This window comes from Halichoerus grypus, chromosome X (assembly GCF_964656455.1).
Source record: "Halichoerus grypus chromosome X, mHalGry1.hap1.1, whole genome shotgun sequence".
NCBI lineage: Eukaryota > Metazoa > Chordata > Mammalia > Carnivora > Phocidae > Halichoerus > Halichoerus grypus.
Window position 1 is genome coordinate 92,889,057 of NC_135727.1, and position 72,089 is coordinate 92,961,145.

Below are 72,089 nucleotides of genomic sequence, written 5' to 3' on the forward strand. Positions count from 1 at the left end.
ATTTACTTACTTTTAGTAATCTCTACACCCAATTTGGGACTCGAACTCACGGCCCGAGATCAGGAGTCGCCTGCTCTTCAGACTGAGCCAGCCAGGTGCCCCAAAGTTCTATTTTTTAAATGTTTAGCTTGTGCCGGGAGACTCAGAGATTGAGTTGCAAGACCTCAGCAGTTTAGAGGTCCCGGGCTCCCATCTGCCATCCAAACAGGTTCCTTTCTTCAGCATTCCAAGTGGTCATAGATTTGTAAGAGGTAATGTACCCATAGTATCTGGTGCAATCCATCATTCTTAGACATTTTGGAACACTTACCGCTGTTTTAAATGTCAGAACGCTAAAATCAATGAAGAGATAGAATGGAACTGAGGCAAGAGAAGAAAGCTGGAAGGCTGAGGAAAGGAAAGTTTGTGAAGAATGGGAAGTGTCAAATAGACCGGCCCTCCCAGGGGTGCATTGTGCGTGTCAGGAAATCTTTTTGAGCACCTAGCAAGTGGGAGTTCTTTAGGCACTGGGGATGCAGTAGAGAGAGGGGAGGGATAGGATTTAGCCCAAACTGAAAGGGCAGATGGAGGGAACAGCAAATAGAACATTCTAGTCTGTTGCTTTTATAAAATAAAACCTTTTATTGTGTCCTGGGAGAAGAGCACATGTCTGCTGCTTAGTTTTATTTAGGAAGTGTGCTTAATTACTTGAAAAGGAAATGATCTCTACCCTCTTAAAATTATATTGTAAAAAGATTACATCGCTCTCTCTACCCAAACAGAGGTGTATATGGGTATAAAATAACACACAAATAAAACGGTCTTCTCAGTTCTAGACATTAACTGTCCATTTGAAAAAATAGAGATCTCCCCCCCCCTTTTACCTTTTTAAAAAAATCACTGAACATGGACACATAGGCTTTTGTCGTGGTTCACTGAATATTAACCTTTCGCCTGCTAGCAATTTAAATTCCACAGAAAAATACAAAACAACCTCATTATTTAAAACAATATTTAGGGGCGCCTGGGTGGCTCAGTCGGTTGAATGTCTGACTCTTGATTTCAGCTCAGGTCATGATCTCAGGGTGGTGAGATCAAGCCCCACGTTAAGCCCTGGGTCTAAGCCCTGGGTCTAAGCCCTGGGTCTGGCTCCTCGCTCAGCAGGGAGTCTGCTTGAGATTCTCTCTCTCCCTCTTCCTCCCCCCCCCACCACTCTGAGTCTCTCTCTCTCTTTCAAATAAATAAATAAATCTTAAAAAATACCCACAATATTTAAAAAATACACTCCTTGGCCTGAAAAGACTTACATGTTGTATAAGTTTATATATATATATATATATATATATATATATATATATATATATATATATATGATATAACTTCTATAAGTTTTCCTACTGATTTTTGATTTTTTTTTTTTAAATTCCTGAGGGAGACAGAATCTACTTAAAAGGATCGTAAGTGATTTTTACTCAGGGTCTATTCTTTTCTTTGTTTGTCCTCGGTTTTAATCTCTCAAAGAACCTTTTACAATTTTTTAGAAACTTGGCCTGAGTTCTAACCTTTTATCTGCTTCTAACAGGGTGGCTCTGAGTGGGGCCCTTGCCCTCTAATACCAATTTTGTTAACTATTAGAATGAGGGAGGGAAATCAGTGGTGGCCAACAAGATCGGCAAAGATAATCCTTGAAGCCAGTTGAAGATATGTGGAGTTCATTATGCTGTTCTCTCAACTTTTGTACATGCTTTTAAGGATTTCCATAATAAAAGTACTTTTTTTTTTTAAAAGGGCAGCAGAAATAGATAAAAGTGTTTCTTGTTCCAGCACTACCTTTGGTGTTCTTTAAAGGTCAGGGGGAAGATCTGAATATACTTCGAGGCCAAGTGCAAAAGCAGGCATGGTCTGGGATCAGGACCTGTCTTTGGTGAGCGGAAGATGAAGGGAGTAGCTGTGTGTGTTTGAGGTGGGGCTACATCGAAGTTCCTAGTTGTGACTAGTGAGTCCTGACCCACCTAGACCAGGCTTGCTTTCTTTTATTGGGGGGGAGGGGATATTTTCAAAAGCGACTTTTTTTTAAAAGTTTATTTAATTAGCCTCTACATCCAATGTGGAACTTGAACTCCCAACCCTGAGATCAAAAGTCACATGCTCTACGAACTTTTCCAATGAAGCCCATCCTCTGCCCATCCTCTGCTCATCCTCTTCAGCCCCAGGTTTTTCCCTTTCCCCTGAACACTGGCCCAAACTTTCTGTTGCTCTGAGCAGTGGTCTATGTTCCTAGGCTGGGTGTGGTGCCATCGCCAAAGTCTTGCATGCTCTTAGCAAGATGATCAGGAATTTCTTCAGTCCTGGCAATCCTAGGATCTGCTCATTTCTGGGACGCTTTGGTCTTTGCCCTGAAGCCCTGATTAAGCGTCTCACTTCAGTGCTTACGTTTCTGGAGCCATCTCCTCATTATTTTGTAAGAGTTGTTTCATTCTGATGAACGCGATATGCCTTAGGTAAAACTTTTCCCCGGTACATCGTGGAACTCACTGATGCCTCAAACCTCACACTTGACTTTCTGTAAAGTCCAGCCAGAGCTACTGAGAACAGAGACTTGGGGATCCATCCTAAAAACCCCAGAAATACATTTTGATACAAGAGCTCGGGACATGTTCCTAGCAACCCCATGAGTCTGCACACGTCCCTCCTAGTTTTCCGGGCAAGGACAGGGGGCTCTGAAGGGTGGAGACTCAAAAGAGCCCTGGTCCTCGCCACTTTGAGGCTGGAGATAGATGTAGCGCCACCTGCCACCCTGATAGGGAATTGCAAGGCGCTCCCCGTTGACTTAGTGATAATGATTTTGTTTTTCTTGGTAAAACTCCAAATCTTTGAAGAGGGCGAGAAGGGAAAAGAGGAAGGAAAGGATTAGATTGAGATTGTGCATAACTGCATAATAAGTGAATTTGAAGAATTGAGGTGTGGAGAGCAAATACAGTCACCCTGGCGCTGTTAATAGTGACTCTGTGAGTAACTTCTACATAGGTTTCCCCTTTACTTAGAACCTGCTACCCCATCTACTTCCCCCAAACCGCAGTGTTTCTCTAAAGGAGGAGAGACAAAGAAGTTGGCTTACAATTTGCTGCCTAGTCTGATACTTGGTTCTCACATACTCATTTAAGCGATAGGTACTGGGCACATCGTGTACTAGTGTTAGACCCTGGGCAAGATGCCGGGGCCGGCCTAGTGGGCAAGACAGACTCAGACCCCTCTTCTAATGCAGGAGTGCCCACCGGCCCGTTGGTATGTTCTCTTTGGCCCACATAGGGCTGTAAGTGCTGCAGTGTTTTTCTCCTCTTGAAACATTGGGAAATTTGGCCCCTTAGAACTGTATTTCCACATGGCGTAAATGTCGGGGAAGTGAGGGGGTGGTGTTGAGAAATACCTACCATGGTAAGCACAGGCTTACCTACCACCTACCTTGGCCTCCCTCTCCTATTGTATTCGATCTGTTAGCTCTTGGGGGCCTCTTTGGTTGCGATCCCCATCTTTATGTGCCTCCTTTTGCAGTGATCACCCTGTGACACGGGGCACCTTGGGTGAGAGCCAGGACAGGAGGCCAGGTTGGGATGGGAAGTGTGGCTCCCAGCTGGTTCTCTCTGCCAGTGGCCGATGCTCTTGAGCTCTGCCCTTCAGCCCTGCGCAGGCCACTGCTACACCACTCGCATGAGCCTGCTGTTCAGGATTAGAATTTGCGTCAGAAAGGGGAAATTGCCCTGGCCTTTTCTAGGCCTCCACACCTGTCTTTGTCTTTGTGGTTCCTTCTGCCTGGGGGCCCTTTTTTACCTGCTCATTGGTGCTGCTCACCTTTGAAAGCACATCCCGCCTCTCTTTCTCTCGAGTGTTCTGGAGGCTGGGCTTCAAGGCTGGGGGCAAAAGGCAGCAGAGACTAGAGCTGCCTACAGGGGCTCTCCAGATTCTACCAGATCACTTGCTTTGATCTGTTTTACATATCGGGCTTTCTTGTAAATTTCCTTTGAAGAAAGCATTTCGAAGCCCAAGGTATTGTCTGTTTCATTAATTGAGAGCCCACAAGTTGCCTTAGATTATTCGTTCTTTCCTTATGTTCGTATCTGGTTTCTGTAATTGCATCTTGAATTCTGGAGGGTGGGGTCTCTGTCCTCTGTTTCTCCCCACCCAGAGCCCAGCCTGGGACTGCGCGAAGTAAGGTAAAAGAATAAATACCCATTGCACAATCAAATCAATATCTCATTTCCTGATTGTTAGAGCACAGAGTTTATAGGTGATACAGATTTAAGTTTTAATAGCCCGAGACCCTCTTCTGAGGGCACATGCATTCCTTGCTTCTCTTAAAATTTGTACAGTTTTGAATATGGAAGCCATCCATACCATCGTCTCTTTATGTTTCTCTTATCCGTCCGGCTCTGTCTCATTAAGTCTGGGGCTAAAAGTAAGGGACAGGTAGTGACAGGCCTGGTTGGAACAACCCTGGGAGCCTCAAGCCACCTGATGGTGAGGGAGGCAGGGAGGGCTGGGCACTTTGACAGCATTCAGGGTGGAGACCACAGCCCTCTCAGAAATACCCTGGGGATTCCCGGACTCTCCCGCTAAGAAACACTGTCCTTACAACACGGCCTCTCCAACTGGGCAACTGGGTACCCTCTAGGGGAGACCCCACGTCCCCGGGCAAGGTGGAGGGATGACTGACTGGCACTTGGGAGCCCTGGTTTCCTTGCTAACCCCACCACATCGTATTTACTTAACCTTCAGCAGTCACTGGCCTCTTTTAGGGCTGTTTCTAGTTTTAGGGATTAAATATGGAAGAGTCCTCACAGCACGATTTCCCATAGGTTCTAGATCTCCTCTCTGACTCAGCAGACAACACTTTATGCCAGTGCAGGCCCTGAAATTTCAGAGGAGGCGGTGAGGATAAAAGGCCCCTGAAGCAGGCATACATACCATTCATCTCAAGTCTCCACCCAACCCTAAAAGGTGCATTTTTGTATTGTCATCTGCACCAGACGTCAATGTTTTTGTGTTAAAACAATTTAAAAATTATTTTTGCAAAACCCATTATTTACCGTCCTCAAATTTTGGAGTACGATTGACGTCCCAAGGATACATGACATGCCGAGTCCCTGGTTTGGTGAATTTCCAAGAGGGTCCTCCTGCTACTTCTATGTAATTTTTTTTTCTCTTTCACGTCTATGTAATTTTTTGTGTGTGTGGGGTCAGTTTTAAATTCCAAGATGGAGAATATGACTTTATAATAATTATTCCATAGAGCAATTCTCTTTATCCTCCTAGTAACCCTATGAAATAGGTACTATTCGTTACCTCCATTTTACAGACGAGAAAACAGGCCCAGGGATATGTTATAACAGTAAGTTGCTCAATGTTGGTTCGTAAATGGTGAGGCTGGGATTTGACCCTGAACCTGTGCTCTTGACCTTACTCTGCTGTCTGCCTGTGGAGTAGACTAAGCCAGGAAAACCGATTTCTTTTCTGTCATTAATAACGGTTCGAATTATGGTGCTGCTTTTCACAGAATTTCATGTCATTTCCAGGTAACCTATTTCTCTAGAACTCAAGAGGCTCAGTCATTGGGCTTTATGTCTTCAGTTAGCAAGAACTTGATCAGCCTCAGGTCTGTGGCCACCGATAGACTCTACCTGATGACCCCCAACTCATCCACTTCCGAGAGATGTCCCACAGAGAGTAACCTCTCTGACTGGAGTGACCAGTGTCAGACTAGAGAGAGATTCAAACTGAGGCTTGTGTCCCGATCCCCAGGTGATGGATCTCCATAAGCCATGTAGTTGGGGTGTTTTCAAACAGTGTGACTAAGATACAAAAGATGCTGATATTGAACTTGCTGCTGTGGCTTTGTAGTATTATTTGGTAGTGATGCTCTTTACTTTTCATTCATTGTGTTTCTTAGCTATGTAAACAAAAAGCCAAAGTGATTCATTACCCACAGCTCTGTTTAATGCTTGTGGTTTAACATTTGCCAGATAATTCAACATATAGCCACACATCACCCCGGGTGAACAACAACAAAATCTTTCTGTTCCTTTCTTTCTTTCTTTTTAAAAATCTATTTCTTTAGTTACTTTTATTTATTTTATTTTTTAATATTTTAGTTACTTTTAATTAAAACCTTTTTTAAAGATTTATTTATTTATTTTGAGAGGCAGAGGGAGCATGAGTGAGTGGGGGGTGGGGTGGGAGGGACAGAGGGAGAGGAAGAGAGAGAATCCCAAGCAGACTCCTTGCTGAGCATAGAACCTGTCGGGGGCTCGATCTCACGACCCTGAGATCACGACCTGAGCCAAAATCAGGAGTTGGATGCTCAATTGACTGAACCACCCAGGCGCCCCCCCCCCAAATATTTTTAAGTGATCTCTACACCCAACGTGGGGCTCAAACCCACAACCCCCAAGAGCAAGAGTTGCACGCTCCACTGACTGAGCCAGCTAGGCACCCCATGTTTCTTTAGTTACTTTTAAAAAATTTCTGGATTAGGACTGTAGGCTTATGTATTCAGTGTGGCAACAGCAACAACAAAGAGAAAACAAACGAACCCATCTCTTAAGGTCTTGAAGGGACATAAAACATAGAAATTAGATCTTCCCCACTTTCCTACCTCTGGACCTACACACGTTACCTCCATAGGTGCTCATGGGTTTGTTTGCCTAGACTGTCTTCCTGGGTCCTAGCATCCGTCTCCTAATTGAGGCTCCTGCAGTTACCCATGTGTTCCTCAGCATCATCCACTTCTCCCACTCATATTCCCTTCCAGCTACTGTGCCATTTCTTGGTGTTGTCTTTATGTACTGCCTCAAATACATTTCCTCCCATGCTCCATTGTTTTCATTCCAGTTAGGTTTTGCCTGCCCACCCCCACCCCCCAGGCTCCAAATGACTCCTGTCAAGCGTGCCCAGGAACTCCACCTTCCAAATCCAGTGCTGAGTTCTCAGTCCTTATCTTCTTGAGCCTTCAGGCAGGATTTGACCCAGCTACTCCTGCCCTTTTCCTTGAAATCATTTTCTTCACTTGGTTTCCTTGACGCCACACTTGGTGCTCTGCCTATCCGAGGGTGTTCCTTGCCAGTCTCCTTTGCTGATTCCTCCTGGCACTGCCCCAACCTCTTCATATTCAAGTGCCTCGGTCCTCCTACCACTTCTCTATCTGTCCTCACTCCCAAAGTCAAAATTAATCCCTTGGCTTTAAATACTACTTAAACGCTGATGATTTCATCTCCCAACTTTCTGCTCAATTTCAACTTCATCTCTGCTTGGATGTCTCCTTGGCACCTCCAACCTAGCATGTCGAAAACCCAGCTCTTCATTCCCCTCTGCATACCTCCCCACTCCTGCTGTACCCAGCCTGTCCCAACTTGGGAAAGAGCAGCTTCGTTTTTCCTGTTGCCCGGGCCAGAAACCCTGGAGTCCCCATTGAGTCTTCTCTTTAGCTTACCCCACCTCAGCAACTCCTGTCTTCTCTGCCTTAAAAATATATCCTGAATCTGACCAGTCACCCTTATCTCCACTGATATCACCCGGGCCAGGTCACTGTCTTCTCATTTGGATTCATCAGCTAGGCACTTTGTCCCTCCCTTGCCTCAAGAGTTACCCTTTTAGATGGTTCCACTCTCCTGATCAGGAGCCCCATGCCGTTTGCTATTTCTCTCCGAGTCCAGACCACAGTCCTTGAAAGATGATGGCCTAGAGAGCCCTATGTGATCTGCTCCCTCCATCCCCACTCAGCCTAATCACTGCCATGTCCTTTTTTTACCCGTTCTGCTATAGTGAGCACTGGCCTCTTTGCTGTCCCTGTAACTGACCAGGAATGCTCCTACTTCAATGCCCCTGCACAAGTTTTTCCTCTGCCTCACCCCCTCATTTATTGCCCAGCTCTCTCCAGAACCTGCTTCCTGCCGTCCTTCAGGACTCGATTTAAGTGCCTCCTTGATCAGAGGGGCCTTCCTTCCCCGATCACTCCAAGCAAAAGAATAACCACCCCTACTCCTACCCCTACCTGCATCCCAGGATTGTTTGTTTGCTCTATCTTGCCAGAGACCTCATCACCAGCTAGCTTACTTTGCATTTATTTGATTGTGTGTCTTTCCCCTCTGGACTAGAAACTCCCTGAGGTCAGGTACTTTGTCTCTTGTTAATTGCTGGATCCCCTGAACTTAGCCTGGTACCTAGAAGTTAAAAGTACTCAATAAAAAATAATGTTTGAATGAATAAGGAATTCCCTGGACAAGGCACTCAGAAATGGGCTGCGGGAAATGAGGATTTGCCTGGGGCGAGAAGAGGACCTAAAGCATCTATGACATTTAGTGTATTCTGAGACCCCCCTCCCGCCCCCACCTACTCCCCATATTTGACCATTTTTAAGATCTGGATGTAGATTAGAATGGGCAGCCACTCTCAGTAGCCATCTGCCAGGCCGTGGTCGTGCTGTTGCTGTTCCCACGCATGCACAAAGTTGGCCAAGAGCTGTTTACACGGGCAGCAGTTTCGTTGAGTTGTATTGTTGGTTCTATATATGACTGGGGGTATCTGCCATTTGATATGCTCTCAGTAAGATTACACTTACCGAAATGAAATTTTATTGGCATTGAAACAAAATCCTATTGTGTGCACAAAAAGGAAGGCATTAGCACAGCAGGGAGCAAATTTGATATTAGTGAGGCAAATGTTCATTGTTGGAGAAATGACTGAAATCCCACGTTTTCTTTTAAAGCAACGACTGGGAAAATACAAGTAGTTGAAACTGTTTTATTTGCCGCTGAGATACATGCAGAAGGACTGCCAGTCCCGTGCCAAGCAGCACAAATGAAGGCAGGAGAAATAGCCCATCTCTCAGACAATGCAAATGAGAAGCTCGTTTGACCCTCACTCAGGACTGTCTTTGAGGCATGGTGTCATAGTTAATTGGCCACGTTTGTTTGTTACATAAAAGAAGGGAATGTCTTACAATGCACGACATTTCAGGTCGGGTGAAACAGAGTGGGTCTCTTTTCTACATCTTAGAATTCTAAAACTAAGTTTGTAAATCTTATTTTGTCATTTCTAGTTATTTTCATCTTTAAGATTCCAGTGTATCTTAAATCCGTGAGTATTTAAAGCATGTGCTACCATATGCATTCAGCAGCAAGGGAGAGGCTTGGTCAGTTACAGTTCGTTGGCTTTCTTATGGAATGTTTCTCTGGCATTGAGCGCAACTAGCACCATTGGGAGTAATTATCCAGAAATGAGTTTGGACTTCAGTTTGCTACAATTAGTTGAAGGTAACTTTTTCAGACAGCTGCAGGTTTGGGTTTTGAACTCTTTTTTTGAAATAATTACAGGCTCCTAAGAAGTCACACAAATCGTATGGAGAGGGCTCGCGGAGCCATCACCCGGCTTTCTCCCATGGTGACATCTTATGTAAGATGCAGTTTTTAAGGGGTCATCTTGTTTTCTTACAATGACCCGTTAGGGTAGGAATTGAGAGGAAAAGTCGTTTTGTCATACCGTACAGCCAGCCGGTTCACGGTACAGGGTTCCCAGTCACAGGAGGTGAGATCAGAGGCACTGATGTCACAGGGGGATTCATAATATTGACCATCCCGTCACAGAGGAAATAATCAGGTTAAATTAATTTGCAACCTATTCCTCCCAACAGAAGAACTCTGCATCGATCTGTTTCGATCTGTTTTTGCTTCGGCACAGCCTCTCTTTCAATGAAATTGTTTTAGAGTGATGGAAAATGCTCTACAGGGGCGCCTGGGTGGCTCAGATGGTTAAGCGTCTGCCTTTGGCTCAGGTCATGATCCCAGGGTCCTGGGATCGAGACCCACGTCGGGCTCCTGGCTCAGTGGGGAGTCTGCTTCTCCCTCCCTCTGCCTCTTCCCCTGCTCATGCTCTCTCTCTCTCTCTCTCTGTTATCTCTGTGTCTCTCTTTTTTTTTTTTGAATAAATAAAATCTTTAAAAAAAAGAATAAGAAAATGCTCTACAAAACTCTTTAGTTCTAGAATCGCAGAGTCAGAAGGGACTGAAGGTCAGCCACACCCACTGGATAGGGTGACTTCCCCTTTATCATCCCTGCCAGGTTCCTAGTCCAGCTCTTCCTAAGGCCCCTCCTCTGCTGAGGGCCTCAGTCCACTTTCTACATGGACTTTTCTGACCCACATGTCAGACAACAGTCAGGTATCTCTGTGCTTTCTTGCCTTCTCTCTGCTTAAATATGTCCAGATCCTTTAATCCCGGGGTACCTGAGCCCCCCTCACTACGCTGCCGGCTGTTTCTCCACAGGCTGACTTTTTCGATAGCTTGGCCACATCCTGGAGGGAGGATAATGATGGATCAGGTATATTCATTAGAGAGTGAACTGAGAGATAACAGTATAGGAAAAATAACAATAAAGAGGACTTGATACAAAAAGCTCACCGTTAAGATCATATTTGTTTTTAAGCTTTCTTTAAAGATTTTATTTATTTATTTGAGAGAGAGAGAGAAGGAGAGCACAGAGGGAGAAGCAGATTCCCTGCTGAGCAGGGAGCCCCTTGTGAGGCTCAATCCCAGGACCCTGAGATCGTGACCTGAGCTGAAGGCAGATGCTTAACTGACTGAGCCACCCAGGCACTCCAAGATCGTATTTTTTTTTAAATGAAGTCATTCCCTCCTTTTCTTGTTTTCTCTTTCCCATTTCTATTATTTATTCCCTATGATAAGCCAGACTTCTGTGGTTTGGTCTATGTTGTGACAACCCCGTTACTCCTGTCTTCCAGCCAAGTCCCCTCCCCAATACCTCTCCCCCCGCCCCCCAACACCACCACATCTTCCTGGATACCTGGCCTGCAAGTTGTCTTTGTTGCTGTTTTTGATTCTTCTACACTATTGCTAGGTACGAACCGGGTCACCTCCACATAGTTCATGACTGATTTGTAAGGTCTTCATGCATCTGCACTAAACATCAGTTATGCCTTTGAAAATTCTGGTTCTTCCCATTTGTAAAAACATCAGAATGGTCACCACCCCACTCCCCACTGCCACCTCCAAACATTTGGTATGTCGTGGTGGGGGACAGCAAAAACCCACACAAAGTACTCCAAGGACTTTTTTTCAGGGGACTCAAATTCTGAGAATTGATAAGACCGATTTTTCAGTGTCTTCTCCTGCAAATACTGTTCAGAATGTTTAAAAAAATAGAAGGAACTAAAATACGAAAAGAAAATTTCTGGTCACTTCTAGCCCCTTGCCATAGAGACAGGTCAGGATGTGACAACATCAGGTTTGGGAAGATTATTTCTACTGCATGAGAAACTGGACAGTGTGAGTAGGAGAGTTACTACTGGCTTGAAATGTAGAAAGTCAAATACAGCAATATCATTAACTTGGCTGTGTTCGGGTAGCAGGGACCTGGAGGGCTGGGGTAGAGATAGCCAAGTTACCTAGTCTGAAAACACATCTGGCTCATTTTTTTTTTTTTTAGATTTTTATTTATTTATTTGAAAGAGAGTGAGTGTGAGTATGAACGGGGGGAGAGGGGCAGAGGGAGAGGGAGAAGCAGGCTCCCCACTGAGCAGGGAGCCTGACTCGGGGCTCAATCCCAGGACCCTGGGATCATGACCTGAGCTGAAGGCAGACGCTTAACCGACTGAGCCACCCAGGTGCCCCTCACATCTGGCTCATTTTATGTGAAGCTACTATTGATATATCCTTCTAGATTATGTAAATAGATCTTGACTAAAATCTCCAAAATATTAATGTTATATGGCAGATTTGGCAGGGTGTCAGCCTGGGCATACAAACTGTCATCCCTAAAGAGCTGTCGTTACAAATTACAGTTTTCAAATTGAGGAACATAGAGGCATGGAAAAGTTAAAAGCTTTCGCTTATTCAGAGTGCTCTTGAGATAATTTATTTGGAGAACCCCCACCCCCTCCCCAAGAAGGTTGTGCTGGCGCAGAAGACACTGTCCCATAAATAGAAATGAACTTTGAAAAATGTGACAGTGTGATAAAGACACTATTCTCCTCGAGCTCCTGTGTGTGGAATATTCTGTAAGGGTACTAAAATCATAGGGTGCTACTTGCCTATCTATAGAATATCTGTAGATGAATAGATATACCATGCCTTTCTCTTTAGATGGCCAAGTTTTTTCCATGGTAATATTTAGATTCCACGAATTACTAAATAGATCGGATTCAAAAACATGGCATAAAAGGAAGTGCCTTTCTATAGGAATCTGGTTAGAGCTGCACCCTGACTACAAATAACCGAGCTGTGTTCTTGCTCTTTACGTACATTCCCAAAAAAACTGATTTCATAGGTTTTGGTCCATCGTTCTCTCAACCTGACTTCTCGTAAATTCTTAAAACGATGAGGATCCACTTATTTCAGCATAAGGAAGTTCAGACATTTTGTCCAGCAACTCTCTTCGCACCGAAAACTATTCTAAAAGAATGCCCACTTTTTCCCGACGGTTTGTTGTTGCACGCAGCATTCCCCTTGGAAAGCTCGGGAGAGGTGAAACTCATTTCTGAGCGATTGTTTTCATAAACTCCGTACTTGGCTTCTAGCACTCAAGGCTAGATAGTGTGTAACCTGGTCGCTACCCAGTTATTAGCCACGTTGTTTTCACACTGCTCTCCAAGGGCCAAAGATTATCTCACAGAAGCTCCGAAATAATTCCTGTTTCTGAAATTCATGTGTAAAAGGAAATTTTTAAAGGGAAGAGGGTGAGAATCAAGTTCAAACCCTTAAGAATTTTTGTACAGGATTATATTGATTAACAGAAGCTCTCAGGCATCTTCTGGCAGCTGTGTGAGAGAAGGCAGTGGTTATAATTAATTTTCAGTGAGCGCCGCATATTTGATAATTGCTCTGATTCACGCTATTATATTCCTCTTCCTTCATCCACAGCAAAACAAGCTTAATTTGATTCATACCCTTAGGAAGAAAAAAAAGCCTAAGATTACTCACATGGCTGTGATTCAGCTCTTGGCTCCCACCTCCTCCTCCTCCTCGTCCTCCCCCCTTTCTCCCACCCTGCCACCCCCATACTCACTCCCACTCAGTGGCGTTGCCATCAGAAAACTGAGTCAGTTCGTTCTTTAACATGGGTGGGGAAAGAAGACAACTAATAAACTTTTCTGAGCAAAGTATACACTGCTTAGATCTGAAAATCGCTGCAGGAAGATGGGCAATGCGGCTGCTTATATAACATGAAAAGCATGGAACAGAGAGGCAAGCTCTCCAGGAGAAATATTCAGATTGCCTGATATAAGTCTAGATAGAGTTGTGTGTGTCCGTAGAGGTGTACCCATACACAGCCATGTAGGCAGGTTTCTTTTTTTTTTTTTTAAGATTTTTTATTTATTTATTTGAGAGAGAGAGAGAGCGCGTGAGCGTGCGCACAAGCAAGGGGGAGTGGGAGAGGGAGAAGCGGACTCCCCGCCGAGCAGGGAGCCCTACTCCGGGACTCAATCCCAGGACCTTGGGATCATGACCTGAGCCGGAGGCAGATGCTCTACGAACTGAGCCACCCAGGCGCCCCCATCCCCATGTAGGCAGGTTACTATGAAAATTCTGTAATATTGGGACTCTCACATATACTGTATACGAAGGTAGTCTTCTGATCTCAAAGGATACTTTGTTATAATCAAAAAGTGAATCTAGCAGCTGTCCAATGTTTTTGATCGTTGTAACACATAGGTGATAAAGTTGCTTTGCAACCTTCTACCTCCAAAAGAGCAATGTGACTTGGAAAGCCTCAGACTGTTGGGTTTCCTGCCCACCCCCCCCACTCCGCCCCCGCCAGAGTTTTAAGATTGGTAACCAGGGATGGCAGCTCACCCTTCGTGGTGACAAACATTACTGAGGCAGCAATTTCTCTTCATTCCTTGGGTTTTCTCATTTATTCCCATTCTCCAGATGAAACAAAAGCCTTGGTGTGAAATGAGATGACTTTCCCACGTCCCCACAGGTGATAGTCCCAGAGCCAGTCCTGGGACCCAGGTTGTTTGCACCCTGACCTGTAGTTCTGGTTTGTGGGAACCCGACACAGTTGGATCATTTGGTATTTTAGCAATTGCCTGGGGACAGGAGTGGTAGCCGAGAGGAAGTTCTCTGCTGGAGCTCCAAACCTGTCTTTCACTGAACTGTTGAATCAGGTCTCTGTGCATCTTGGAACTGACAGGCAGGGGAACAAAATCAAACCTTCCCCCCAAACTCTCATTTGTAATCCTAACCACCGTCTCTCCATTTTGCTGGCTTTCCCCCTCATTATGTTACCATCTGTCTCACAAACATTGCCTGGATAAAACAGGTCAGAGCAGTTGCTCACCCTCGAACAAAACATAGAATTACTTCTTGTGACCCCCAGAGCAGTGTTGAGCACCATCTTTGAGGAGTCCCATATCTATAAAGTTCGCCTGAGCCTCAGAAATGTCTGGTGCTGTCCTTTTTATCATTCTTCAGATATGTTAGATGCTGGCTGGAAACGATTAGCTTGAATTTCTTCATACAGTTTTCAGATGGAAACCCATGTAGTTTTCTCCTTTAAGACATGAAATTTCTTAATGAAAGACCACATAGGAGAGAATGCATGCTGAGGGTTTTTTTTTTTTTTTTGTACCCCCTTCACACCCTCCATTCTTTGGTTTTCCCTTAGGGTAGCTATCGTAAAGTTTTATGTCCTGTGACCCTGTAGAGAGAATAAACAGTGGATCTCGGGTACTTTTTAAAAATGTATTTAAATTCAATTAGCCAACGTATAATACATCATTAGTTTTTGATCTCAGGTACTTTTTCTGAGCCTGGGACCACTTCCTCATACCTCTGTTTGCGGGCCCCCTGCCACCCCCCCCCCCCCCAACAGAACCATAGCATTCGCCCTGGTCTTGGACCCATTCACCTTCTTTTCTGGCTGAATGAGTTTCCACGTCTTGACCCATCTGGGCTGACTGGAATGGAAGTTCTTTTTGAATGTCTTCCTTGGCTGGTCCTGACCCGATTCTGTACTGGATTTTGGGAATTCCGAGAAGTTGAAGCAGAAAGACCTAAACAGATGTCAGGTGTAAAATCAGGGGAGTATTTTAAACCACTGAAACTTTGGGAGCAAAATATGGCTTGGCGAGGTGTTTGTCATCATTGGTAAAATAGGTTACAAGTGATTCTTTAAACAAACAAAAAAAAGTTACGGAACTGTATTTTTCTCGTGCAGAAATGTGGTTTGGGGAATGACTAAGGTGTATATTACTCTAAAGTGGTGGCGCAAAGAGCAGCCAAAGGGTAGAGATGAGGTGATAATGATAATAGAAAAGCCAACCTTTAGGGATGCCTCAGTCGGTTAAGTGTCCGACTCTTGATCTCAGCTCAGGTCTTGATCTCAGGGTCATGAGCTTGAGCCCTGTGTTGGGCTCCATGCCCTCAAAAAAAAAAAAAAAATAGAAAAAAGAAAAGCCGACCTTTATATAGTGTTTACTGTCTGTCGGGCAAACACTGTGTTCAGCACTACATATATTATATTTTTAACCCAGGTACCACAGCTAGGAATGGTAGAGCCAGGATTCGAATCCCAGCAAGTCTGGCTCCAAGCTTTTAAAATGTTATAGATTCTTTTAGATGCCAAAGTTTTAGGTGTTTGATTTTTATTAACGTTCTGTTTTCATAGTCTGTTTTTATTTCCATTGAAAGCCATGTAATTATAGATTTTATGTTCTCTGTGTGTCGTAGGAAGGTAACTTTCTTTAAGCCAATAAAATTTTACTCAAAAAAGTCAGTGGCTAGATTAATACATCCCTTTTGAAGTATGAATACATTTTAATAACCGAGAACTATGTACCCACAGTTAAAATACCAAGGCTTCAAAAGTGTAATTGGGAAATGCACTTCTTAATTGTAGTGTGTGAGTTTAATTTCCGAAAGTCAATTCTATATGTAAATTTAATGTAGGGTTTATTCCAGTAAAACCCTACAGGGAATCCTTTTGAAAAGTGAATAGTCAACTCCTGAATTAACTCTTTTTCACTGTTTTCAGCGCGTGTGCTCTTTCTCTGGCTTCGTCTCCCAATTTGAAAATTAGATATTTGACCAGTTTTATATATTCTAGAAATAGAATGTATTTTCTATATCGTAACAAAATAAGTTCCCCATCAAGGCATAATCAACAATAAATGCCAAGCCTCAGGCCGGGCAGTTGCTGACTTTGCTCAAGGTTAAAGGAAGTATGCTGAAAAGAGATAACTGTAGTGAAACTGCTCAGGCCGAGCCTTCCAGATTTTTTGTGTGGGGAATTGCACTTCTTATTACTGCGTTCTTCCTGTCTGCGTAATACCTGGGAACAATTTATTCCATGTAATGCCACTCCCATCTTGGTAGTAAACTTTTTCCTGAAGAGGAAGACTTTTAGGCATGCCCATTTATTTAATTGGAATTTTCACAGATGACAGTTGATGATTTTCAAGTTTTTCTTGTGCCACTCATAGCAGGTTGGGATTAAAGGACTGTACAGATCTGTGTGAGTGAGTGAGTGAGTGAGTGTGTGTGTGTGTGTGTGTGTGTGTGTGATGTGGCTGTATTGTACGTGTGTGCTTGAGCGAGTCGCTCAGGTTAGAATGTGAATCGCAGTAAATGCAAAAGTGAAAGCCTCAACGTGGCTCTCATGCTCCCGACCACTTCCTGAAGAACCTGCCACGTGGGCCCCAGACTTGGACTTGAACTTGGGTCCTCAGGACAGAAAGAATCTGAGTCCGCCATGGTAAAAAGCCTCTCGCAGACCCAAAGGTATAAAACCTGTTGACTGCTGTCGTGTGAACTCAAACATTTGGTTGCCTCAGTTGTAATAAAAATTTTCAGCGGATAACTCTGAAGTTTTAAATATTTGGGAATAGAGCCAGAGCTTTGCCATACCTTAAAAATAATCTTGCAACTTTCTCATTTACGGGATCCCGTCCTTTGAAACCCATTTAGAACGTGTGTTCTGATCCTGTAATGTACAAGTTATAAAGGAAAAATGTGAGCTTGTCAGATTAACTACAATCACCAGTCTAATAAAACTGAGTCACAGCCAAATGGGCTGCACTTAGGCTACCCTCCCGTTCTAGGGAAAATGTGGCTGGGGGAGGCTGTGTGAGTCATCACCTGGTTTGTTTGACATACGCTTCCTTCCATAAATTGGGAATGGGAAGCAGCACAGTGTTCTGGGCTTGCCTCGGAGAAAGAGCTGTTGCAGTCTTGCATGATCAAAATAGGGCCTTTAGGTTTGAAGGATGAAGTTGAGCCCATGTTCTGGCTTCAGATGTCAGGGGGAAGGGGAGAAACCGACAGATCCAAACAAAGAACATTTGTAAGTACCATTTTGGGGGGGGGCGGCAGCAAAGAAACGGTAGGAGGTTTTCACAATTGAATTTTTCCTAGGACATAAATATTTAAGAAATAAATTGGAGGTGTTAAAATAAAAACAGATTGGTAGCTAGTTCATTGGGTGGGGGGCTCATTTACTTAGTAAGAATGTTCTTGATGTAAGCAGACTAAAATGATTACATGAGACAGAGAGCAGGGGGGTGGGGGGAGACCTAGATATGATTTGGTAGTTACCATTCAAATCTGCAAATTTGTCATGACGGTGTTTAATTTTGCCGGAGCAACCCACCCATTTTGAAAGAAATGCACTTTGATGAAGAAACTTTTTCGTGGCAAACTTTGAATCTCCTTCAGGGGTATTTTGAGGGGATGGGAAGAGAGGGGACTTATGTCTCTTACACATTTTCCTACCGGGTTTTGTAGAGAGAGGTTCCCTGGAGCCTTTTAAAATAAAGCCGTTTTGAATGCAAAATTGTTAGGGAGACTGTAGAGGAAGGGAGGAGTATATTTACAGCTGAAGTGGGTTTGTAAACTCAGCGTCTGCTTTGGGATTAATTTTTAATATTTGCCAGGCATTCTTCTGATTTCCATCCTGGCTTGGTTGTGGCTCGCTCTCTCTGTCTGTGTGAAGCTCGGGTGTTCTCTGTTTTAAAGCCGGAGTTGTCACAGCCTGGGCGTTTTCTGTTTCGGCTTATGGCTTTTTTTTTTTTTTTCTCTTTTCCTGAATGAGTGTCCTTTGTGTAACCCCAGTAATTCAGAAATCCTGCAGTCATAGGGACTGCCCTGTCATGTGACTTAGGTAGTAGGTGCTGCCTGTGATTGGTCAGCAGCTAATTGGCGGGTCCCTATAAGAGGTCCCGCTTCGGGTGTCCAGCCACTCTCCTGCCCGGAGTGCTGCTCAACGGGGGCAGAGGTGGGGGGGGGTGGCGGGTGTCCAGTGATTCAGCCACATGTGATAGATGACCAAGTGACTGCTTCCTTGGGGTCCGCACATCAGTGGAAGACACCCACACTGGTGGTGGCTGACTTGGTCAAACTCTGGCTCCCCGAACTGGTAACTGTCACTTTAATATAGCTTACTGATTAAACTCAGAAAAATGCAGCTAAATTTTTCTTTTTTTTTGCCAGGAACTTGTGTGGACTTACTCCCTGTTCCCCACCTCCCACACCCCCCCCCCTTGTTCTTATTCGTTTTGTAACAGGAATGAAATGCAGTTAACGCTTTAGAAAACTTTCGCAGGAAAAAGCGCCTCGTGTGATCTGGAACAAAGACATTTTATAATCAGATTTATCAAGCTGTGAAGAGGGAGTTTTAGCGAATGGAATCAGCAGCATTCTGTCACCAGGAAATACTGCTTTATCCAGAATTGGTAAGTGAAAAGTGGCATCGCTCCCTAATAGATATCATATGGTGTATGTGGGAATTGTAGAATTGTTCACAGACCCCTGACAACTGTGTTGAACCAGAGAACACATAAACGGAGTGAGGAATTCTAGAAAGAAGTAGCCCAAGAATATAGTATAAAGGCTGAGAAGAAGCCAGGTTATTAACAAAGATGAGCTGGGCTCTACCAGTTTAGACAAATACATGTAATATAACTAGTTGGCTTCCCCCCCCTTTTTCTTTTTAGTGGGGAGAGACCAATAAAATGGGTTGTTTGGTAGAGTTGGGGCATTGACATTCATTCCATGGGTATAGATGTCCGTTTAGTCTGAATAGTATGTATAATATTTGAAGGGATGCTTTCAGAATTACTCAGCTCACCCTCCTATCTCTCTCTCTCTACCCAAGGATGTCAAGCCTTTAGTTAGAACTCTACAAAATGAAAGTTTAAGTAATGCATTGGAAACATTTCCTACTGATGTGTGAAGGGCAGATTAAGCTGGTAATAGACTTTTTTACGTTTGTGTCATGAATTTTAAGATTGTTCTATTTGATTACAATTAGTACAGCAAAAGGGTGGATATTTCTACATGGTCTATCATGTTTCGAGAGATTGTGATTAGCAGTTCTTACTGGTGGACACGCGTCTGTTTGTCTTCCTCTGAAACAAATTCAGTTTTGTAATCTTGAATCTCAGCTGCCCCTACATTCCAGAAAATTTCCAGAAAAATACAATAAAGCTTTGAATACCTGTGTTATATACAATAGGTTCTTATTTGTAAACTGTAAAAAACCCACAATTTTCTATTAAGCATTTTATATTATCTGATTTCTTGATTTGGCTTTTTAAGAATGATTGTGCCGGGAAAGTGGAGTAGAATAGGAAAATATAATTAGAAGGGTAGGTGGCTACCTGATCTTACCAGTTTTCTTATTGGTCAATAGAAGCAATCATGTGATGTCTACTTACAGAATCAGATGGAAAAAAATGTTATTTAACTGCTGGCGATTATATAGATAGTTTTGGTGATTGATGTTCCTTTAGGAATGTGACTCTATATAATTGAAACTGTTATTGACAGAGTGGTAAGTTTGGGGTTATATAGGATACAATGTTATTTTTCTGTTTTTTAATAACCCTAAGCCAAATTGAAAGTTGACTCTGTATGTCTGACTTTTGCTTCCCATTCTGTTAATTTCAAAATCTGAAAATCCTTAACTTGAAAGGGAGAAATGTACAATAAAAAACAGGATAGCAGTGTTGCAGTTTCTCTCTGTTGGCATTGGAGTGGGATGAGGTTGGAGGGGAGGGAGATGAATCTAGGAGGATCTATAAATTATTTTTTTCTTATACACTTTGAGAACTCTTCATCAATTTTTCTCAGACTAACAGTTCTCAAGACTTTTGCATAAGGATTTATTTTCGAAGAAATAAATAAAAAGTAAGGTGAACATAGCCTTGTTAAGGGCAGGTCCTCCAATAAATCAGATTGGTGATCCAAACGTGTGAATACTACAAGTTATTTGACTTAATTAAGGTGTGGCCGAGGATGGGAAAAATGCTTCTTGGTTCCCTGAAGCCCCTGAATAGGTGGGGTTTAGAATCTTGAGGACAGAAAACTGGTGACAAAGCTTTAGGATATTTACAGGTAACTTATATCCGACTGTTAGCTTGTGTTCAGTGATTCACAATTACTTTCAGCTCTGAATTTCATGTGAATACTTGGGCAAAACCATGATGATTTAATAACCTGGCTAAACACTGCTATGCTTAATGGAAAAAAAAGCCTCTGTAAATTTTAGGTTTTACTCATCCATTTAGAAGCCATTGTTTTGAATGACAAAAATATAATAGAAGCAGGTTGAAACAGTAAATGCCAGAAAGTAGCTTCCAGAAGAATTCCTTTAGAAATCCTCATGTTTTTAATTCTGTCTGCTCTTTTGTTACCAGTTTCTTAATTGTTAGAAATACCTGTACAATAAATACCATTGCCCTGAATTCCCCTCTTGGGGTTACTGAGAGTATTAATATTTTTGTATACTCGGAAAAGATACTGATGGTAGGCACATGTCTTTGTGGGCATGTGGAGCCACGGACTGAAGGGATTCTGGTTAAAATAATGTCTTGAGAATAGTATTTGCTATTTGCACATTCAGGGATCCAAACACGTTTCTTTGGGCTTGTTTCTTAAGTTTTCGGTGTGGTGTACGGTTTTGTCCAATCACATTTTGGGGAGGTAGGTATATGGGGTATATGGCTGTGTGTATATATTCGACTGGGGGGGAGCTTTAATTGCTCGCGAAACAAGTGGCTGTTTGTTAGAACCTAGATAAGCCTCCTAGTGTTGTTCCTATGACAACTGAGGGGTTGGGTGTTGAAATGTAGCTTTAAGTTCTCGGTTTGGAAATGTCATTCAGACCTCCCACTACAGTCTCATTGAGTAGGAGGATAATGAGAAGGGGAAAAAACCATAAAGCAACATAAGTATCTCCGTTCATTTCATGTCTTCCTGACTTGCCTTTGTGTACAGATCACCATGGGAGTGGTAAACACAGGGTGTGAACAAAGCGATACTTCAGTATAAAATAAATGGAAAGGGGTCAGAAAAGTTGGGCAAGATAAATAACCACATATGGGGGTAATAAAGAGGCGGGAGAAGTCGGCTTCCATGGGTTTGTGCAAATCCTTTATCCAGTGCTGACCAGCGGTGAGAACATCTTGAACCAGTTACTGTGTAGCTCTTCAAGAGCTGCAGATCTTTCCTTAAAATGCAACGTGGAGCAACATTCCTTTGGTAGCAGGAGACTTTACCACTTTGGCATAACTTTGGCTCCTCTCCCTTAGGCTGGTTGCAGAGGATACGCTTTGCTTTGAAGGTACACGTTTTTAAGTCAAGTATTTGTCATTTCATAGCTTGTCTGTTTCCTGTGGGAAAGATAAGGTCGTACTGTGAAAATAGTGGTAAAATGTAAGGATTTTTCTCCTGTATTCAAAAAGTACTTTTGAAAACCCTTCAAGATTACTTGCAACCTGTTTGTAGAAATGACTTGGTTGACTGAGTATCTTATGGTGCGCTGTATTTGGGGAGGGGGGGAAGGGGTTGTTTAGATCATATTTGGCATTAGATTAATTATGCAGTCATGAATTTTCCATGCCTGAAGGGCTTCCTATTTTCCACTCCTAAGTGGTTTTGACTATTTATTTGGTCATTAACCACGTCCGGAAGTCAGAAAGGAAGAGAAGACTTCAATGGGTTTTGCCCCTTGCTTAATATATATAGATCCAACATCTCTTCTGAAATCCAGAAAGCTCTGAAAACCAAACGACTGTCACGTGAAAAGCTTGGTAGTAAATCCTGACCTGAACCGATGGAAGGCTATAGTCTTTATTTATCCCACTTAGTACCAATGTTTGTATGTTTTACTGTAGAAATAGTAATGCGTTTGATTACGGAGTGCTGTACCAGGATCCCCCCCCCCCCCCCCCCCGCCCGGAGTTTTTTATAGGTAGGATAGTCACCCTGTCATCTTTTATCATATCATCATCATAATCACCAGAGTGTCAGATAAGGGTTTGTGGACCTCTAATTACTGATACACCGGGGGTTCATATTCTATGCCAGGCACTGCTGTAAATGAATCACTGACCTCTAGAGCAGTGCCTGGCACATAGGAGTATGAAATGCTTTACATATATCAACTTATTTAAGCCTCACAAAAACTGAGTGTCGCCAATGTGATCGTCATCCCCATTTGACATGGGGAAACTGATGCACAGAATGGTGAAGCAGCTTGCCCAGAGTGACACAGCCAGGAAGTGTAGTAGAGCCCAGGGTTGAAAGCAAGCAGGCTCATTGCAGTCTGCTCTTAATGAGCCCACTGCAGGTACGAGAGATGCCTGGAGATGGGGCCCTGGGACTCTCGACTGAGTGAGAGGGGCGGGTCAGCTATTTATCTGATTCCTAGTCACCCTGTGCCCTGGTGTCATCGGAAGCTGAGGACATCAGGGGCCTGCTGTGGAATGCCTACATCAAGTTCTCCTGGACGGGAGTGTGGGAGATCTGGGGGTCTGAGAGGCTATTAATCTCTTTTCAGGCTTCCCAGCGTTGATCTCCATCAGCAGTCAGCCTGACTTCTTTACCTTGAAAAATTAAGACACACAAAACAACTCTTTGCTTAGTCCCAAGGAAACGATCTTGAGTGGCAGGCGGGAAAGTCTTTTTCTTAGACCATTTTCTGGGCCCCTAACCCAGCAGGAGGCTCTGCTAAGGGCCTGGGTCACCGTGGAAGGAGTGAGCTCCCTGGCTTGGGAGCCACACTGGGACAAAGCAGGGGCCCCTTGGGGGAATTCAGACAGCCTGTGGGACTTGAGCTGCATGACTCTGAATGCACAAAAGGCTACTTTTAACAGCACTTTTCAAAAAAGTATATAAGGCGTCTAATAACTATGTATTTCTAGGGCTAAAAATTTCATTTATGCCAAGCAGACAGCAGCCTTTCCATTCTGCTTCCCAAATTTGCTATTCCTCTACTCTGCTTGATTTTTCTTCTTCGCACTTATCTCTGTCTGATGTATTACTTATGTATTCGCTTGCCATTTCAGTCAATTACTAGCAGACATGTTATTTTTTGAACTCACTTAAGGATCCTTGATTTATTTCTCTCTGATCTCCATCTTCAAACTTATTCCCTCCCATCAATCTCAGACCGCTATCAATAATGAAAGTTTTTCTGCCCATTGGGTTTTTCTTACTTATTAGTTATCATTTTTATATTCACAAGCATGAGAATTTCTTAAACAAACAATTTTGATTGTGCAATCAGTATTTGGAGAACTGATGTCTTCATTCAGGAGAGGAAACTAGCCAAATTTGAATATAATCATTGAGTATTTTTTAAATCGAGAATATTTTAAATTACTAAGGAGGATATGCAAAGTAAAATACTTACATATTTTGTGAACTGCCTTCAATTTAGATAGGGAGCTGGGGAACTATACCAAATATTGATCCCAGTGAAAACATGGAAACCCTCATTTCCATGGGTTAACATGCTAAACCTACCTACCTGGTACTGGTTTTTTGGGGGGAGGGAAAAATTAAGGGAAAAAAAAACAATATAAAACAATTCTAAAATATTACATTAAAGAATGTAAGTGATCTAATCTTGGACATTTCCTAGCTCAAGTTCCTAAGTTTTCAACTGTAACCTATTGCCTTTCAATCCTATATTGATTCTGGTTTATACATTCCAGAGTATTTAGGACAATCTAAAACATAAAATGAAAAATACATATATATTATTAACTAAATAATGCGGTCATGTAACTAGATGATTAGCGTGCTTACATAGTTGATTTTCTTTCTTTAGTTCTTAAGGGAACAGATTAGATGCATATAAAATTGAATACAATGTACTTTTGTAAGTCAGTATAATATTTGGGACATTTTGTCCTTCTTTGTTTTATATATATATATATATATATATATATATTTTAAATATTTTATTTATTTATTTGAGAGAGAGAATGAGATAGAGAGAGCATGAGAGGGGGGAGGGTCAGAGGGAGAAGCAGACTCCCTGCTGAGCAGGGAGCCTGATGTGGGACTCGATCCCGGGACTCCCAGGATCATGACCCGAGCCGAAGGCGGTCGCTTAACCAATAGCAAAATAGTTTCTTGTTGCTTTAGTTCACGTTGTCAACCTAATAAAGTAATACCTTGCTTAAAAACGGAGTTTAACTGCTTACTTGAAGGTAGAAGGTGGAATCATTGATTATGAAAAGCAAGGTAAGGTTTTATCTTAAAGGATCTTCCTTTCCTGCCTTGGAAGACTTTGATTCTCCTTAAGTAACCTATTCTACTAAAAGCCCATTGCTGGTGGCAGCCTTGGAGGAATGCTTTAGTTTTCCCACCTCTCCCAAAAGCAGATGGATAAAGACTTTTTAAATGAAAGCCCATCGATTTCTGTCAGTTAGGATTTGTGTGACATCTATAAAAAGTGAGACTAAAGTTCTTAAAAATGAGAGAAACTGAGCTGAGTTTGTACGGGCCCAGCGAAACCTTCCAGGGTGTTTTCAAAGTTCTGATTACTTGGGGAAAAAATCTCCAAACTTCCAGGCATTTTCTAGCGAGTATCAAGTATGTGACAGTGGTTACCATGACCCCAAGAAGGTGCCTGTTCACAGCACCCATTGAAGTGTTTGCTCCCCGAGAGGCCCAGGCTTTGGAAACAAGTAGACCTGTGCCCCAAGCTCATTCTGCCCCTTGCTGGTTGAGTAAACTACTCCATTTATTTCCCTAGGCCCTAGAGTAAGTGGAGTGTCAGTCCAAACTAGCTCATAGGACTGTTGCGTGAAATGAGAGAACACGAGTAAGGCACATGCTGTGGTCACCGGAATAGTGGTGCTTCACACACTTGAGTTCCCTTCCCATGTCCTTTTGGGAACAGACTTCCGTTTAGTCTCAAAGCCTGTGGTCCCGTTCTAAGTTCTAGGTCTCTCTGTGTTTCGCATCAGATGAAGGAAAACAGTGATGGCGATGGTGGCCTCCATTTACTTACCACTTCGCCACCGTGTTCTAGGTAGTCACTCTTGCGAGCGCTCTGCCTGCATTGTCCTGTCTAATCCTCTGGACAACCCACTGGTGCAATGAGTATGCCCATTTCGTAGATGAGGACACTGAGGCACAGGTCTAAGGGACATGTTTAGGGCCATTCATTCCCCTGATAAGCTGTGGACCCAGAATCTGAATCCAAATAGGCTCTTGCCAGTATAGATAGTTAAGAACTTCTGGCAGAAAAGCAGAATAAAAGTTGACTGAACCTGAAAGTCTCAGAAATGGTCTTCTCATTTCTATTCTGCAAAGTGTCACGTCTTCCAGGCCTGGCCCTCTCAATATTGAAATACACAGTTGACTTTTTCTGCTTCTTATTTCACGAATCAACGGGAGCAATTTTAGTCATTTGTGTTTTATGAGTTTAAATTAGGCCACTAAAGTCCAGGAGGGGAATTCCTTGTTTTCATTTGATCTCATGCACTAACAAATTTACTCATGTAACTTCCCCTATTTTTTTCTCAAATGTTTTCACTTGAAAGTGGGGGTGGAAGGGAGAAGTACGTGAGCATTTGGGTCCCAGGGATGCACTTTCATTAGCCTTTCTGGAGATTCTTTATCTGGTATAGAATTAATGCATAGAAAAGTAAAATGAGTAAGAGTCTGTAATGACTAATGTTTTTCTCCTTTATCTGCATCTAGTTCTGGGTGCTATCTGGAAGGGCAAAACTGCAAAGTCAAGAATTGCAGGAAGCCATCTATATGCATAAAAGCCTACATTTGGATGAGGAATTGATTTTCAGAATATGGGAAAGGGGTTTCACATTGAGAATTTCCTCCTCTTTCAAATGTGGGCTGAGAATTTGACTTGGAAGGTGAGAGGGGGCTAGCCTAGCCCACGGATTCAGGGTGCTAAGAAATCTCTCTCTCTCTTCTTTAAGATTTTATTTATTTGACAGAGGGAGCGAGAGAGAGCATGATGGGGGGAGGGAGAGGGAGAAGCAAACTCCCTGCTGAGTAGGGAGCCCAATGCAGGGCTCAATCCCAGGGCGCTGAGATCCTGACCTGAGCCAAAAGCAGATGCCCAACCTGCTGAGCCACCCAGGTGCCCCTAGAAATCTCTTTAAAACCTCTTCTGGCCTTGGACTGAGCCTGCTTGTGGGAGGATATACTAATGGAACCAACCAACCTTCCTTCCTTCCTCCCTTCCTCCCTCCCTCCCTCCCTCCCTTCCTCCCTCCCTCCCTCCCTCCCTCCCTCCCTCCCTGTCTCCCTCCCTCCCTCCCTCCCTCCCTCCCTCCCTCCCTCCCTCCCTGTCTCCCTCCCTCCTTGCTTCTATTATCCATACTCTCACATAACTGATTCAACGCCTACCTGCAGACAGATGAAAGAAAGGACAGGGTGAGGGTCCATTAGGGGAAGGCAGCCCACTCTTTGTTCCTTTTCCCTCAGTGACTACATCTTTTATTTGATCCTTTGCCATTTTTGCGACAAGGCGCATTTCACAGGCCGACATTCATAAAAGTCTTTAAGCATCTTCCTTTGGCAGCCGGGCTTCTTTTTTAAAGTCAGGAAAAGAAAAGGCTTGTGACAAGAAAATAATGCAGAGAGATGGTCTTTCTTTCTTTCTTTTTTGATGGTGGTGGAAGGAGGGCCCCTGGTAGGGAATGTGGCAGGAAATAGTCTTAAGAACTCCTGAGCTTTCAACTCCTCTCCCTGTTTGGAGCCCATTAAGAGACGGCAAAGGCGTCCACAACGAGGTCTTGGAAAAAAATTTTTTAAGTAGGATTTAAACTAAATTGGAGGAAAAAGTCCTGCTGTGCACTCAATTAAATTTATTGCGAGTTTCTGAAAATATCTCTAAGTAGAGATGTGAAAAATGAGGGCTGCCTTCTCTCTTGGGGCGACAAGGATAGATAGGGAAGGAGGATTTACACTACCAACATTCTGTGATTTTTTACCCTGGTGGTCCTTTGCCATCGGTTTTGAAAAACCCCTAAGCAGCCACTTCAGTTCTTTGTCACGGTGCAGACTTGGTGTGTTTTCTGGTACAGGGTTGAGCACAGCAGCCTAGCCTAGGCAATGAAAGCACTTTCTATGTTTCAGCACGAACTGTGAGGTTCTACATCAATAGGAGGTCTATATGGTGCAGTGGAGGGAACCATTAAGGTAGATGCAGGAGCAAAATTACTCAGAGTCTGAAAGGATGGCTCCATTATCTCAGGGCTCTTCTCTCTGAGCAAGATCAAATGACTGTCTGGGGCAAGCTAGGTAAGACAGTAGATTCTACCGTTTTCTCCATCCTATTTGACATCCCTGCTCTATAAAACCCTTCCTTATCTACTACCCATGGGTAGCAGGGAGAGAATAAAAGTGTTCTTTCTCCCCTCCCTCCCCCAGCCCTGCATGATTTCTCCCAATGTTTGGGGAAATGATCATGCTCCTGCAACTCCCGTCCACCTGGCCCTTGCAGGATGGGGTGTTTGGTTAGGTATCAACAAAAATCGGCCCAGGTGCCAACTAGACTTTAGGTGGTGTTTTCGGTCTGGGAATACAACCGTGAACAAGGTCGCTTCTAAAGTCTAAGTTGGCAAAGGCATCGTGTGGGAAATGTTCATCTTACAAAAATGTGGTGTACACCTACCACATGCTAGGTGGTGTTTTCAGTCTGGGAATACAACCGTGAACGAGGTCGCTGCCCGCGCGTGGGGCAGAGCGGGGAGGCTGACAGAGGTCGAGCAAGGAGGTACATGCCAGGTGTCGGTAGGTACCTAGGGAGAAAAAGAAAACCAGGTCAGACAGATGAGTATCCAGGAGTCCAGGGCAGAGCAGCTTTATCCAGGGCTCTCTGGAAAAGGCCAAGACCTCCCCGATGTTGCGATAATGGCTCAGAGGCTTACCCATGGGTATGTGGAGGAAGAAGGTTCTAGGCAGAGAAAACAAAACCACTGCAGTGGAGCTGGGAGGAGCAAGCTTGGTATGTCGAGGGGTTAGAAAGGAGGCCAGTGTGGAACAGCAAGCCAGGGGGAAGGTAGCAGATGAGGTCTGGGAGGTACTGAATGTCCGATGTCGTAGGGCCCTGTTGGCCATAGAAGCTGCTAGAGGTTAGGAGACGAGAACCAGAGAGAAGGAAGATGGTGTTCCGAGAGTATGGGCGGTTTATGTAGGGATTCTAGAGAGCCCAGCCCATGGTGCCTCATAACTGGAGTGTGTACAAGTCACTTAGGGCTCTCTTTTGGTAAAAAGCTACTTTTGTCATTTAAATGATGATACGAAAACCTTGGTAGAGCGAGAGAAAGTTGAGCTATCAACTCCGTACCCCAGTGAAGGAGCCAGAAGTGGGTAATTCTTCCTGTTACCGTTACTCCTCAGAGGTGTAGGGTCCTCAAGTGACTAGCATTGGGGTGTTGCTATTCCCTTTAGGCTCGCCAAAAATTCACTCCCCATGGGGCATGTCTTTGCCCATTTTACGCTCAAGTGAAACAGTTTAGAATTTGGAACTGCCATGGTTTCCGAGTACTTCTGTGTTAAATATGCCGTGTTTTCTTTTTCGTAGCCCTCATGTTTATGTTTAGCGAATTGATAGATTTCCTCATAATTCTGTACGAAAACTTGTTCGATCCAGGTTAAACAGCTTACGCAGCACTCGTGTTACTGTTGGAGGCAGAAAGGGAGCGTGGGAAAGTCAAAGCACTTGCCCCGTTGGGAGGAGCAGAATTGTATCAACTTTTTCTCTTCTGAAAAACTGTGTTAAAGACATTTTTTGCAATCTCTTAAAGATAGAGTTGAATGCTGTAAATGGATTGCAGCCCCTGGTCTATCATCATCTGATAGTAAAAATCCTCCCTCTTGTGTAAGGTATGTAGGATTTATGTCATCTGGGACTTTTCCTGGTAACTGACGTGGCCTCAATGAGAACAGACACCAAATGTGTGTACACGTCGTTGCATCGACATCGGACCACGCAGCTGGGTCTGACAACACAGAAGGGTTCGCAGGGGCTTGATAGCTCTTTGTGGTGATTGTCCAGGTTTATCTTTCCTTCACACCACCTGAGACTTAATCCCTGAACTCTTCTCATCTAACCCGACTTTCCGCTAGTTAGTTATGCATTTGGGTTAGCACTCGTATCCTTTGAGCCAAGGACCCACCTGCAGAAAAGAGTTACTGGTTTTGTCATTTATAGTTGAGTTCAACTGGACCGGATTTCCTCACTGCCTCTGGCTGAAACTTTTCTGACTGAGAGAATGAGAGTTTCACTTGTGGGTTGGAGAAATTAGTAATTGGGGAACATAGAGTGTTTGGTGTTTGTTCCTTTCCACCCTCCCGCTGAGGTAGGAACTCTGTAGTGGGAGAAGGGAGTGGAGAGTTGGCTCTTCATGTGGAAGCCAGCCCCCTTGGATGAGCTGGATGGGGAGCTGAGAGAGAAAGGTGTAGAAGTGTACTGATAAGGAAGGATGTAGGAGAGCCCCAGGGGACCCGCAAATTTCTGGTCCTAAGTCCAGGTGGCCTTGGGCCCTTCCTTGCCTTACTTCTTTCCGGCATCCCCGACCTGGGGTCCATTCCTGCTTAGCGCCTGAGAAATGAGGGGCATGTTCTTGATTGAGCAAGGAATTCAGGAATGGGATTCCAAGTCCCCATCTCCCCCAGATTCTCCTGTGTACATCTCTCAACTGAATCTGCTTTCTAGGTGAAATGGAGAGAGCTTGGTATTAAGGTCCCTTTTCCACCAGTCTCTGACTTCTAGCTTTGAGGGAGACGCGTGTATTACCGATGAAGTGGTGTGTTCTCTTCGGTCCTTTGTCTAAGGCTGGTCATGTCTGATGGTCTCCTGGGGCCTGAGCCGTTTTACCCCATGCACCCCGGGATTTCCCCCTCTGCTTCCCCCATATAAATAGACAATTTGCTGCCTGTATTCTAAAACCTTGATATTTCTGCCTTTGACTGGAGTCTATTCTGGAACGACTGTGTGGTGGCTGGGCACTGCAAAATGAGTCAGTTCCTGCAGTTTGGTTACAAGTTCTCAAAAAGTATTTCAGAATGTGGATGTGGTCAGCAGAGTCATTTTCCAGGCATCTAAAAGGAAACCCACATCAACTGTAACAATTGAGCTGAGAACCGATGGCCCTGCACAGCAGAACCAGGCCTGCTTTTCCTCAAAGGAAAGCCCATAGCTGCCCTCAATCTAGCCTACTCTGTAGATCTTAAAGGAGACTTCATCTTCGTGCTTGCAAATCACATTTAGCTGCAACTGATTGCATGAACAGAGAACTAGAAGTTTGGCCTTCGTCACTTTTTGAATGTGGGCACAAGTTTGACATAAGAAATTATTTTTGTAAAATGGAATCTTAAGGGATTAGAATCCAGTGAGCACAAAGTGTGAAATGTGGTTTCGGGACAGCCACTTTGGTGATTTTAGCTAATGTGCTGAGGAAGAACTAAGATGGTTTAGGTACCACTGGAGTATGTGAAAATACAACTATTTCGTTTACTGATTGAGTTCTGAAGCTACGTAGAGTTAGCTGCAATACCAATAAAAAGAATTCAATCCTTTTCACGCTTTAAAAGAACTTCAAGTTTGTCATAACATTTGGAGAATATTTTAGTTCTGCACTGGTAGATTCTGTTATCCTCTTGGGTACCATGAATTATGTAAAATTTTTACTGAGTTCTTCATTACCTGTTTTGCACCATCTGTGAAAACCGGTGGAGTTTTCAATAATAAGGAAACAACCTAGAAAAAATGGGCAGATGGTTTGAACAGACACTTCCCCAAAGAACACAGACAGATGACATATAAGCACATGAAATGATGTTCACCATCAGTAGTCATTAAGCAAATGCAAATTGAGACACCAGTGATATACCACGACACACCTATTTGAATGGCTGCAGTGAAAAAGGCTGATCATACCAAGTGTTGGCGAATTTGTGGATGATCTAGAACTCTCTTAATACATTTAGGTAGAAAGGTAAACTGGCACATTTTGGAAGACACCTGGCAAGTTTTACATCGTTAAACATACACCAACCATAGGTTCCAGATATTCCCCTCCTACAGAAAAGAAGGCCTATGTCTACATGCTGTGTTTACAGCTGTTTTATAAGTAATAGCTAAAAACTGGAAGCAGCCCTAATGTCCATCAACAGACGAATAGATCAACAAATTGTGGTGTATCTGTCTGGATACTACCGAAGAATGAAAAGAAGTGAACTATTCATATAGTCAGCATGGAGGATCCCCACCCTAAGTGAAAGAAGCCAGACAGGAAAGAAGTACGTACTGTATGATTGAATTTATATAGAATTCTAGAACATGCAAAGACATTTAGAATGACAGAAAGCAGATCCCTGGTTGCTTGGGGTGGGAGAGGTAGGGTAGCAAGTGGGAGGGATTACAAAAGGGCACAGGGGAACTTTGGGGCTGGTGGATAATCTCACTATCTTGTTAGTGGTGATGGTTTCACAGGTGTATGCATATGTCAAAACTTGGTCAAATTGTATACTTTCAACATGTGCAGTTGATTGTGTGTTAGTTATTCCTCAATTAAGAAAAACTAAAAAAAAAAAAGAGCAATCACTGTGATGGTAGATGGAGCATTAATAATGCCCTTATTTGAAAAAAATAAAGACTTAGCATCTCTTAGAGGGGAAAAAACCTGATGCAATTTTAATGGTTTGGGGATAGAAATAGAACCTTCTAGTACAGATGAGAAACCAAAGTTAAGCTGAACGTAATAAATGTGAAAGCTTTAGTTCCTCCTATTTCCAAGGCACTGAAACAAGTGGTTCAAGACGGATCTTGTCCAGCACTGTGGGGTCAGCTGCCTGCCCGGGTTTATAAGCATCTGTCCTCAAATACAACTAGTGTAGCACTCACCAGATGATGAGGGAGGCCTAAGGCGTCTGAAGCAGGGTTCAGATTGCAAAGATAGACATGAAAACCCCACCTTTAGATTCTACCATTGTTAGAGAAGTAAATCTATTTGCAGAGCACGTGGAAATTGAAAAAAGCACTTTCATAAACCTCATTTTGTGCGATCATCTCAATAATCCCATTATGGGTAGGATCGGTATTCTCATTTGCTTGGGCAGCACGCTGAGACCCAGAGAAACCAGGCTGTTTGCTGGATCACAGAGTCCCCAACGTTTTGGGCAGCCGTCACCATTCTTCCTACTGTACTTTGCTGCTTCCCCAAATTCCTGTCATTGAATATTTGGCCAGGATTCTTCACCCATTGATTTGTCAGGCAGTCACAAGAGTCCCCTCTTTTGTATATGAACTGTTCATGGCAGTGATTTTTAATCCTGTTTCCCCATCTGTAAGTGGGTAGTAACATAACTGCGGGCTACACGAGATTGTTGTAAGGGGCAAAGGCTCGTATGGTGAAAGAGCTGTGGGAGCTCGTAAACACCATATACACAGCGGGGGTTCATATTTACTATGTACATGATTTCCTTATTGGGCCGGCTTACTGTTGGCACGACAGCGAGCAAGCAGCTTTGTAGAACCAACAGGTAGTCGGGAGAGCTGCGTTCCATTAGTTGTATCATGACTTCCGTCAAGATTGTCATGTTCATAATAAATGAAATTATTTTACATGCTTCCTTAAACAGTCTGTAGTTGGGCTCCTGGTGATTGAAACTGGTGGCTTTGAAAGGACACAAAACAGCTGAAGGCAGGTGCCATTCAGGTTTACTTAGCCAACGAGGTTGGCCCATCTCTGCTTGGCCCCTTTTTCCTCCTTGGCTGTGTTGACTGCCATTTATTTCTCTTTGCTCTTTGTCACGAATTCAGTGGCCCTCTCTCTTCAGTATCCCTCTTCCTTTGTGATGGGTCTGTTGCCAACCAAACTTCTCCCCAGCTTCGGTGATAAACGATACGGGGACCATTGTGGCCTTCTGTACTCTCTAGGATGGCGTTTCACAAAACATGTTTTCAGGAGACAGGGAAAAACCGTGGTCAAATAAGTTCAGGAAAAGCTGGGTTGAACAACATTAAATAGGTTTCTTCCCTGCAGGACTCCTCAGAACTTTTTATGGTTGTATGGAAACTTCAAGAGGAGCATATGGTACATCTACAACATTTCCCAAATTTAACAGATTCAAAGAATTTGTGTGTGTGTGTGTGTGTGTGTGTGTAATCATCTCTCAGTTTAATACTCCAAAGTTGAACACACTTTGGAAAATGACGTTCGGTAACTTGTTATTTGATATGTTGGTAAAATGACAATTTTCCGACGAGTTTTCGGTCTGTCCCTCCTGGCACATCGAATACAAAACATGATTTGTTTTCTTGACTCGGTCGCAAGAGTTCCAGTTTCTAAACTTTTTATTCATGGTTTTAAAGCTCCTTCAGGTTTCTTTTAACCTTGGAAAATCAGGAGATGTAATCATAGGAGGGCACAGAGATCGGAAGGTTTTGCCTAAGGATGAAAGTCAATGGAAGGAATTTCTCGCTCTCTTTTTTTTTTCACCAAATCGTCTAGATTCTGCCCTTTGAAGTACCTCCATTCATTTCATCCTGGCTTCCATAGGGGCATTTAGGAAAGAAAAGTGATGGACACACCAGCTCTCTGGTGGACATGGGGCTTGTGTTAACTGTGAGTCACTACAGCCATAGGATGACTTTGACCTCTCAAGCAAGAATTATCATTGTATGGATTTTTTTTTTCTTTTTTTACAGTTTGTTCCCCAGACCACAGAAAGTTGAATAATCAGCATAGGACTTAAAAGAGAGATAGTGTCAGAACGAATAGTAATTGTCAGCAAGAAATTTGAATAGTTTCAATGCTGTTGCCTGCCAGCTAGGAATGGGAAGCGGGAGAATGAAATGGGGGGTAAGGGGCATTGAGTTGGGACGCGGACCCGGTGATTTGGGACTTAGGTGAGTTGGGATCGTTCTTGGCCTGTCACATCTCCATAGGATGTGTGAGCACCCCACAGGCTGGGTATGCCAGGAAAGCTCAGTCTTGTGGTTTGGATTGCTCATCAGGCTCTGGGGTTCACGGCTCTTCTAGGCTTGCCTCCTCACATCTAGTGTGTTCTCATTAGAAATTGAGGGTTCCCCATCATTTCTGAGCTGCTTCTTCCTGGCCATTTTCTGGAAATGCTATTCCTTGCTATTCCTTTTTGACTGAAAATCGCTACCAAGGTACCTTGCCATTCACACTCCCCAGATTACCTGCCCCCCCCGCACGCCCCTCCACATACACACATATTCTCTTATCCTCTTTAGCCAGTCCTTTCAAGGTTATGTTATCCTTTAGTGCCAACTATCTCTCCTGACCCCTTTCTCCACTCCTAGAAAGAGGAACCAGATTTCCCCTGTGTTACCATTAATATAAACAGCAGTTGTGTTTCTGTTATTTACCCTTTCAACCTAGCGATAAAGCTTGCCACTGCGTCTCCCCCCCGACCCTGCACAGGAAGAGAGACTTCCTTCCTTCATTTCTTGCCTTTGCTCAGGCCTGTGAATAATCTTCCCTTTCTCCGGATGCTCACCTTCTCTAACTTTTTTTTTTTTTTTAAAACTCCCGAGAGTGACTCCTGTATCCTTCCCCTCCCAACTTCTGGTTCTCTCCATCTGATACCCTTCCTCTTCCACCTAGTTCCCAGGACCACCCATGAAGCTGGTCCCTCGTTGACGAGTACCTGTGTGTGGTGGCTGGGTGTTGGGCTTCCCTTACACCCCTTGCCCCCTGGGCTGTATTGACCTTCATCTCTCCTCCTTGCCCTTTGTCATTTTCCATGGCCCTCCCTCTTCACTATCCCTCTTCCTCTTTATGTTCTAGAGGACTTCTGTGATGATCTCACAAATCCATCTCCCCTTGTAAGCAGCGAGCTTCATCTTTGGATATTTTTGTCTTCGTTATGTTTTGAATCTGGCTCATTTTAATTAGATGGATTGTGTTTCTCTAAGCACTGACATATGCTCGACAGAACCATCCATATATTGGCAAAAACCTTTCACTGTGAGCATGGACCTAGTCCAGCTTCAACTAATAAGGAGGGAAGAAGGGGAGAAAAATGCTGTCGTCATGACTTTTCAGGGCCCTTGGTCAGTACTCAGTTATTGCCACCGAAACACTTTTGGTTTCTTTATGACCAGTTGAACTGGTCACACATCTACTGGGTGGCGATCACTGTGGGAGCAAATGCTTGATACTTGACTGCTGGCTTTCTTCCGTTCTCTAGAAGTTTAAAAATAGCCAGTTCTGCCCTTTTCCTTTATTTAGCACATATCGGGACAGTCTTTATAAATGTCAATTAGCTTTCCTGTTTTCTCTTTGTTACACACAAGAAGAATCCAGGTTGTCATCCTCTTCCTCTTGGTGAATTTCTTGTGGGTGTTGTAGCCACTAGGTCATCAGATAATACCAACAGGCATGATATATACATGTAGCCCTCCATCATTTCAAACCGTTTTTATTAGCCCCTCCAAATCTTCACATGTATCGGTTAGCTGTCTTCCCTTTTCCTTTGTGGTATGAGCCATTTACCCAAACCCAATAATTAAAAAAAATCCGCATACTACCATACACCTCATAAGAATTGAAGCCCAGTACTACTTCTGGTAGACACCTGTGGTTTTTCGACGAGGCTTCCTTTGATCACAATATAGTTCATTTTGTAATCTTCACAAGCAAAAGAAATTGTTACATATGGATGTTCCTTTTGTTCTTTTCTTTCTTCTGTTCTCTTCCCTCCCCTGCCATTCCCTGTTCAGTTGTCTCGAATTTTTTCATTTCCCCAGAGTAGATCTTGCGTAGGGCGTTTAGGAGAGCCTTCCCGAACCCCCGGGACTCTTTCTGTACCGCAAGGGATTATAATAGGAACATGCACTCTGAGACCGTGCTATCGCTAGCCTACACTCTGGTAGGAAAATACGCTCTTTTACAAATAGCTTGATCCTATAAGCACCCACAAATCTTATAGAAAGGTACCATAAAACTAAGATGGGAAGCAAGTATTGTTCAAAGGATAAAGAAATACAAGAATTTCCCTGAAATGGAGATACTCTCTCACTATTTTTTTGTTGTTGTTTCTTTTTAATTTTTTTCAGATTTTACTTTTAAGTAATCTCTACACCCAACGTGGGGCTCGAACCTACAATCCTGAGATCAAGAGTCCCATGCTCTGCCGACTGAGCCAGTCAGAACCCCCCTTGGTTTATTTTTCAAAGTGTGTTAGTACAGGTGCCGGGCACTTCATTTAGACTTCTTTGACAAATATTTACTAAAAGATGACTATGATCCAGTGTACCATGCTAGTACCTGGGGAATCTCAAAAGAATAGGACTCAGTTCTTACCCTCAAAGAGCTCACATTCTCAGAGGGAGACGCATTTCTAAACAAATAATTGAAGAGCAATTTGGCTTGGGTTTCTGGCTGAGACACAGACTGAGTGATCTGGAAGCTGGTCCTGGGTAGCATGTCGCTAACTTTCCAGAAGACTCCGGGAAGGCCCTTTAGAATCCTAGAAGAGTCTCCTTGAGCTGGGCCCGGCAGAGGGGGAAGAGCAGTGGGCCAAGCAGTGTGCAGAGGACACGTAGTCGCTCTCCTTCAGTCCGTCTGAGAGTGGGAAGAGTGAAGAGAGACCAGATGAAGACTTTCATAGCGTGAACACATTCAGTGACCAAAGGAGTTTTTGTACAGTGGCAAGAGCCAGAGACGTGGCAGAGATACGATTATAAATGAAACCTGCAGTCTTAGGGGTGTGTGATATGGGTGACTTTAGACAATAGCACAAAGCTTAGAAACGAGACCAACTTTAGAAAGACCCCAGTAATGATGTAGCATCGCCATGGGTTAATTGTGATTAAATAAAAGTCTGAGTCAAGGAATCTCGGGGGGGTACTGCCTGCTTGGTTATTTATAGGTTCAGAAAACAGTCACCTTGTTTTGATATTCTTTTTTTTTTTTTTTAACTTAACCGTTGATAGAATGCAAATTACTTTTTTTTTCCTTCAGTGATAAGCATTCCTTATTGCACACTGCTGACATCGTATGAAGCGAATTGAGGGGGTTCCTTTCAGAGACGGGGAGAAGTGACAGTGAGATGTATTTGCACGTGGATTTGAGTTCAGTTAATTTCTGGAACTTGTCCACAAGGAGGCTGTTACTTAGGTGAAAATTATCCTTTTTCTCGGAGCGTTTTTTAATGAGTAAAATGATTCATGTTTTCATCCAGTGATTGTGTAAAAAAAAAAAAACAAAACTTTGGTTTTCGTTGAGAAGGATTAAAGGCATGTGTCTAATTGCTAAATATTATTCTTAAGAAACTAGTCTGAGTCTGTCTTTATGGGTTCTAAGTGGTTTCGCCTTTAGAAGCTTGTTTTAGGATCTTGTGCCAACCCCATCCCTTCCCAGGCCTGTTCAGACTAGAATGATCTGGCAGGGCAAAGTCTTTTTAATATATATATATATATATATATAATGTCTTGAGCAGGAGCGTCTCAGGAAAGGTTCACCTTGCTCTTTAGGTTGATTTGCAGAGCAGTTTACTAACTAGAGCGAGGTGAGAATCAAGTGACCGTCAGCTGGTGTGAATGTTTTCGGTCAGTCCAGTCACGGGATCTCAGGTATGCGAGAGTTGGATGGGCTGCCACCACACACCGACTGTGGTGAGACCCTGGCTCGGATACTCTTAGCGTCACACGAAAGGAATCCCAAGTTCACAAGAACGTACTTGAATTAGTCACCTGTATTTAAAAGGTTGGTTTTTCCTCTGACATCATTTCACCCCGTGGCACACTGTGTGTATATGTGTGCATTTCTTTCCGGGGCGATAGTTGAGTTAAGGAGACTTGTTGTTCTTAACCACGTGGGAGGCAGTTTGTTAGTTGTTTTGTTTTCTTGCAAACGACTTTATTGAGGTATAATTGGTATACAAAGAACTGTACATATTTAATATGTGCGGTTTGATGCGTCTGAACGTAATGCAAACAGCCATGATGCTGTCAGCACAATCAAGGTGTGACAGGCCTGTCCGACACTTCCTGAAGTTTCCTTGTGTGTGTGTGTGTGGTGGGGGGGTCAGAACACTTACCAGGAGATCTACCCCACAGGAGACCGTTTTTATTTGCTTCTAAAGTAAACTCTGACTTGGTTAGGATAGCATTCTGGGGTGTGTTCTGTCAAATCCATAAATAATATTTTCAAAGTTGATCTGTACTCCTATTGAGTTACAGAAAGCTGCTGGTACATGCCCTAAAATATGTGCGATCTCATGGATGGGGGTCAGAGGGGACATCTGGAGCCCAACTTGACAGTTTTGACTTGGGAAAGTGAACATTCTGGCTGTGCTCTGACATTGTTCATCCCTCTCCATTGACTTCCACGTACAGTGCTTGGGGTCAACATTTCTTTCCCCAAACTACAATTTCTAAAGTCAGTGATACTTTGGGAGGGGGTCAAATAGCATTGTCCCAATAATCCCTTAAAAAGACAGGGTAAAATCTACTCTTCTTGGGTTGAATGACCCACGAAACCACATTTCTTTCATTTCTAGTGGAACTTTGATGAGAATGCCATTTTATATCTGTCATCTTAGCTTTAAACATCAGCGGGTTTCTTTACTTCTTGATTTGGTTTATAGGTCACCCCTGTTCTAATTCTGGAGGGGAAGCTCTTCAGATTCTAGGTTAACATTTCAAGAAATGGTCTTTATCCCAGTTCCAGGCAGGTTTTTCAACAGCAGGTGGCAGGCTTCTTCTTGCTCTCTTTCCCATTCTGCGTACCTTGAATAAATGGTCTGTAGCCAGAATGGACAGAATTTTTAAAAATTACTGTCTTTGTTTTGCTTGTTTGCACCACGAATGAAACTTGCGCAGCAAGTACCTTGGTTATAATTTTGTCACCCGGCCCTGGGGCTGAGCTGGCTTCTTAATTGTTAGATGATGGAGTTACATAATGTGACATTTTTAGTTGGACCCGATTGCTTTTCTTTGACTACGACTTCTAAACGTTGGAAATGTGTTATTGGTTAATAGTCTATGCTATAGCGTATTCTTTAGATATTCTATTGTATATTTTAATAAAGTTGAAAAATGTGTGTTTATTGGTTGGTGGTTGACACTAATCTATGGCACCGCCTCTAATAAAATCTTATTTCCAGGTTTTCCTTTTTGTATTACCTAGATAAGTTTAGAAGTAGGGAGAAAAGACCATCTTAACTTTATAGTTCTTTAAATGTAAGGACATTTGGAGGATAGGCCGGGCAAGCTTTAACAATTAAAAATACCATTCTTCTAATTTAAATCTAGACCAAAACTTATAAAAGATAATCCTTTGGATTTTGGCATTAAAACTAACCAAACTAAACCCTTGTTTCATTGTAATTGCAGTCTCATTCATAAAAGTAGAGTTATGAACATTTAGTTTTAGTGGTTTATGAAATGTAAATTGGCGTGTTCTATAAATGCTTTGTTTTACATTGAGGGTAACATTCAGCCAAACCTGCACAAGCAGCCTTTATTTCTACTTTGGTAGGTATGCCCAGGCTTTCAGGCAATGCCAAAATGTACTTCTTAGATGGAATTGGTTTTAATTTATTTAAAAAGAGAAAAAAAAAAAAAACAAGCAATCAAACAAAAACCTACTTCACCTTGTAAATTTCAGCCTCCTCCCCTAAGATCTAACCACCTGATGAAACACTATTATTATAACTTGGCAAGTAGGTTCTCTCTTAAAATTAGACATCTGTGATTAAATAGTTAAATCATTCCCTTAAAATGTATATATTCAGAGCTCCCAGAAAGCTGGTCATTTTTTCTTATAGCTAACAACAGTTTTTTTAAAGGCACTTTTCTTGGCAACAAATATTTGACCTGTCCAGTCAAGTTCTAAGTGTAGCCTTTCTTCCAGTTGATGATCACTTTTCTAAATCTTTTCCAAGTGATAGCCAAAGCCTTTTAAACTCCTACAAAGGTAGGAGTCGAAAACGCATACCCAGAGCAAAGTCGTGTGGTCATTTACATTCTAGAATAATCTTAAAAGTCAAGCATAGTAATTGGCCACAGTGGTCACGTGCTAGTACAAGAATGCCTTCTCGAAGACACCAGGCTTTTGTGCTGCTTTGGGGCCTTTGTTCTGACTTTCGCCTCCCTCTGCAGTGTTCTTTCTCACCCCAGGTATGTGACGTTCTCCTCCTCCTCCTTCAGGAAGCTGCTCAAATGTCACACCCACAGCGAGGCTTTCCCTGACTACCTATGAAAATAGCGCTCCTCTTCACTGTGGCATTCCTCTGTGAAATAATCCTACCTATCAACTGAGTTTCTTTTTTGCCTTCGCCTACGCACACCTTAAATCTTTGACTTCAGGCACTGTCACATCCCCAGGGCCTGGCATAAAGTACGGAAAAGGCACTCAGTAGGCATTTCTGGGGTGAATGAATGAGTGAGTGAATGAATCAATGGAGAGGATGCTTACCTGCACTGGCTTATGGGAGGAAGGCTCAAAACTGACATCGTGGTGAACTGCTGCCTTGAATACTTGGTGGCATATCTTTTCTGCAGTTTCCTTTGGTGTTTCAGACATTTCAGAGAAATAACTGTATCATCCTCAATTTATAGCGGGGAAATAACTTTTTTTTTTTTTTACTGCCATGTATTTTATGTATGTGCATCATGGCTAGATTAGCCAAGTTCAAGGGGCATAAAGCAAACAAAGAGTGCTCCAAGGCCACAATAAAATGGTGGGTTGGGTTTTTTTCTTGTTTGCTCAGTTCTCTGTTTTTCATATATAACATTTTATTGCAAAAACATGCCAAATAACCAATTGTAGATTTTTCTCACAATCATGTACACTCCAGAAAGGCAGGGATTTTCATGTTTTGTTTGGTTTGCTGGATCTCTAGCAGCTGAGAGAGTATCTGGCACTTTCTTCCGTATCACTCAATCAGTATACACACCGAGGAAATAAATCTAGAGGTTGTTTAAAACTCTATACGTGGGATTATTGTCAGAATGTCAATAAAGAAAATATGAAATTGAGATCTAGTGATATCATTTCCACATAGGTCTCCAGGATTGATGTTTTTCCTCTTTCCTTCCACAGAGCCCCTCCCCCAGAAGGCTGCGGATCATCATCTAGCTGCCGGAAGGTGGAGGTACCCTCAATGGCTCAGTAGCCAGTGTAGATCCTGTCTTTTGTAATCAGTAGCTACATCTGGCTACTGGGTCTCTGATGGCATCTTCAGGCCTCTGTTACAGTGTCCTGAGTGAGGTTACTGCGAAGACCTTAATAATGAAAGCTTCACCTTGATTTACATTCACGTACACACGCATAGCTGGAGTGTGGGAACCATCAAGGTTTGTGAATGATGAGGCATATTTGATTTCAGCACCACAAGAAGGAAGAATCCATAGACCACAAGAAGGAGGAATCTTAGATTATTTTTCGTTTCTTTTTTCCGCCTCTTCCCCATGTGGAAGGTATCATCTGGCCACAAAACCATCTATCTACCTACCTACTTATCTACCTACATATCTCATCTATCCATCCATCCACCCTTTTAATCTCTTGACTTGTAAATGGCATTCTAAATGTGATTAAATAAGGATGTTTGATGGTATGACAGCTTAAGGAAATTTCACTTGTAGACGTCTGGTAGGTAAGTCCCAGCAGCACATTCTGACCTGTCTTTCCAGTGTGCTAGACATGATAAATACCAGCAACTTTGCAGCAGGCTGTTGTGTTGAAATCCTGTGTGGGAGAGGACTTGCAAGCCCAACATCCAGGTCTGGGGCGTGAACCTGGCATACAATGTAGATTTCTGTGTTTCTTGGGCAACAGCTACATTGTCTGCTGGGTTTCAGGCTACCTGGAAACACGTTCTCCATGGTTGTGTCCTCAGGGCTTCACCTGTATGGGTTTGGGATAACTATTTTCCAAGAAGCGTAAACCAGTGGGCTTCAACATTGGACAGAGTGCAGAGAACAGACCTCATGACAGCTGATCACCTTAGCAAAGAATGATTCTGTTCTGATTTTACCCAATATGCTCTCACACACCAGCCTAGGAAACCCAGTGAACCAGACAAAAGGTGTAATGTCATCCTTCCTTCCTACTCTCTGCCTCAACTCTCAAAGATTGATCACTTACATGTTGTTATTAATTAGTATTTGGTTTCTGTTGTAATTACTGTCACAGGGCCTAGCACCCGTATGGGCCCCAATCACACTGCCCTGCTACCTCGCTGTCCCTCATTTTGGCCTCTCACCCACATGCAGGAACCTGGTTTAGTTTAGTTTTTTTTTTTAAGATTTATTTGAGTGAGAGGAGAGAGAGAGAGAGAGCATGAGTGGGGAGGAGGTGGCGAGGGGCAGAGGGAGAGGGAGAAGCAGACTCCCCACTGAGCAGGGAGTCTGACACAGGACTTCATCCCAGTGAGCTAAAGGCAGACAGCCAACCGACTGAGCCACCCAGGCGCCCTCAACCCTGTTTAGTTTTGTTCTCCCTCTACCACAGCCCCGTAACTTCTGTGAGTGACTCATTCTCCCTGGAATCCATCTCTCTCACTCTGCCCCAACATTTCCACTCCATCATTTGCTCCCTATAGTGAACTCTGGAATTCAAGTAAACTGGATTTTTTTTTACCACCGTTCACCATCTCTTGTGAAACCAGAAGAGCAGCTTTCTTTTTTTCAAAGATTTATTTCCCAGAGAGAGGGAAAGAGAGGTGGGGGGCAGAGAGAGAAGGGACAGAGGGAGAGGGAGAGAGAGAATCTCAAGCAGACTCCCCACTGAGTACGGAGCCCATCGTGGGGCTCGATCTCATGACCCTGAGATTATTAACTGAGCCGAAATTGAGAGTTGGACACTCAACTGACTGAGCCGCCCAGGCGCCCCAGAAGAGCAGCTATCTTATGGAATGACAGAGAACTTGTAAAGATAAGTCACCAGTTTGCAAGAGAAAGGGAAGAAGAGAATGGAAATAGCTTCTGTTAAACTGTGTTTACACTATGTTTTGTTTGTCTGCTCCTGGTAAATAAATGTAATCCTCTAAACATAAAAAAAGACCCAGCAATTAAAACCATTACATTCTCCATAAGAAAGGAATATAAAATTTCAAGGAGAAGTTATAAACCCTTGGGTATGTGAATTTGAAGATTTTTAGTAAGAGATGATGTATTTTTAATTAATATGAATTAACAGATTTAAAATGGAAAGTGAATTATGGGGAAAGGTCTGTATGTAATAGTTGACTATAGTGATAATAATGGAGTTTTGTCACCCTGTGCTGAATTCAATAAAAATAAAGCTAATGACTTGGAGCTTTCAAAAGATTGTGTTTTTTTTGTGTGTGCATGTGTGTCTTTCGGCTTCTTATCCACCCATCAGTTGTATTCTCTAATTCTTCACCGAAACCACTGGACTCTGTGTCCTGGGAGAGAAAACCCCTTGTCCTTGAGGTATTTGACATCCTTGGAAGAGTGATAAAGGTCTCTAGGTAGCATGGTTATATTTAATACCTCCTAATTCTCAAAAGCACAGTTTCTTTCTCCCACCTCCTCCCCATACTTGTAATGCTCTTTGAGCCCCTTTGTCATTAAAAAAAGAGAGTGTTGACAATGGGGCCAGCTGTGAAGAACTCCTTACATGGTCAGGTTTTCATTTCATGGACCAGTATTGAATTGATCCCCAAAGCAAGATTCAAGGTAGAAATGATGGGGGGGGGGCTTGTTTTCTCACTTTTTCTCAGTCTTCTCAAACCCCCCCCCCCCCCCCAAAAGGGATGGACATTGGTGCGTTGGCTCTTCCTAAAAGACACAGCAAACTGGCTGTAGTCTTTTTTTTTTTTTTTTTTTTAAGCTTTCCATTTTCAGACTTTTTAAAAAGTTACAAAAGTAATACAAGGACAGTGCTTTACATGGGAGTTGAAAACGGAGCAGCCCTTTTGGAAAGGCTGGCAGTGCCTCAAATCGTCCAACAGAGTTGCCATCTGACCGGGCCCTTCTGCTCCTCTGTATACGCCCGAAAGAATTGAAAACAGATACGGGAAGAAATACATGTTCACAGCGGCACTATTCCTATTTATTTTTTTTAAAAAATTATTTATTTTAGAGAGCATGTGTGCGTGAGTGGGGGGAGGGGTAAAGGGAGAGAATCTCAAGCAGACCCCCTGCCGAGCGTGGACCCCGATGGAGGGCTGGGTTTCACAACCCATGAGATCATGACCTGAGCTAACACCAAGTGTCGGACACTTAACTGAGCCACCCAGGTGCCCCTACTCTTCATATACTCTTCATACACTCTTCTTTATAATGGCTAAAAGGTGGGGCGCCTGGGTGGCTCAGTTGGTTAAGCGACTGCCTTCGGCTCAGGTCATGATCCTGGAGTCCCAGGATCGAGTCCCGCATCGGGCTCCCTGCTCGGCAGGGAGCCTGCTTCTCCCTCTGACCCTCCCCCCTCTCATGTGCTCTCTCTCATTCTCTCTCTCTCAAATAAATAAATAAAATCTTAAAAAAAAAAAAAATTATAATGGCTAAAAGGTGGAACCCACGTGCCCATCAACAGATGAATGGATTAAAAAGGGGGATATATCCATACAGTGGTATATTATTCACCCATAAAAAGGGATAAAGTACCAGTAGATGCTCCAACACTGGATGAACCTTGAATACATTACAGTAAGTTCAAGAAGCCAGACACCCAGGCCCTATGCTGTATGATTCCATTTGTTTAAAATGTTCAGAATAGGGCGCCTGGGTGGCTCAGTTGGTTGGGCGACTGCCTTCGGCTCAGGTCATGATCCTGGAGTCCCTGGATCGAGTCCCGCATCGGGCTCCCTGCTCGGCAGGGAGTCTGCTTCTCCCTCTGACCCTCCCCCCTCTCATGTGCTTGCTCTCTCTCATTCTCTCTCTCTCAAATAAATAAATAAAAAATCTTTAAAAAAAAAATGTTCAGAATAGGCAAGTCTAAAGAGACTCACAGTAGATGAATGGTTGCCAGGGGCTGGCTGAAGGAGGGAGTGGGGAAAGACTGCTAATGGGTATAGGGCTTCTCTTTGGGGTGATGTAAATGTTCTGGAATTAATGTTCTAGCGATGGTTGCACAACTTTGTGAATATACAAAAGACCACCGAATTGTACACCTAGGGTGAATTTTATGGTATGTGAATTATATCCTAAAACTATAAAAGTCTCACATACTCCTTTTTTATGATTTTATTTATTTATTTGAGAGAGAGAGTGTGTGAGCCAGGGGAGGGGAGAGGCAGAGGGAGGGAGAGAAGCAGACTCCCTGCTGAGTGCGGAGCCAGATGCAGGGCTGGATTCTAGGACCCTGAGATCATGACCTGAGCTGAAATCAAACACAACCAAAGTCAAAGGCTTAACCGACTCAGCCACCCAGGCACCCCTCACATATTCTTTATCGTTTCCCAAAGTGTTAATACCTTATGTACCTACAGTTACAAAAAAAATCAGTAAGTTAACATCAATATGGTACTGTAATCTAGGCACGTGATTCAAATTTCACCACTTGTCTCACTATTGTCCTATTTCAGGTTCAAGATGCATTTAAAATCCCATTTTAGTTGCCATCTCTCTAGTGTCCTTTAACCTGGAAGAGTTCTCAGCCTGCCTCTTTCATGACTTTGACACATGACCACTACAAGCCAGCTACTTTGTAGAATGCCCTTCAATTTTTTTTTTAATTTTCTCTTAAGATTTTATTTATTTATTTATTTATTTATTTGGGTGGGAGGAGCAGAGGGAGAGGAACAAGCAGACTCTGCCCTGAGCGCAGAGCCTGACATGGGGCTCAATCCCAGGACCCTGAGATCATGACCTGAGCTGAAATCAAGGAGTCAGACGCTTAACCAACTGAACTGCCCAGGCACCCCGAATGCCCTTCAATTTGTATTTCTCTGATGGTTCCTTCTGCTTTAAATTCGGGTTACACATTTGGCAAGAATGCCTACCACACAAATGATGATTTGCTTTTCTTAGTGATCATTAGGAAGCACATTATGTCAGTTTGTCCCACTACTGCTGTTAACTTTGACCATTTGGTTAAGTTGGTGTCTGATCCTGGCTACTTATTTTATTTTGCTTTATATATATATATTTTTAAAAACTTTTTTATTTATTTTGAGAGAGAGAGAGGGAGAACAAGTGCATGAGCAGGGGGAGGGGCAGAGGGAGAGGAGAAGGGAGAGAAGCAGTCTCCCTGCCCAGCGCGGAGCCTGTCATGGGGCTTGATGTCAGGACCCGGAGACCGTGACCTGAGCCAAAATCAAGAGTCGGAAGCCTAACTGACTGAGCCACCCAGGCGCCTCTACTTTGTTGCTTCCAACGCTGCATAGTACTCTATGGAGTGCAACTCCCGCATTTCAGCTATGCCATTTCCAAAGATGGACCCCAAAAGTGAATCAATACCTTGTCACCACAAATAACATTGTAGTAAACATTCTACTACCTGTCTCCTGGATCTGTGTAGGAAATTCCTTGGAATATATAGTGAAGGCAAGTCTAGGCTTCCAACATCATTGAATGAGACTTCTTATGCACATTCCTGCCAATAATTAATACAATGAAGCCGTGTTTGCCAGTCTAAAAGATGTAAAGTGATACTGTACTGGTTTTTTACGTGTTTTTTTAAAGATCTTATTTATTTATTTGACAGAGAGAGACACAGCAAGAGAGGGAACACAAGCAGGGGGAGTGGGAGTGGGAGAAGCAAGCTTCCCGCTGAACAGGGAGCCCGACTCGGGGCTCAATCCCAGCACCCTGGGATCACGACCTGAGCCGAAGGCAGACGCTTAAGGACTGAGCCACCCAGGCACCCTGATACTGTACTGTTTTAATTTGCATTTCTCTGGTTACTAATGGTCATGGACATCTTTTCATATGCATTTGAGCTTTGGGAGTTTTCTGTAAGGGTCCTATCTTTTTCCATTTTTTAACTTAAAATTCTGAAATACAGTATGCACATTGGAGCAAACACATGAAATAAATGAACAACTCACTGAATAGATTTGTGTAACCACCACTCAGGTCAAGAAATAGAATATTGCCAGGACTTCAGAAACCCTATCTCTATGTGTCTGTCCCAGTCACTATCCCTCTTCCTCCCAAAGGTAACTCCTATCCCAAGTTCTAAAATTATAGCTTAGCCTTGCTTGTTAATGAAGTTTCCATAAATGGAGTTATATAGTACAGAATCTTTTTTTTTTTTTTAAGATTTTATTTATTTGCGAGAGAGAGAGTGAGAGCCAGAGAGCATGAGAGGGAGGAGGGTCAGAGGGAGAAGCAGACTCCCTGCCGAGCAGGGAGCCCGATGTGGGACTCGATCCCGGGACTCCAGGATCATGACCTGAGCCGAAGGCAGTCGCTTAACCAACTTAGCCACCCAGGCGCCCTAGTACAGAATCTTTTGGTTTTGACTTATTTTGCTCAAAAAATTGAGCATGTTGTATGTAGGTGTAGTTTGTTCATTTTCATTGCTGCATCTTAATCCACATTAGTAAGCATTTGGAAGTATGCAGTTGTGTACTTTTTGCGAGTATTCTTGCTATGTGTGTTCTTTCATTTATAGCCTGGTGGCACAGATGCACTCATTCTGTTGGAATAGAAATGTGAGATCATAGGGTATGGGTAAGTCAGCTTTAGTAGATAATGCCGGTGTTACCTGGTGATTGTTACCCTTTATACTTCCATGGACCATGTATGGGAATTCCTGTTGCTCTACATCCTCACCGACACAGTATTACAAATCGTCTTCATTTTAACCACTCTGCTAGGTATATAATGGTATCTTATGGTGCATTTATTTTGATGACTAATGAAGTTCAGCACCTTCTTGTATGTTTATTGGCCATTTATTTATTTTATTTTATTTTTTTAAAGATTTTATTTATTTATTTGAGAGAGAGAATGAGATAGAGAGAGCATGAGAGGGTGGAGGGTCAGAGGGAGAAGCAGACTCCCCGCTGAGCAGGGAGCCCGATGAGGGACTCCATCCCGGGACTCCAGGATCATGACCTGAGCTGAAGGCAGTTGCTTAACCAACTGAGCCACCCAGGCGCTCAAGTTTATTGGCCATTTAGATATCCACTTTGGTGACGTGCCTGTTCAAATCTCTTGCTCGTTTTTATTTTTAAACTTTTTTTTAAAGATTTAATTTATTTATTTGTCAGAAAGAGAGAGAAAGAGAGAGACAGAGCACAGGCAGGGGGAGTGGCAGGCAGAGGGATAAGCAGATTCTCTGTTGAGCAGGGAGCCTGATGCGGGACTTGATCCCAGGACCCTGCGATCATGACCTGAACTGAAGGCAGACGCTTAACCTACTGAGCCACCCAGGCATCCCTCTTACTCATTTTTATATTGGGTTGGGTTTCTTGCTGACCTGCAAGGAATTCTTCATATATCCTGGATGTAAGCCTTTTGTTATTTTACTACAGATATCATTTACTCTAATGTCCCTTTTGTTTTCTCAGTGGTTTCAATGATCAGAAATAGTTAATCCAATCTATCAATGTATTCTTTCCTAACTAACAGTGCTATTTTTTGTGTAGCCTGTTAAAATCTTTCCCTAATCCAAAAGTTGTATTGTTTTGCCCTTCACGTTTAAATCTCCAATTCTTCTGGAATTGAATTTTGTTAATTGGGTGCGATTGGCATCAAATTTCAGCTTTTAATAGAAGGATATGCAATTTACCAAACGTTGTTGAAGAGATTTTTCCCACTGCCCTGCAGTACCACTTTTGTTGTAAATCAAATGTACTTATATGTATGTGTCTAGATACCTATTCCATTTTATTGGTCTATTTGAGTATTCTTGTGCCAATACCACATTATCTTTATTACTATAGCTATATAAGTTTTCGTAGCCACTAGATTTGTTGTTCTTTGATATTGCTTGGGGCATTTTAGGCACTTTGCATTTGTTTTATAAATTTCAGAATCCACTGTCAGTTTTGACCAAAAAGTTAGGACTTTAATTGGAATCATAGTTAATCAGTTTGGGAGAATTGACACTTACACTTTATTGAGTCTTTTGGTACATGAAGATTGGGATCTCTCCATTGGTTTAGGTCTTCCTTATTAAAGTTTCATCATTTTCTGTGTAGACCTCTGAACATACCATACATCAGATTCATTCCTAGGTATCTGATCTTTTGTGATGCTACTATAAATGCTCTCTTTTAAAATTTCACTTTGTAATGGATTGTTGCTGGTATATAAAAATGCAGTGATTTCTTTCTTCATATGCAGCAACTTGGCTAAACTTATTTGTTAATTCTAAGATTAACTTGATTCTTTGGCCTTTTCTATGTATACAAATATATTTGTGAATAAGTTTTCTTTCTGTCTAATCTATATTTATTATCTATCTATCTATCATCTATCTATCTATCTATCTATCTCTCTATCTATCATCAACTTTACTGGCTAGGTCATGTAGTATGGTGTTGAACAGAAGAATAGATAGAGGGCATCCTTGTCTTATTCTCATTCTCAAAAGGAAAGCTTTCAACATTTCACCAATAAGTATAATGTTTACTCTAGTTTCTCTGTAGAGTGGATACCTTTTAAGGCAGTTTACCTCTCATTGGAGGTTGTTGAGTTTTTATCATGAGTAGATAGTGAATTTTAACAAGTGATTTTTCTGCATCTGTTGAGACGATCATCTAATTTTGTCTCCTTTGTTTAGTTAATGTGCATTAAAATGATGTTTTAAAAAATCACCTTCTATGAGGCATAATTTACATATATTAAAATGAAACCACTTTAAGTATGTAGTGTGAAGAGTTTTGATAAATGTATATACCCATCAACAATCATTATAGTCAAGATATAAAGCATTCTATTATCCCCCAAGTTTCCCTTTTAAGTCAGTTCTCACCCTTGCCACACACAAAAGACACACACTGATTTGCTTTTTATCACTGGAGATTGAGTTGCCTTTACTAGAGTTTTATGTAAATGTGATATGTAGCCTTGTGAGTTAATAAGTGTCTTACACTTGGCATAATGTTTTTGAGATTCATCCATGTGGCATGTACCAGTAATTTGTTCCTTCTTACTGCTCAGTGTATGGATCTAACACAATTTGCTTATCCGTTTAATGGATAATTGAATTTTTATCAGTTTTTGATTATTATGAATAAAGCTTTTATGAAAAATATTCAATCTCAGTATGGACATATATTTCCTTTTAAGTTGCACGTTTCTAATGACTAAAGATGTTGATTTTCTTTTCATGTGTTTATCTGCCATTCATGTGTCTTTTTTTGTTAAATGTTTCTTTATCTTTTGCTCATTTTTAATTGGATTATTTGTCTTCTCCTTATTGGTTCTTAAGAGCTCTTTATATATTCTGGATATAGATTGTTTTATTAGATATCTGTTTTGCTAATACTTTCTCCCAGTCTGTTGCATGCCCTTTCATTTTCTTAAGACTATTGTTCAAACATGGGGTGCCTGGGTAGCACAGTTGGTTAAGCATCCAACTCTTGGTTTCAGCTCAGGTCATGATCTCAGGGTCATGAGATCGAGTGCCACGTGGGGCTCTGCAGTGAGCAAAGAGTCTGCTGGAGATTCTCTCTCCTTCTCCCTCTGCCCCCTCCCGTTCATTCTCTCTCTCTCTCTCTCAAATAAATAAATAAATAAATAAATAAATAAATAAATCTTTAAAAAAAAGACACCGTGGTATTGACATGGAGATAGATATGGAGATAGATATATCTATCATCAGAACAGAATAGAAAGCGTAGAAATAGACTCACACATATATGGTTAATTGATTTTTTAAAAAGAGGACAGGATAATTAATTAGGGATAGAATAGGCTAAATTATCAGTTTTTCCAATTCTACATTGCTAATATATAGAAATACTTGATTTTTTTATATTAACTGTGTACCCTGTGACATTGCTAAACTTACATATTTGTCCTAGTCTGTTTGAGCTGCTATGACAGGATACCATGGACTGGGTGATTTATAAACAACAGAAATTTCTTTCTTACAGTTCTAGAGGCTGGGAAATCCAAGTAAAAGACACTGGCAGATTTGGTGTCTGGTGAGGGTCTGTTTCCTTGCTTGCTGTGTCTTCACATGGTAGAAGGGGATGAGAGAGCTTCCTAGAATCTTTTTTTATCAGGGCCCTAATCCATTCATAAGCACTCCAACCACATGACCTAATCACCTCCCAGAAGCCCTACCTCCTAATACCATCACATTGGGGGTTAAGATTTCAGTTTTGAATTTGGGGGGTGGGGTGGGACACAAACATTCAGTCCATTGTAGTATTCTTATAGCTTTTTGTAGATACCTCAGGATTTTTTTTTATGTTATAAATGTTTTTTATGTTATTCATGTTGATAACATGAATAGTTTTATTCATGTTATCAACATGAATAGTTTTATTTATTTGTATTATTTTATTTTCTATTATATATATCTATATATAATTTCTTGCTTATTACCCTGAATAAGACTTCAAATACAATGTTGAATAGAAGTTGTGAGAACAGAAATACTTTTTCTTTTTTCTTCATGTAATAAGATGATCATATGGCATAGGTTTTTTTTAATTAAAAAAATTTTTTTATTATTATGTTCAATTAGCCAGCATATAGTACATCATTAGTTTTTGATGTAGTGTTCAACGATTCATTAGTCACATATAACACCCAGTGCACATCACAACCTGTGCCCTCCTTAATACCCATCACCCGGTTACCCCATCCCCCACCCCCCTCCCTTCTGTAACCCTCAGTTTGGCATAGGTTTTTTAGTCAATAAGGCAAATTACTCTGTTCTTTTTTTTTTTTTTTAAAGATTTTATTTATTTATTTGACAGAGAGAGACACAGCGAGAGAGGGAACACCAGCAGGGGGAGTGGGAGAGGGAGAAGCAGGCTTCCCGCCGAGCAGGAAGCCCGATGCGTGCTTGATCCCAGGACCCTGAGATCAGGACCTGAGCTGAAACCGAGTAGGGCGCTGAATTGACTGAGCCACCTAGGCACCCCTGACTTGCTAATACTTTGTTGACAAGATATGTAGCTATGTTCATGAAGGATGTCTGTAGTTTTCTTCTCATAATTTTTTTTCTGATTGGTATCATGGTTCTGCTGGCCACATAAAATGAGTCGGGAAGTATTCCTTCCTCCATTAATTTCTGAAAGAGTTTGTATCAGATTGGTAGTATTTCTTCTTTTAAATGTCTGATAAAATTCACTAATGAAATAATCTGAGCCTGGAGTTTCCCTTATGGGAAGATTTTTTTTTTAAGATTTTATTTATTTATTTATTTATTTGAGAGAGAGAGAGAGTGCATGAGCAGGGGGAGGGACAGAGGGAGAGGGAGAAGCAGACTCCCCACTGAACAGGAAGCCCGATATGGGGCTTGATCCCAGGACTCTGGGATCATGACCTCAGTGGAAGGCAGATGCTTAACCGGCTGAGCCACCCAGGCGCCCCTGGAAGATTTTTAACTAAGAATTCAATTTCTTTAATAGATACTGGTCTTGAGATATTCTGTTTCTTCTTGAGTCAGTTTTCATGTTTGTGTCTTTCAAGGAATTTGTGTGTTTTCCCTTTTTTTCTTGATGAATGATTTCAACACTTTTTTCAGTAATTGATAGAATAAGAACACAGAAAATCAATGAGGATATAGAAAACTTGAAAAACCAGTCAAGCAACTTAATCTAACTGACATTTATAGAACATTCCACTCACAACGTAATACACACTCTAAGTTCACATGGAACATTCACCAAGATAGATCATATTCTGGGCTATAAAACATGTTTCTATACATTTTAAATTAACATTCATCCAAGTAATCCAGAGCTGAAAAAAGAAATTAGAAAATATTTTTAGTTGAATGAAAATGAAAATATAGCATATCAAAGTTTGTGGAATAGCTTTAAATATTTACATTTATATTAGATAAGATGAATAATCCAAAGTCAATTACTGAAAATTCTACCTAAGAAGCTAGAAAAAGAGCAAAATAAACCCATGGTAAGTAGAAGAAAAGAAATAAAGTAAGAATAGAAATCAACGCAATAGAAGATGTACAAACAATAGAAAAATTAATTAAGCCAAAACCTGGCTTTTGAAAAGATCAGTAAAATTGAAAAACCTCCGGCTAGACTGATCAAGCAAAAAAGAGAAGCCACAGATTATATGAGAAATATAAGGGGATATCACTATAGATCCCATAGATCTTAAGAGCTTACTATTGAGTAGGAAGCATCCCTAAACTTCTCTTTTTGAGGTTGACTTAGCTCCTAATGACCTTTATTTTCTGTACAAATGTTTGAGTAACTCTATCGTGTTTCTTAAAAAAAATCCACCTTGGATTTTGATTGGATTGAATTTATAAATTAATTTAGATTGAATTGAGACCTGTAGAATATTGTCTTACTATCACAGAAAATGAAATGTTTTCCCCTTTTACACAGATCATCTTTTATAGTCATTAGTAAATTTTTAAGTTTTCTCCAAAGAAGTCATATATTCTTGGATTAAATGGCTGCTAAGTACAATGATATTATTTATTTCTGATGTAGAGGAACACATTGTACTTTGTAAGCTGTTTTTTTATCTGGCACTTTTGCTCAACTTATTTATTAGATTTAATAGCTTATATTCTGTTGACCTTTCTAGGGAGATGAACTTATCTGAAAATAATGACAATCTCATATATTTCCTTCTAATACTCAACCTCTTGCCTCCTTTTCTTCTCTTGCACCTCTGGCTGACATTTCCAGTACCATATGAATTAGTGGCCATTTCAGTGGGCATCTTTATCTTATTCCAGATCGTAAGAGGAATGCTTTTAAATTTTCTATAATAAATATAATGTTGGTGGTAAGTTTTATTAAGTAAGAAAAATCACTTCTAGATTGCTGAGTTTTTTGTCATAAATATTGAACTATATCAAGTTATTTCTCTACCTGAATTGAGATAATAAGTGACTTCTCTTAGTCTGTTGTAAACCATCCTTTCTTAGTGTAAACATGATCTGTTTTTGTTGTATTGTTGTTCCATTTTTATATTAATTGGCTAATATTATCTTTCAGAATTTTAAAAAAGATTTTACTTATTTTATTTGAGAGAGAGGGAGAGTGAGAGGAAAAAGCAGACTCCCTGCTGAGCGGAGAGCCTGATGCGGGACTTGATCCCAGGACCCTGAGATCATGACCTGAGCCAAAGGCAGATGCTTAACCGACTGAACCACCCAGGTGCCCCTCCTTTTGGAATTTTGAATGTATATTCAAAAGTGAAAGGGGCCTAAATTTTTCTTGTATATGTATTATACTTCAATATGAAGCTTACATAATTTTTTTTTTTTAAATCCAGGGATCTCAGTGAAGAATATGGGAGAAAGTGACCTCTGAGCTCTTTGAGATTCTACAAAATATATGATTTCTCATCAACCCTGGAAACAGGTAACCTTCTGCTGAGGCAACATCATAACCTGCCTCATTCCTTATTCATTTGACTTCCTTAACCAGGTTTCAGTTTAAGGGTCCAGTGTTGAACTACTGTTTCAATGTGCTCATTTAAAGTTACTCAGTGGGATTCCATAAGTGAATAATAAATCCATGTAGTTGTTTAAAAAAATCAGGTAGATCTAAATGCACTAATATGACAGGGCCCAAGAACTATTACTAAGTGAGAGGGGCAGGTTTTAGGCTTATGTACGTAACACGATCTCATTCACTATTTGTATATACGCGTGAAAATTATCTGGAAACATACCCAACAAAGTGTCAAAGTGGAGTGGGCCGAAAAGGGAGGATGATTTGCTTTTCATATTGTACCCTCCTGTCATATTTGATTTTTTTTAGTCCTGTGGTTATATTACATTTATATACATCACATGAAAAATAAACTCCCCAGATCAAATTTACAATGTAGAGCTCAGATACTTCAACCTATCAGTCTCCTAATATTTGAGGATTTTTGTTGGTAGGAAAGAGAGTCATGATGCTGCATTAGAGAAATATCCGAAGTTGAGTGCTGCATTCATTAGGGCAGGTTTACATGAATGAAATCTGTGATCAGGTCCAGCATTGAAAATCAGTCAGAATCCCACAGCGACAGTACCCATCCCAGGGTTGCAAATTGCAGCTTTACACTGAGTACCCTTTCCATGGCGATGTGGGTGGTCAGCGGTAGCTAGGCTGCTTTGTTCAGACCCATTGCCCCTACAAAGAAATTCTGATTTGGAAAGTGCCTGAATGATGATGGATTACTTATCAAATTTACATAAAGAGGACAGCACACACAAATACTTCATTACCCCTTGGCTTGGCATTTATTTTGTTAGGCTACTTTCATTTAGTTTGCATTTGGTTTCATTGAAGTAATGTCGAAAATTTTAGCAGATTGTAATCCCAGTAAAAGCAACCTTTTTCTTACATTCAATGTAGGAAAAGCACAAAAGAAGAAAATAAAAATCCAACCACTAAGGGGTGTAGGAAAGACCTTAGGGTACGAAGCCAAAGAAAGAATTCTTGGTCTTTGGTGCAAAAAGGTGGTTTTATGAAAGCACGGAGACAGGACCCGTGGGCTGAAAGGGCGGCACCGGGGTCATGAAGAGTGGCCCATTATGTACTTTCAAGTTGGGAGGGGGTTAGAGATAGCGTAAGTCTCTAAGGAATTTTGGAAGCAAGGTTTCCAGGACCTTGAGGGGGCTAGTCTTATTTTTGGGAAAGGGTCATTTGTTACTGTTTAATAAAACCTGAGTCATGAGACCCTTTAGATGTATATCGTTGGGTCATATGCTTGGGGAATGATTGCCAACATGTATCTTGGGGGGTAGAGATAAGGGAAGTTTCCAAAGGAATTTTTATATGTTAAAGTAGACTTACATGATCTTGGGGCTTGGGCTAACATTACCTGTTGCCCTTAGCAAAGTATTAACATCGAGGCAGTTGATGTTAATGTCACCCTGGAGGAATGTCACTCTGCCTATTTCAAGGACTTGTCAATGGGCTATAGGTAGTAAGGAAATTTAATAATTTTTCTTCTGCTTTTGTTTCCTACATCATAAGTACAGTTTGACATATATTTTTCCCTTCTCTTTAGCTGTCTTTAGCTATGAATATATATTTTCATTTTTTACATATTGATTTTTGTCCAGATTTGCCTACAATCTATCACTTTTTTTTTTTAGATTTTATTTATTTATTTATTTGAGAAAGAGAGAGAGAGCTCGAGCACGCGAGCAGGGAGGAGGGGCAGAGGGAGAGGGAGAAGCAGACCCCCTGCTGAGCAGGGAGGCCCAACGTGGGGCTCAATCCCAGGACCCTGGGATCATAACCTGAGCCAAAGGCAGACGCTTAACCAACTGAGCCCCCCAGGTGCTCCTACAATCTATCATGTCTTTTACATAACACTCAATATTGTTCTAAAACATGATTTTCAGCTATCTAATATGATTAGCATAGAATTTATTTAACCAATCTCCTATTATTAGACATTCTATAGTAACAATGTTTAGTACTATAAGTTACTTTATACAAAGGGACTTATACATACCACTGATTTATCTTTTTTTAGGATTCTTCAAAGTATAAGTGAGTTCAAAGGATATAAATATTTTTTATCTTTTAATACAAATTGATCTCTGGGAATATTGTACCGATGAACAGTCTTACAAGCCCTATAAGTTGTCACTGTAATTTTTTTTTTTTACATGTTTTATCAACTTGGCAGGTAGAAATAGTATTTTAGTTTAGTTTGGATGTATTTGATTACTATTGAGGCTGAACTTACTTGCAGTTATTTTGATGTACACGAGCTATGACCTTGTCTTTGTATTCCTAAGCACATGGCAATATGGTAGATTCTCTCTAGATAACTCCAAAGGGCTTGTTGAGGAACTGACAGTACTACTGAAATTTCCTTTTTAAAAAAACTTCTTGGACATCTAGATTCAAAATGTACACTGTTGCTGTAAATTTTCCTATCTCAGAACTCTAGAGAAATGAAAACTTCAGCTCTTTGAGAGTTTTAAAGGCCAGGTACACAGTTTTATAAAAGCTCCACATGTGATGATGACGATGGTTCTGTCTTCCAGAACGTCCCCAAGGACACACATTTTAACAGTGTAACCTCTTTGTTATACACAAATTGTAGAAATTGAGATTAAATTTAGCTATCAAGGACACAAGATTTTTTGGCAGATGCAGTGTATTTTTGTCTCCTGGGAATCATCTGTTTTACTTGATGGCATTTAGCTTACCTGACTTCCACAAGCAAATCTGGTAAATAATAGCTTACATACAATTTTGGATTTTAACACAGATGTGCTTCGGTAACCCAGAACATATATATAATTGGAAGTAGAGATCCTACATAAAATACACTTGACTCTCGAAATAATTCCTTGAGTTTGTGACTAGTTATTGCCAAATTACCAGAAGATTAATTGATCACCATCATCTGTTAATAGAGACAGCAAATTGTAATTAATTAACAATGGTTAGGAAAGGATTAATTTGGTTAATTGAACAGTATATACACTCCATATGGAGCATGGATTGTCAAAGTTTTAAAATTCAGCAAAATGTGCTTATCACTAAATTTAAATTTTTTCCATTTTTAATTTGGAAGACATCAGGATTATGAAGTTCCTTAGTAATGTATATGATCATTAACCTTAATTGTATAGTGTTCTAGAAGGATTAGATTCAGTGTTTTAGTAATCCTCTTCTCTCCTTGAAATCAGCTTGTCGTTTGTTGAGAGAGAGATTTTTTTCATAGTTATTTTTTCACAGTTTATACTCTAGAAAGCCAGTTTACTGTATAGCATTTTTGTTAACCTCACACAAATTTTGAAATTAGGAATAAATTGTTTTTAATAGTTTACTTCTGTTGGGTCTTATTAACCTTAAGCTAAACTTCTCATTTAGTAAGTTGATCTAGTGGACAAATAGCCAAAAAACGTAATCTTGTTTTATCTGTTCTAGTATGCTGCATTTCCCATATACTCTTTTCTTAAATTGTGGCATTTTTGTCACCTAATTTGCACACATACTAATCAATAACCTTGTGTTAATTTTGTAGAAAAAAATTGAAGTACCTTAAATCATTTGCGGAGATATGCTTGTGAATTCGTAAGTTTTATGAATTATTTCTTTTAAAAAAGGTTTTAGTTGTTTCTTTTTTCTTATTTATAGTTTAATTTTCTAGAAGTTGTGTGGGAATATACATAGTTTAAGAGGCACATAGGTCTATAACTTCTTCCCCTCTACTCTCCCCTCCCCCAGCATTTCCCAGTCCCCAGAGACAGCCCCCTTCAACTTCATTCCTTCTTTCGTTTGCTATTTGCTTCCCCCCTTTCTCTCTCTTTTTTTTCTTTATTTTTTATTATGTTATGTTAGTCACCATACATCACATCATTAGTTTTTGATGTAGTGTTCCATGATTCATTGTTTGCGTATAACAACACCCAGTGCTCCATTCAGTACGTCCCTTCTTTAATCTCTTTTTAAAAAGTAAACTCTGCGCCCAACATGGGGTTCGAACTCACAACCCTGAGATCAAGAGTTGCACGCTACACCAAATGGAGCCAGCCATTTTGTCTCCCTTTTTCTAAATAAAACCCTTACACTGCTACTTCTTGATTTTTCAGTTGTCCCCCTACCATCTCATACGAGGACACTTTCCATCCCCTATTCTCCTGGTGTAGCTGCACTGAACAACTGGAACAATATTCTGTGTTTAATTATTATGGTTGTGTCATGGATGCTAGTCACAGCTAAGTCATGAAGTAGACTATGACTACTTTTTTTTATTGCATAACTTTTTGTTTTCCCTGGAATAGATAATTTTTTTCTGTTTGTTTAGTTTTCTATGTACCTACGAATACTTCACCCCCAGACTCTTCTCTATTTTTCCTCTCAGTAAGTTTGAATACATTAGATACTCTATCAGTTTCTTCTTTTTTCAGAGAAGTCTCTTCCAAGACTTCTGATCTGCTTAAATATGGACAGCTTGCTCCCTAGGCCCGCTGAACAGTCATCCTAGACTCTCCCTTCACTACCATATTCGGTATTCTTTTGTGCCTTCTTCTTCACTTGGTTCTCCTACTGCCTTTTCTTGTATTTTCCTTTTTTGTGGTTTACTGTCTTTTTTGGTGAGCACCTCCCCCAGTAGTTTCCCAAGAAAGAGGGCATGGGAGGTGAAATGTTTGAGACTATAGGTATTTTATTTTGCTCTTATACTTAATTCATAGTTTCACTGAATGTAGAATTCTAGGTTGGAAATGATTTTTCCTTCAAGTTTTGATGGCATTGTTCCATTGTTTTCTAGCTTCCAGCATTGCTGTGGAAAAATAAAATGCCATAATGATTCATGATCCTTTATATAAAAGCTGGGTTTTTTTTCATCTCTCTCTCTCTCTCTCTGGAAAGATTTTTTTCTTTGTCCCAAGTGATTTAAAGCCCTGCCTTGATGTGGACCTATTTTTCTCCATTACGATGAGCTCTTTCAAACTGGAAATTCAAATCTTTCAATTTTGGGAAGTGTTCTGAAATTATTTTACTGGTGATGTCTTCCTTTCTGTTTTTCCCCGCCTTTTGTTTGTGGAACACAGGAATGGGAGAAAGGGACAGCTATTACTCTTTGTAAGTCTTATAGACCTTTTTGCCTCTTAAACTGTACCCATTCCCCCACTACTTTTAGAAAACTATAAATAAGCTATAAATAAGAAAATAGCTAAAACTTGAAAAGAAGCAATTTATAAAACTTAAGAATTCATAAGACTACCTCAGCAAATGATTTAAAATATTCCCAATTCAACATAACATAATAAAATTAAAAAAAAATAAAATATTCCCAATTCCCTTCTATAAAATGAACTCACATTATTCAAATCTGGATCTTCTGAATTGTGCCTTGACTTATCTTTTTTCCTTCTATTTTTAATTGTATACTTTTACTCTGTTCTTTTTTTTTTGAGAGAGATGTTCTCAACTTTATCTTCCTAATCTTTTATTGAATTTTAATTTTATTTCCAATAGTTCTTCAACTCTCTGTGTATTCTGAATGTTCTTTTTTCATATCAACTTGTTCCTGTTTCATGGACATAATATTTTGTCTCTCTGAGGATATAAATAATCCTTTTTTAAAAGCAGTTTTCTTCTCTCTGCAAAGTTTGTTTCTTCCTATTTTCTGTTCGGTTGTTCTGTTCACTTTGTTTCGTATTCTCTTGTATCTGGTGACCCTTGAATGTCTGAGTACATTATAAAGCTTTGGACACATGAGTAGGTTTTTTAATTGTGGGAAGCACTGTAGGGTGATCTGCCTGACCTGTTTCATTAGGAAATGCTCAATGTTAATATATTTTTTGTCTGAACTGGTCAGATTCCCAAGGGAGGACCCTTACCATCTTTTGCCAGCATTTGAAAAGCAGATTGGGAAAAGAAAGCTGGCCGAGTCAACAGTTAGTATGTAAAATTTCCCTTATTCTCCTTATGTTTATTTTAGTATTTCTACCATCTGCTGAACCTGGTGTTTCCTAGTCAGGAGATTTGCTGTCCTTAATCACTCAATGAATAAAACTTCAGTCTTCTGCGAACATGAGGTAGAATCTGTGTCTCTTGGCTGTTTGGAGTGAAGGAGATACTTTGGGACCTAACTTCTTAACACAGATTTTCGATGAAGCCTCCTGTCTTTCACCTTACCTTAGCTGCCATTTCTATGGCTGCTACCCATCCCTGAGCTCTTAGGGAATTCTAAGGTGCAAAATGGGTTGTTTCTTGGCTTTCCCCACTGCTGGCTTAGAATTCAGCTGAGTTGAGCCTCTTAAGTCCGTCACCACTTATCCATCTGTTTTCCAGCTTCGAAAATTTTATTGCTGCTGTCTTCCCTCGCTTCTCTTTGCTCCTCTGGCTCTATGGCAGATGTAATGTGTGTGTTCAGTTGGTCATTATTATCCAGAACGGTGCCCTCCTTTTAACTTAAATTCATTATAATATTCTTGGAGGCGCCTGGGTGGCTCAGTCGTTAAGCGTCTGCCTTCGGCTCAGGTCATGATCCCAGGGTTCTGGGATCGAGCCCCGCATCGGGCTCTCTGCTCCGCGGGAAGCCTGCTTCTCCCTCTCCCACTCCCCCTGCTTGTGTTCCCTCTCTCGCTGTCTCTCTCTCTGTCAAATAAATAAATAAAATCTTAAAAAAAAAAAAAATTCTTGTGCTTTTCTAATACATTTCATTTCTACCCATTGCTCCCACCATCCCTCTCTTCCTTCAATTTAGCCATATGTTCAAATGTTAAATCTCATTTATGATACGTAAAGGAGGTTCTGAATGACAGTTGCAGATTTCAGTGCAACTGTTGGAAGAAACCATATGGTGTGAGTGTGCGTGAATGTGTACACACACACACACACACACACACTATGATTAGATTAAATACCTAGTTTATTTAGGGAAGAACACAGAATCATCTTGGAAGCAAGGTGGCCAAAGAGAACAAGGGCAGGTTTGGCATATCTTGTGAAGTTATCCTTCCAGCCTCCACCCCAGCATCCCTTGGAAGCTGCAAGTGACACTGAACATGCAAAGTTGAGGTGTTTTGTTTGTTTTCTTTTTTGATCTGGGCAACCTTTTTTAACTTCACTGCAGTATCACTGAAGAAGAATTTACGCAAATCATGTATGGCCTTAGAGGGAAATATTTGGACATACCCTAGAACATTGGAGGCCAGCTGGAGAGTAGACGGGCAAGTGATTCTTGGCTAAACTTAGCATCAGTAGGACCCCATGCTCATTTAGGGGAAAAAATAGACTGAGTGCACATGTCCCTGGATGTTCTCTGCATCCATCTCCTCAGTGCCCTGGAAAGCATGTTTCCCCAGGGCCTGTCCGCAGTCTTCGATAGCATATCCCTTTTGCAGGAGTGGTTCTGATCCTATGTTTGGTCAAAAGATCATATAGCATTAATTTTTTTATTTTTTTAAAAAAGATTTTATTTATTTATTTGACAGAGAGAGACACAGTGAGAGAGGGAACACAAGCAGGGGGAGTGGGAGAGGGAGAAGCAGGCTCCCCGCAGAGCAGGGAGCCCGATGTGGGACTCAATCCCAGGACCCTGGGATCATGACCTGAGCCGAAGGCAGTCGCTTAACCGACTGAGCCACCCAGGCGCCCTAGCATTAAATTTTTTAAAATTTAATTTAATTTTATTATGTTATGTTAGTCACCATACAGTACATCATTAGTTTTTGATGTAGCATTCCATGACGTATAGCATTAAATTTTATTTTATTTTATTTTTTAAAGATTTTATTTATTTATTTGACAGAGAGAGAGAGAGGCAGCGAGAGAGGGAACACAAGCAGGGGGAGAGGGAGAGGGAGAAGCAGGCTTCCCGCTGAGCAGGGAGCCCGATGTGGGGCTCGATCCCAGGACCCTGGGATCATGACCCAAGCCGAAGGCAGACGCTTAACGACTGAACCACCCAGGTGCCCCATAGGACTCTGTTTACTATGGATTGGTTTAGTTATAGAAGCTTCAAAGAGTATCATAAGGTGCTCAAGACCTTCATATGGCCTTATGGTGGGTGCTACAAGGACCATAGTGTTTGGTGCAAGTCTATTTGCAGAGAATACTTTTCTAGAAAATAGCAAACATAAGTGAGTTCAAACAGACCAGTAATTGGAAACAGAGTGAGAGTGTGTCACCAAGGTATAAATAGCTAAATAATTCATTGCCATTCATAAAAGAAAAGAACATAATATGTGACCAAAAGGAGTAAGTTGAATGTTATCCACTTTGAAAAAATTGCCACTCCAAATTGCTGTTTAAACAAAGACTTGTTTTGGTACAGAGATGATAAGCCTGGAAATTTTTACCCCAGCAGAGCTTGGTGAGCTGTAGCCCTTATGAAAGCAGCCACCAAGGAGGATTTCACCCATAAGCCAAGGAAGGCTGAGCTCACATGCCCTAAATTTTGTTCCTTGCCCTGAAATTTCCTTTAGCAGTTTAAGTGTCCTGCGTGTTTGGCGGTTGAGTCAAAGTTAAATAATCAGCAGTGTGATGAGTTTTTGAGGTATTTAATTCTTTTGGCAAATTGGTTTTTTCCCATTTGAATTCAGCTCAGATGCAAGGAGTGTTCTGTCTAAGTCTGAGCTTTCATATTGAGGAATAAGCAAAGTTTATTCCCATTTTGTCCTTTCCTACAGGATGGCTATTTTTAAGTTAATACAATTCTTTAGCAACGAGTATTTATTATATGTTTTAGAACTCTGAATCAGAAATGTAAGAAAATACCCTTAAACCCACGTTTTTCAGGCTTGTTAAAGAGAACACAGACTCAAATTTCAAGATGACATTTTTGAAAAAAACGGCACAAACTACAATTTTCGGCAGCTTTGCAGTGTAAGAGGATTTTGGGGGCAACTTCTTATGTCTGTAGCGTAGCTTATATGGCCCCTGGTGAAAGTGCCGTCCTGGCTTATGTTTGATCTCTTCGTAGAAACGTCCTTTCCTCCCTGTTCAGCGACTGGATCTACAAACAGCCCATGGTTTATCAGTATTCACATTTTAATGAGTTCCAAGACTAAACATAGAATTGAAGAAAATTTTTAACCTGTAATATGTATATATATATCTCAGTTGATGGTATGCATTTCCAAAGTTGTACATCACATTAAGGAAAACATTTGAATGAAAGGGCAAATATGGATGGTTTTTCAATCCAAATCCTGATGCCATTTGCTGGAAGGTTTATAACTAAAAAAAATTCCCTCTACAGAAATTTGACAATCAGTTTGCCCTCTGTTCTGCATTGTGCACACTTAAGATATGTTTAAAGTCTTTGGGCTCCTTTCCAATATTACAAGGACCTAGTTTTGTTGGTTTCTCTGTTTATTTTAAGGTCCTATTTTCAAAACAACTTCACAGATGGGAAGAAACTAAAAAATGAGAAAATTAACTCTAGAGCATATTGTAGAAGTTCCTTTTTAAAAATATTACCTGTTCAGAGACCCTGGGTGGCTCAACTGGTAAACATCTGACTCTTGATCTCAGCTCAGGCCTTGATCAGGGTTGTGAGTTCAAGCCCCGTGTTGGGCTCCATGCTGGGCGTGGAGCCTACTTAAAAAAATTTAAAAATTTAAAAAAATAAAAATGTTGCCTTTTCAATTCTTTTAGACTGAGGGATGTCAGCAATTCACAGCCCTCACTTTACAGATGAGAGTGCTGAGACCCAGCTAGAAAGCCAAGATATGCATCTGCTTTGGGCAAAATAACTTTAAAGAATAGTAATCATAAGCATATATGTATCAACCTGATATATATCTTTCTAACGTTGACTATCTTGTTAGCACATAATAAATGTGATGAAAAGAAGAAAATTATTATGTTTATATTTATAATATGTATTTGTATATATTTCACATATACATTATGAGAGGCTAATTTGACTGTTTGGACTTTGAACATTCCTAGTCTGCATTCTTAAGAATAACACCAAAAAACAGAGACGAGGCGGGCGCCTGGGTGGCTCAGATGGTTAAGCATCTGCCTTCGGCTCAGGTCATGATCCCAGGGTCCTGGGATCGAGTCCTGCGTCGGGCTCCCTGCTCCTTGGGAGCCTGCTTCTCCCTCTGCCTCTCTCTCTCTCTCTCTCTGTCTCTCATGAATAAATAAATAAAATCTTTAAAAAAAAAAAAAAAGAGAGACGAGGCTTGAACACTATGCAAATTTTGTAAAGAACTTGCTTTGGGAATTCACTGCTGCAGACATTTATTGACGCCTGCCATGTACCAGGCCCTGTGCCAGATTCTAAAGAGGTACCGAATTTCTTTTAACAAACAATCCTCAAATCTCAGTAACTAAACCCTAAGTCCTAGGCCAGTGTAGGCAGCAGGTGTCATCAGGGTCGTAGGGTGACCCAGGCTTTATCCGGTCTGTGGCTCCACGTGACGGACTGACTGGATTCTCACCAAACCCAGCCTGCATTCAAGATGGCAGAGCAAGGGGCGCCTGGGTGGCTCAGTCGGTTAAGCGTCTGCCTTCGGCTCTGGTCAGGATCCCGGGGGCCTGGGATCGGGCCCCGAATCAGGCTCCCTGCTCCGCGGGAAGCCTGCTTCTCCCTCTCCCTCTGCCCCTCCCCCTGCTTGCGCTCTCTCTCTCTCTCTCTCTCTCTCTGTCTCCCCCTCTCAAATAAATAACTTAAAAAAAAAAAAAAGATGGCAGAGTAAACTAGCCAGGGTAGGTTATGCACGTGGTGTTCTGGAGTTAGTTCATACAGGCTCGCAAAGGCCAATGGTTAGCATCGCTTCCCAACTCTATGTTCAGGGACCTCACTTTGGTAGCTTGAAATCAGCCACGGGGGGAGTATTTATACCATGGAAATCAGCAAATTACAAATTGGGGTTTCGTTTTGTTTTGTTTCACTTGGAGATCCAGTTGCTAAACGTTTATCAGCACGCAACTGGTTATATGAACTGCTGTTCAAAACAATCTCAGTATCTCAGTGACTTGATGCAATGCATTTTTCTTAGACACATCACATGTAATACCAGCTGACAGGGGACTCCGCTCCAAGCAATAATCCAGGGATTCAACTCCTTTCACTGTGAGCTCCACGATCTTTATATGGCTTCATAGTTATCCTGGGACATTTCCTTACAGGCAGGGGGTGGGTGGTAGGAACACAGAGAAGGCCCACCACCTCTTAATGCCTCAACCCGAAAGTGACACTTCACTTCCGTGCACTTCCAGTAATGAGAACTAATCACAAGGCCACACCTAGATGCAAGAGAGACAGCACGTTCTTGACAGTGGAGGGTAGCAAAGGAAGTGACACCTTAAAACAATTGAAGGCTGAGCAAATTTGGGGGTGGGGTGGGGGATTCAGGAAGACCTGGATTAGGAAGTACTCATTATGTTGAATGAGGCTTGCTCATGTGATGTGAATTTGACCCATTTGAGTGATCAAAACAAGTCACAAGATCAGTCCATATTTGAGAGGAGGGGAAAGAAGTGTCACCTCTTGAAGGGAAAAGTGGCAAACTCACATTGTAAAGGGGTACGGTCACAGGTAGGCATGATTTTTAATAATGTGCCACAACACCCAGGATCCCAACAACCCAGCCTGCTGGTCTGTTCTGGAAGCCATTTTGTGGCTTCTGGCTACCTGTGATGGCGGCCCTGGGGTTCACTTTAAAATAATTTGCCTGGTGCCTGCAAAACATGGGGAGAACCCAAAATTCTTCTCCCGCTGAAATCTGCCAACCCAGCCTTAGGTCTCTACTTTAACTCTGTTTTGTGTTCCAGCCATTTGTCTACAGGTCATTTCGTCTTTAACAGGCTACTGACTTCTTGAAAGCAAGGTCTGGGGCTTACTCTCCTGTGTATCTCCAACAGTGCCAAGCACAACTTTGCACAAACCAAATCAACACCCCGATTTTGATCAACCTTTTCTGCATGATCTGCCCTGATAGAGAATTATTTCTGATTATCATTCTGATCATCTCTCAAGCAAAGAAAGCAAATGAAACAATACTGAAGTCTCCTAGAGAATGTCTAAAAAATTTGTTTCTAGCCACACTGTTTCTCACAAGAAAATATCATCCTTCATCTGGTATCTATGCCTGTGATCAGGCTTCGTGGAGCATCCCAAGGAAAGCCAAATACTTAGTGGATATTGGATAGAACAACGGGAAAAATGAGAACCAAAATTTTCCACAACTGGTTTTTCAAAGAACACAAAGGAATAGAACCTCAATCTTGTAAAGGGCTATGAGCCCTGTGTGGGAAAACATACAAAAAGAATGAAAGAAAAAATAACTTGCATAGCATTGCCCAACCACACACATACCTCTGTCCCCCTACCCCGGCCTGAAGTGACTGTAGATTATGGTGAGGCCATTAGGAAAAATATAGTAATTCTAATTATGCTCTACTTGATTCCAGTGCTCCCTCATGATCCTGTCGGCCTAAAAATGTGTGTGAATATACTCACTGCTAATTCTGCTGCACTCTTTGTCCTTTAAGTGTGTTTGTAGATACTCCCTCCACGCCGGTGAACACCTGCTATTCCAGGACAAGGCAGTTTCGCATGAGTTCAAGTACTTCACCTAGCAAATTGAATTGAATACTCACGTGGTTTTAATTTCTCCTTTTTTTTCTAACCCTACTTGTGATTGGGGGAATTAGCCAGGCTTCTCAATCTGCTTGTCTATAAAGTTGGGTTATCCATTCATAGAAAGAGAAAAATCTGTGAAAAACACCGATTTTGTTTTTTTTCAGAGATTACCCAGCTTGAGTCAGATTTGGGGCCGTGCCCATTCCTGTGAGCTGAGAGATGCTCATGGAGGAGTAGCTCCCTCTATCCCCAGGTTTTCTCTGGGACAGAAGTGGCTAATTTCCATCCCCCTTCCAGTTTATTTTTGTCTCACTGCCTATGTTTTACCTTGCTATGTGATTTTTGTTTTTCTTTTTTGTTAACAATTGGATGTTTAGTTTTTTTTAATGTAGTGAGTTATTTGCACTTCAGTTAAAAACCTTTAAAATCAATGACTGAATGGCCATCCATGTGAACTATTTACTATATATCATTGATTCAAAGCAGAACAGCAAAGAATTATCTATAGAAACTCCATACTTCTATCGTATAATTGCTGTAGGTTTAATAGTTTTATTGAGGTATAATTCACATTAAATATACTGCACATATTTAAAGTACACAATGTAATAAGTTTTCACATGTGTATTTCCATGTGAAACCATCTTCACCATCAAGATAATGGACATAGCCATCACCTCCAAAAGTTTCCTCATGACCTTTTATGATCTCTCCCTCCCATTCCTTATAGCCCTGCCTCCGCACACCCATCTCCAGACTGTTAGGAACAGGCATTATTCACTATTCCTGGCTCTGTGTGAACACTGGACACTGTTTTTTCCTAAATCTTTTGGGTGGTTCTTTCCCTAGCCTCAGGTAGTTTCCTCATGTGCACGTGTTGATTAGTACTCTGCTGAATACTCAAGGGGGACCCTCTGCAGCTCTACTGAATTTTTTCTCTGTACAGCTCTCTTTTCTATACACTGTGAACTCTAGTTGCCTTGATCTCCCCAGATTCTCAACTCCTTCACTTCAACTCAAGGAGTCTTCTGCCCCTTCCCTGAACTCCCCTTTCTTGCATTGTGACCTAGACACCTTCTCCAAGCAGTAAGCAGGGGCAATCACAGGACTCACCTCCTTGTTTCTTGTCTTTTAGGAATCACTATCTTTATTTGTCTGCTATCCAATGCCTTGATAACCATTGTTTTATATATTTTGTCCAATTCCTTAGTTGTTTAAGGTGGGAGGATAAATCTTCTACCTGTTATTCCATCTTGACTAGAAGAGGAAGTTGCTGATAGTACTTTTGTTTGCTATAAAATTTGTACAGGGCAATAAAATGTCTGCTAATAAACTGTAGAAAAATGTTTTTCATAGATTTAGCAAGCAGAGTTGGAAAATAAATTCAATCTCCCAACTTCTTAAATTGTATTTAAGGACATGGGACTATTAGGAAGATCGATATTCATTATAACTGTCTTCGAAGGAAAAAGGATGAGTTGAATAAAAGATTAGAAGTGCATAAATGAGGGGGCATGATTTCTGATTTCCTTTGCCCTTTCTCCATTTTCTTACTGTACCTTCTCTCCAATGTCTGCCCACGCTCCTACATTTAAACTTTACTACTCAACCCATCCATCTACCCATTAATCCATTTATCAGATGCTACTGAGTACCAAGGACAAAATGAATTACAAGACAGGGAACCTCTTGCAAGGCACTCACATATAGTGGGTGAGAGTTCAATTATTGTAAAGTGAATAAAATGTTGAGGCAGTGTGGACAGTGGAGTCATTAACTTTGGGTGGGGCCAGGGAACAGATCAAGGAAGGCCTCTCCTGGGAGGATATATTTGAAATGGGTATTGAAGAATGAGTAGCATTTGGCTAAGCCAAGATGGGAGCGGGGAGGCATTTGAGAGAGAGGGAATGAGCCAAGCCAAGGTAAGTGTGGAAAATGGGTTAGTCCTATTTTTAGAGTGGTGAAAAACTGATCATGGCTAAAGTCTAGGGGATGGTGGGGGGTGTGTGTGACTTGGCAGGAAATTAGGCTATAGAGGTGGTTGGGACCAGGCTAAGAAGAACTGTGAGTACTAAGCCAAGGAGTCTGAATTTTAATCTTCCAACAGCCTGAAGTTTCAGAGCAAGGAAGTGACATGATGAGATGTGGGTCCTGGACTCTTTATTTATTTATTTATTTTTTATTTATTTTTTAATTTTATTATGTTATGTTGGTCACCATACAATACATCATTTGTTTTTGATGTAGTGATCCACGATCCATTGTTTTCGTATAACACCCAGTGCTCCATGCTGTACGTGCCCTCCTTAATACCCATCACCGGGCTAACCAATCCCCCCTCTCCCCTCCCCTCTAAAACCCTGTTTGTTTCTCAGGTCCATAGTCTCTCATGGTTCATCTCTCCCTCCAATTCCCCCCCCCCATTTTTCCCTTCCTTCTCCTGATGTCCTCCATGTTATTCCTTATGTTCCACAAATAAGTGAAACCATATGATAATTGATTTTCTCTGCTTGACTTATTTCACTTAGCATAATCTCCTCCAGTCCCATCCATGTTGATGTAGAAGTTGGGTATTCATCTTTTCTGATGGCTGAGTAATATTCCATTGTATATATGGACCACATCTTCTTTATCCATTCGTCTGTTGAAGGGCATCTCGGCTCTTTCCACAGTTTGGCTATTGCGGACATTGCTGCTATGAACATTGGGGTGCATATGGCCCTTCTTTTCACTACATCGGTGTCTTTGGGGTAAATACCCAGGAGTGCAATTGCTGGGTCATAGGGTAGCTCTATTTTTAACTTTTTGAGGAACCTCCACACTGTTTTCCAAAGTGGCTGTACCAACTTGCATTCCCACCAACAGTGTAAGAGGGTTCCCCTTTCTCCACAACCTCTCCAACATTTGTTGTTTCTTTCCCTGTCCATTTTTGCCATTCTAACTGGTGTAAGGTGGTATCTCAGTGTGGTTTTGATTTGGATTTCCCTGATGGCTAATGATGATGAACATTTTTGCATGTGTCTGTTAGCCATTTGTATGTCTTCTTCAGAGAAGTGTCTGTTCATCTCTTCTGCCTACTTTTTGACTTGATTATTTGTTTTTTGGGTGTTGAGTTTGAGAAGTTCTTTATAGATCTTAGATACCAGCCCTTTGTCTGTAGTGTCATTCGCAAATATCTTCTCCTATTCTGTGGGTTGCCTCTTTGTTTTGTTGACTGTTTCCTTTGCTGTGCAGAAGCTTTTTATCTTGATGAAGTCCCAAAAGTTCATTTTTGCTTTTGTTTCACTAGCTTTTGGAGATGTATCTTGAAAGAAGTTGCTGTGGACGATGTCAAAGAGGTTACTGCCTATGTTCTCCTCTAGGATTTTGATGGATTCCTGTCTCACATTGAGGTCTTTCAACCACTTTGAGTTTATCTTTGTGAATGGTGTTAGAGAATGGTCGGGTTTCATTCTTCTGCATGTGGCTGTCCAATTTTCCCAGCACCATTTATTGAAGAGACTGTCTTTTTTCCATTACATGTTTTTTCCTGCTTTGTCAAAGATTATTTGACCATAGAGTTGAGGGTCCATATCTGGGTTCTCTATTCTGTTCCATTGGTCTGTATGTCTGTTTTTGTGCCAGTACCATGCTGTCTTGGTGATCACTGCTTTGTAATATAGCTTGAAATCGGGCAACGTGATGCCCCCAGCTTTGTTTTTCTTTTTCAACATCTCCTTGGCGATTCAGGGTCTTTTCTGATTCCATACAAATTTTAGGATTGTTTGTTCCAGCACTTTGAAAAATGTCATTGGAATTTTGATCGGGATGGCATTGAAGGTATAGATTGCTCTGGGTAGCATAGACATTTTAACAATGTTTATTCTTCCGATCCATGAGCATGGGATATTTTTCCATCTTTTTGTGTCTTCTTCAATTTCTTTCATGAGTGTTTTGTAGTTCCTAGAGTATAGATCCTTTACCTCTTTGGTTAGGTTTATTCCGAGGTATCTTATGGTTTTCGGTGCTATTGTAAATGGAATCGTTTCTTTAATTTCTCTTTGTACAGTTGCGTTGTTAGTGTATAAGAAAGCAACTGATTTCTGTGCATTGATTTTGTATCCTGCCACATTACTGAATTGCTGGATGAGTTCTAATAATTTGGGGGTGGAGTCTTTTGGGTTTTCCACATAAAGTATCATGTCGTCTGCGAAAACAGAGAGTTTGACTTCTTGTTTGCCAATTTGAATACCTTTTATTTCTTTTTGTTGTCTGATTGCTGTTGCTAGGACTTCTAGTACTATGTTGAACAACAGTGGTGAGAGTGGGCACCCTTGACGTGTTCCTGATCTTAAGGGAAAGGCTCTCAGCTTTTCCCCATTGAGGATGATATTCGCTGTGGGTTTTTCATAGATGGATTTTATGAGCTTGAGGAATGTTCCCTCTATCCCTATACTCTGGAAAGTTTTAATCAGGAAAGGATGTTGTATTTTGTCAAATGCTTTTTCTGCATCAACTGAGAGGACCATATGGTTCTTCTCCCTCCTCTTATTAATGTGTTCTATCACATTGATTGATTTGCGAATGTTGAACCACCCTTGCATCCCGGGGATAAATCCCACTTGGTCGTGGTGGATGATTCTTTTAATGTATTGTTGGATCCTATTAGCTAGGATTTTGTTGAGGATTTTGGAATCCATATTCATCAGGGATATCGGTCTGAAATTCTCCTTTTTGATGGGGTCTTTGCCTGGT

At 41.5% G+C, this 72,089-nt stretch overlaps 1 long non-coding RNA gene across 1 annotated transcript; it reads left to right on the forward strand.

The window, feature by feature from the left end:
* The first annotated feature begins 18,213 nt into the window (after positions 1–18,213).
* Positions 18,214–43,572, forward strand: LOC118534575 (uncharacterized). Its single transcript, XR_013444850.1, has 3 exons — positions 18,214–18,401; positions 18,550–18,717; positions 41,344–43,572. It is a non-coding gene; the product is annotated as an uncharacterized LOC118534575 (long non-coding RNA).
* Positions 43,573–72,089: the final 28,517 nt, after the last annotated feature.